The 72,089-nt window shown below is 39.9% G+C and overlaps 4 protein-coding genes and 1 long non-coding RNA gene across 6 annotated transcripts; 3 read left to right on the top strand and 2 right to left on the bottom strand.

Annotated features, from left to right (window-relative positions):
* Positions 1-4,876: 4,876 nt before the first annotated feature.
* Positions 4,877-7,420, bottom strand: LOC141656192 (uncharacterized). Its single transcript, XR_012548413.1, has 3 exons — positions 7,290-7,420; positions 7,134-7,194; positions 4,877-5,037 (listed from the first exon to the last, which is right to left on the bottom strand). It is a non-coding gene; the product is annotated as an uncharacterized LOC141656192 (long non-coding RNA).
* A 5,887-nt stretch (positions 7,421-13,307) lies between these two features.
* LOC141655617 (uncharacterized) lies at positions 13,308-14,078 on the top strand. The gene has a single exon (XM_074462686.1). It carries the CDS (start codon positions 13,308-13,310, stop codon positions 14,076-14,078), a length of 771 nt encoding a protein of 256 aa, XP_074318787.1.
* Positions 14,079-14,963: 885 nt separating this feature from the next.
* Positions 14,964-16,205, top strand: LOC141655618 (uncharacterized). The gene has a single exon (XM_074462688.1). It carries the CDS (start codon positions 14,964-14,966, stop codon positions 16,203-16,205), a length of 1,242 nt encoding a protein of 413 aa, XP_074318789.1.
* A 4,819-nt stretch (positions 16,206-21,024) lies between these two features.
* On the top strand, positions 21,025-25,205 carry LOC141657633 (uncharacterized). Of its 2 annotated transcripts, XR_012548815.1 has the most exons (3): positions 21,025-23,013; positions 23,212-23,294; positions 24,363-25,205. XR_012548815.1 is itself a non-coding variant. In XM_074464926.1 (2 exons), the coding sequence occupies exons 1-2, from the start codon at positions 21,156-21,158 to the stop codon at positions 23,241-23,243; spliced, it is 1,890 nt and encodes a 629-aa protein (XP_074321027.1). In that variant the 5' UTR covers positions 21,025-21,155; the 3' UTR covers positions 23,244-23,826. The 2 variants fall into 2 exon arrangements, 1 of the variants encoding a protein (XP_074321027.1); XM_074464926.1 differs by lacking the exon at positions 24,363-25,205 and having other exon boundaries at positions 23,212-23,826.
* A 15,555-nt stretch (positions 25,206-40,760) lies between these two features.
* On the bottom strand, positions 40,761-45,978 carry LOC141657634 (uncharacterized). The gene is made up of 4 exons (XM_074464927.1): positions 45,871-45,978; positions 43,100-44,479; positions 41,888-42,836; positions 40,761-41,161 (listed from the first exon to the last, which is right to left on the bottom strand). The coding sequence occupies exons 1-4, from the start codon at positions 45,889-45,891 to the stop codon at positions 40,908-40,910; spliced, it is 2,604 nt and encodes an 867-aa protein (XP_074321028.1). The 5' UTR covers positions 45,892-45,978; the 3' UTR covers positions 40,761-40,907.
* Between the last annotated feature and the right edge of the window lie 26,111 nt (positions 45,979-72,089).

Below are 72,089 nucleotides of genomic sequence, written 5' to 3' on the forward strand. Positions count from 1 at the left end.
TTATCCGACCAAAAATACGTATACATATATTATTATATAAATCGTGTCTTAAAAATATAATTTAATCGTAGGTATCTTTATAAAAATGAGCTTTTATATAATACGTTTATAAAAATCGTGTTTGACATAAAATTAATTAAATCGAGTAATTCAAAAATATATAATAAAATGATTAAACGGTTTAATAAATTTTAAATTTCAAAATGGGAAATTCCCCGGGTGTTACAATATATACCTATTAAGGTATGATTTGAGACCCTTCAATCAATATAAGTAATTGTTTACCTTTGAAATAAGAGATTAGAAATAATCGGTTATATATATAGTTTTATTGTTAATTTCATCTTATGATTGTTATACCGTCTCATGTTAAGTAATTGTCGTTTTATAGATATAGGTTTGTCATGATGGTACGGTTGTCATATTATTATAGGCTAGCTATGCTTAGTATTGAATTCTAAACCATGAATATATATATATATATATATATATATATATATATATATATATATATATATTGCTAATTAGGCCTTTAATACTTTATATCATATAGAAACTTAGTATTATGTAAGAAATGGGTTCACAATGAAATTAGAATACATGCCGGTTAAAATAAAATAAATAAAATATAGCAAATGATAATGAATAATTTACGTTATGTGAAATTTTCGGAATAAAACGAAAATACGCACAAGTGACTCATTTATGAGCCCAAAAGCAACTAGGAGATGCCCAAAGAATTTACTTATACTAACCCAACAATTTCAACACAAGTCCAATACATGTAATATATTTAGTCCAATAATTAAGGTATAATGAATCCATTAAACGCCATAAGGTGAACCCAAAAATTTAAGGAGTAGTGAGCCCAACAACTAAATAAGAGTGAGCCCAATGATTAAATAATGGTGAGCCCAAAAGGTCACCCTTCACAAAATGGAATACTAAAGCAAAGGGAGAAATGAGAATGGGGTACACTCCCACCGTGATCAATAACCCTATCACTACCCGCACAAAACAGCCGAGCTCAGCCACTACTTGACTACCTACAACCACCATTCATACTATTCTATGTCCCGTCCCAACTCAGACCAAAACAGTCCCGAAATAGGCCGCCATTACCACTCAAAATTCCGCCAAAGTCAGCCACTAATAATACCGAGTAACTACAACCAAAACGAGACGAGCATAAGACGGGTACATACACACGCATTTATACGCTCATTCCCATACGGACTAAAAAACTTTCACTACTCTCTGTCCCGTCCCAAGGCAGAGGCCAAACTAGTCGATGTCACGGTTCTAAGGTCGAGTTCAATGACCCCATTCAAATTTCAAAGTCAAGACGGAGTTAAAGCAAGTTGAGACGGAAATTGAGCACGGCTAAAATTATGGATAAACCCCACAAATTTCACCACATTAAAACTCAGAAAAGGGACAGAATATGCAGCCAATTCATCTGTGAGACAAAGCACAGCACACACTCGAACAACCGTACAACCGAATTCATTTAAGAGGAAGAGGCTATGAAAACAGCCCAATAAACATGTAAAAATGCTTACAAAATTCACACATTCAACCAATAACATGAGAAAGACAAAAAGGTTTAGACTTTACGATGAAAACGAGTGAAAACCGAGTAAAACAAGAAAGATCGACACATTGTCGAGTAACCTATCACCGTTACCTTATCTTCTCGAATTCCCGAGTAAAAACGTCCATAACGCGACCCAATCTTCAGTATTCAACTTAAAAGGAGGAAAAACGAGTTACATGAGTCACCAAAACCGAGTTGTCCTAAGTTGCCCATTTCAGAACTAAGTCAAAACGTAAGCTTTCTTACCTAGAAATGAGGAGGAAGAAGAGAGGAAGAGAATGGCGTGAAAATTATGCATTTTGGTTGAGAGACGGAGGCGGGATCTATGGTTGAAGGTAGACGAAAATGGCGTTGGGTTTACTGCGTTTTGTTGTTGTTGTTGCTGATTGTTGAAAATGAGAAAAGGACGAAGAAGAAAGAAAGAGGTAAGGTAGGGGAGTGGGGTTTGTTTCACGGGATGCAACAACAATATCCGTAAATAATAATAATAATAATAATAATAATAATAATAATAATAATAATAATAATAATAATAATAATAATAATAATAATAATAATAATAATAATAATAATAATAATAATAATAATAATAATAATAATAATAATAATAATAATAATAATAATAATAATAATAATAATAATAATAATAATAATAATAATAATAATAATAATAATAATAATAATAATAATAATAATAATAATAATAATAATAATAATAATAATAATAATAATAATAATAATAATAATATATAATAGAGATATTTTAAAAGTAGAGTGTAGGATGTTAGGTGGGTGTGATGTGTTGTCATAATAGGATAGGTCGAGAAAGGTTAGTCTCACAAGTGGAAATGTGACGGTCTATTGCTAGACGGAATTTAAGACGCGAATTATTATTATTACAGTCATTATTATTATCCGACCAAAAATACGTATACATATATTATTATATAAATCGTGCCTTAAAAATATAATTTAATCGTACGTATCTTTATAAAAATGAGCTTTTATATAATACGTTTATAAAAATCGTGTTTGACATAAAATTAATTAAATCGAGTAATTCAAAAATATATAATAAAGTGATTAAACGGTTTAATAAATTTTAAATGTCAAAATGCGAAATTCGCGGGTGTTACAATCATCCCGCCTTTTAAAAAGTTTCGTCCTCGAAACTTGAAAGTAGAAATGGAGGGTTATAAAAATAAAACTGGAATTTCGAAATCGGGAACCAAAACATTTAAAAGGTTACTTATCGTAAGAATTAAAATTCTTTCAAAAGTTTCAAATGAAATTTTCCGACAGAACCAGATCGAAAGGTAAATCATTGGTAAAAATACTTTCAAAAACATTAACGAAGAGTTTTCAAAAGTATAAGTCTCATTCATGGAACGAAATTGCTCTTGTCGTGCACACAAGAACGCTAACTTTCCAAGTCAAAGACAGATTTAAAACAAAAATCATTCACCGACAAGCGTAGAACAAGTTATTAAACGTCTCTAATAACGAGTCCTAACATCCGATCAACGTTAAAATCAAAAGTAAAAGATAATCTACTCAAATTTTCTTTTACAAAAGCCAAAATGGAGGTAGAGGTTGCACTTTTGAACTCAAAAGGGAATCAAATTCCTGAAAATATAACATGATACTTTGACAAAGGAATTATAAATAGATCAAAGTTAACAGAAATTGGATAAAATTTAAAGAGGTCACGGGTTTAGCAATTCAAATCATGATAAATAAGTTTATATTTAAAGAACAAGTAGGGAACTAAATCAAATCCTCATTTTCAAATCTTTAAAATAGGTAAGGTTTTGCAAAAGTAACATCAACTTTTAGCAATGAATCAAAACTGGTAGCTTGAAAGTTTAGAAGTTTTACGAAGTGAAAAGTAACTTAGACATCATAGGTGCAAGTATGCTAAAAGGATTCAAACCTAACTAATCAAAAGAGCTATGATGAATTTCATAGGGCAAGGATTGAAGTCGAATTTACAAGGATGTAAAAGATAGAGCTTTATAGGTTACCAGCATCAAACTTATAAGAGGAGTATGATGAAGCAAGGAAAAGGGGTATGAACGGTAACGCTTATGATCAAGGAAAAAGGGAAATTAGACAACAAGGAAACGCCAGGTACTCAAATCTCAAACAACAACATCAACGTAAGCGGTTCCGAAAACTTCTTAGCAACAAAACTCATAACCACATCACTCCCAAGGATTCCCTCAAAACACTCATGTTACTTCATCCTAATCTATTCCCTGAAACAAGTTACTCCACTATAAGTGTGATTTCACCACTCCAAATCCTCAAACATCCACAAATAACTTCCACAAGATCAGGGTCAAAGTTCCAACAAAGCTATACTCATATCCAACTAGTGTCAACCACGGGTTTCTCAAAATGGTAAAACCCTCAATTAAAAATCCCAAGGAATATTCTTTCAAATCCGAGATATAAACAACAAAGCCAAGCCCTAAAACCTTAGTGACAAATGCAACTCACACTTAACACACTGAATCCACCAATCAAATATACTAATTTAATCAAGGATCTAGGTATAAGAACCATCAAGTATGTCTCATCACACTACTTAAGTCTTTCTAATATCACAACCTCTCAAAACCAGGGTCAAGAGTCAGACACAAACAAACTCCACAAAAGTCAAAATTTCCAACCAAGGTCAACATTCCTCAAAAGAAAGAGTACTATCACAAGGCGTTAAGGGAGGATAAGCAAGAAACAAAGGACAAGTTAGGGGAATAAGAGTGACTTACAAGGAAAAAGAAAAGAGGATTTAGAAGAAGGAATAAGCATTAAGAAGTGAAGAACAGAGCAAGGTACACAAAGAATGAGAAACATCTTCGAGGAAGTAGAAGCATTCTTCAAGGTTGAACAAATCTTCAATCCTCGGCAATAGGCACAAAATCTTGATCCTCATGTAGGTAAGTTCACGGTCATTGATCCACGGGCATAACAATTATTAAGTGATAATCAACAAACATGTTAGAACCTAACAAAGAGCAAACACACTACAGACTACCACTTTAGGTCCTTAATTCTACCCATCTCTCATTCATTATTCAAGGTCAAGTTCACATTTAAGTTTGGGGTACACGTGTGTGCGTCGGGAGCAACATAGGCTCTGATACCAACTGTGAACCCCCGCAACAACGCGGAAAATATAACTAATAAATTAAAACGGAAAATAAGAAATTTTTGAAACTTTAAAGCGCGGGTTCATTAACAACTAAAACACAAATAAAGAATGCGGTAGTAAAGTTTAAATTATACAAACGTGATAGTCATGGTGAGGGAAAATATATCCCTCGAATGACAATACAATAAAAGGTGAGTCTAAGTAATCCTAATAAACCGACTACTAGGCCAAAGTGCTCGCTAGCTCACACATGTCTTCACCCCATAGATGCACCAGCTAATACCTGTCATTCATGTAAACATGAACGCATACGATCGGTGGGGAGTAACTCAAGGTTCTCCCAGCCACAAATTGTCGAAATGAACATAACAAAGAACTAAAACAGATAAATCACGTAAGATACTTACAAAAGATGTGAATATCAAGTTTATATGTAAACAAGGCAATCAGATGAGATGGAACAAGATAGATCAACATTAGCATGATCACGATTAAACTATTCATGTGAGACAATTTAGGAATATGAAGGACAAGAATACGGTAATCTATACCAAACCACGCATTTCAAGGAATTACAACATAGATGTGAGATTAGAATCCGAATCATGTGAAGTAGTTAAGTAAGGGATCAACCATTGCAATTTACAAGAATAGAAATTGTAGCCATTATTTGGAAAACCACTTAGTAACCATTGCACGGGACGTGGCTACTAATGTCACATTCATACTTATGGCTTGCATCTCACCATAAGAACGGATGGGAACATCAATCCCGGCGATCATATCGCAACTAGAGGGCCTATGGCTCACCCCTAGTATCCGATAGGACCAAGACTCAGGGACGGGATGATTAATGTCACATTCATACTTATGGCCTACATCACACATCACTCCCGACGAATCATATCGCAACTAGAGAGCCTATGGCTCACCCCTAGTATCCGAGAGGACTAGGACAAACAACACAAGGCATAACTCTTTCCTTGAAAGACATATACCAATATCTATAACCAAGCAAGACTTTTACTACTCATTAAATATAATTTCCCCCGTAGGGCGACACTGATAAAACTCACTTGCCAGCACAGCACAAGTGACCAAAAACGGCACTTGCCAGAACAGCACAAGTGATCAAAAACCGCACTTGCCAGAACAGCACAAGTGACCAAAAATGTATGTCAAGCACATACGATGGTAATATGGCATTTATACAAGAATACGACTCTTACAAGTAATTATTTATAATAACCTTTTCATGCTTGTAACATTTAAATAAACATTTCATTTCATAAAACATGCCGGTTAAAATAAAATAAATAAAATATAGCAAATGATAATGAATAATTTACGTTATGTGAAATTTTCGGAATAAAACGGAAACACGCACAAGTGACTCATTTATGAGCCTAAAAGCAACTAGGAGAGGCCCAAATAATTTACTTATACTAACCCAACAATTTCAACACAAGTCCAATACATGTAATATATTTAGTCCAATAATTAAGGTATAATGAATCCATTAAATGCCATAAGGTGAACCCAAAAATTTAAGGAGTAGTGAGCCCAACAACTAAATAAGAGTGAGCCCAATGATTAATAATGGTGAGCTCAAAAGGTCACCCTTCACAAAATGGAATACTAAAGCAAAGGGAGAAATGAGAATGGGGTACACTCCCACCGTGATCAATAACCCCATCACTACCCGTACAAAACAGCCGAGCTCAGCCACTACTCGACTACCTACAACCACCATTCATACTATTCTATGTCCCGTCCCAACTCAGACCAAAACAGTCCCGAAATAGGCCGCCATTACCACTCAAAATTCCGCCAAAGTCAACCACTAATAATACCGAGTAACCACAACCAAAACGAGACGAGCATAAGACGGGTACATACACACGCATTTATACGCTCATTCCCATACGGACTAAAAAACTTTCACTACTCTCTGTCCCGTCCCAAGGCAGAGGCCAAACTAGTCGATGTCACGGTTCTAAGGCTGAGTTCAGCAGCCCCATTTAGCTCAAAGTCAAGACGGAGTTAAAGCAAGTTGAGACGGAAATTGAGCACGGCTAAAATTATGGATAAACCTCACAAATTTCACCACATTAAAACTCAGAAAAGGGACAGAATATGCAGCCAATTCATCCGTGAGACAAAGCACAGCACACACTCGAACAACCGTACAACCGAATTCATTTAAGAGGAAGAGGCTATGAAAACAGCCCAATAAACATGTAAAAATGCTTATAAAATTCACACATTCAACCAATAACATGAGAAAGACAAAAAGGTTTAAACTTTACGATGAAAACGAGTGAAAACCGAGTAAAACAAGAAAGATCGACACATTGTCGAGTAACCTATCACCGTTACCTTATCTCCTCGAATTCCCGAGTAAAAACGTCCATAACGCGACCCAATCTTCAGTCTTCAACTTAAAAGGAGGAAAAACGAGTTACATGAGTCACCAAAACAGAGTTGTCCTAAGTTGCCCATTTCGAAACTAAGTCAAAACGTAAGCTTTCTTACCTAGAAATGAGGAGGAAGAAGAGAGGAAGAGAATGGCGTGAAAATTATGCATTTTGGTTGAGAGACGGAGGCGGGATCTATGGTTGAAGGTAGACGAAAATGGCGTTGGGTTTACTGCATTTTGTTGCTGATGTTGCTGATTGTTGAAAATGAGAAAAGGACGAAGAAGAAAGAATTAGGTAAGGTAGGGGAGTGAGGTTTGTTTCACGGGATGCAACAACAATATCCGTAAATAATAATAATAATAATAATAATAATAATAATAATAATAATAATAATAATAATAATAATAATAATAATAATAATAATAATAATAATAATAATAATAATAATAATAATATATAATAGAGATATTTTAAAAGTAGAGTGTAGGATGTTAGGTGGGTGTGATGTGTTGTCATAATAAGATAGGTCGAGAAAGGTTAGTCTCACAAGTGGAAATGTGACGGTCTATTGCTAGACGGAATTTAAGACGCGAATTATTATTATTACAGTCATTATTATTATCCGACCAAAAATACGTATACATATATTATTATATAAATCGTGTCTTAAAAATATAATTTAATCGTACGTATCTTTATAAAAATGAGCTTTTATATAATACGTTTATAAAAATCGTGTTTGACATAAAATTAATTAAATCGAGTAATTCAAAAATATATAATAAAATGATTAAACGGTTTAATAAATTTTAAATTTCAAAATGGGAAATTCCCGGGTGTTACAATATATACCTATTAAGGTATGATTTCGAGACCCTTCGTCAATATAAGTAATTGTTTACCTTTGAAATAAGAGATTAGAAATAATCGGTTATATATATAGTTTTATTGTTAATTTCATCTTATGATTGTTATACCGTCTCATGTTAAGTAATTGTCGTTTTATAGATATAGGTTTGTCATGATGGTACGGTTGTCATATTATTATAGGCTAGCTATGCTTAGTATTGAATTCTAAACCATGAATATATATATATATATATATATATATATATATATATATATATATATATATATATATATATATATATATATAGAGGCAAGTTCTAATGAGTCCATCTAAAATGGTGAGTCCACTAAGTCCTAATCCTAACCATTGATCTCTAAAATTGATGGTTGAGATTTTACAATTTTAAGATGAAAACTTTAATGTTTTATAACTGAAACTTTAATTTATTAGTTTAACTTTAATTCTTTACAATTATAAGTTTAACTTTTATAAATGAAATTTTAATGCTAAAAATTTAAACTTTAATTTTTTGGCCAATTACTAATATTAAAATTTGAATTTATTTAATTTTACATATTTATAAATATAACTTTAATGTTTTACGAATGAAACTTTAATGCTAAAAATTGAAACTTTATTTTTTTTAACTAATTTTTAATATTAAACTTTAAATTTATTTATTTTTAGAGATTTATAAATATAATTTTAATGTTTTACGAATGAAACTTTAATGCTAAAAATTAAAACTTTAATTTTTTGACCAATTTCTAATATTAAAATTTGAATTTATTTAATTTTACAGATTTATAAATATAACTTTAATGTTTTACGAATGAAACTTTAATGCTAAAAATTGAAACTTTATTTTTTTTAACTAATTTTTAATATTAAACTTTAAATTTATTTATTTTTACAGATTTATAAATATAACTTTAATGTTTTACGAATGAAACTTTAATGCTAAAAATTGAAACTTCAATTTTTTTAGCTAATTTTTAATATTAAACTTTGAATTTATTTATTTTTACAGATTTATAAATATAACTTTATTTTTTGTATAATTAGTCCATACTAGAGCGTAACTTTAATTTTTTTTTCTCCAATTTCTAATATAAAAATTTGAATTTATTAAATTTTGTTATTTTATAAATATAACTTTAATGTTTTACGAGTGAAACTTTAATGCTAAAAACTTAAACTTTAATTTTTTTATACAAATTTAATATAAAAATTTGAATTTAATTAATTTTACTGATTAATAAATTTTATGTAATATTGTCATTTTATGAACAACACTTTAGTGTTTTAAGATGGTAACTTTAGTCATAATTTTTGAAACTTTTTTTTTTTAGGATTGTAAAATTATACTAATTTAAATTTATGTAATTTAAGTCCTTAACAATTATAATTAGTCCATATTAGAACGTAAATTTTGTCCATATAGCATTGTAACTTTAATACATGACCACCGCCACCGCCTCTGACCACCAACCACCAGACTCGCCACCTTCATGACCACCAACCACAACAGATTTGATTGAAAATAAATGTAGATCTGACAGAAAAAAGTGTCAAAAATAACAAAAAATGTAGATCTGAGTTAACTAAATTTAAAAAAACAGGCCACCACCCATAACCCACGGCCGTCACCCCCACCACCACGGTCGACCACCCCGCTAATCTGAAAAAAAAAAAAAAAACGAGGAAGCCCACCTCTGCATTTTATCTAAACCACACCCACCGCAACCACAACCACCGCAAATGAAGAACAATCAAAAGAAAAAAAAAGTAAAATTAAAACAGAAAAAAACGACCACCACCACTACCACCACGGTCCACCACCCATCAAATCTGAATCAAAAAAAAAAAAAAAAAAAAAAAAAAAAAAAAAAAGGAGAAACGAAATGGCCGTGAACAGCCAGCAACGACAACAACCCACCACTCACCACGACCCCCACCGCAAACACCAGATCTCAGATCTTTAAAAAAAAATGAGAAGGAGGAAGTGGGCGGCCGGCAGAGGAGACCACCAACAACAATATTTTCAAATCTGAAAAAAAAAAAAAAAAAAAAAAAAAAAAACAGAGGCGCATGGCAGTGGCGGCTAGTGCCGAGGGAGGAAGAAGATGAGAGGTGGTAGGCGAGGCGGTGGCGGCGTCGGGAAGAGGGGTGGTGGTGGCGGCGGGATGGGAGGAGGAAGAGGAGAGATTTAGAGGTTTAGAGTTAGAGAGAGAAGTGGGAGTGAGGGAGAAGTGAGGTTATGAATGAAAATAGGGTTTGTTGAGGTTTTATATGGGCTTTTATTTTCAGAAATAATCTTAGCCATTGATTTTGTTATAATCTAATGGCTTAGATTAGGACTCATGGACTCACCTAAGGAAGGTGGACTCATTTGAACCTAATTCTATATATATATATATATATATATATATATTGCTAATTAGGCCTTTAATACTTTATATCATATAGAAACTTAGTATTATGTAAGAAATGGGTTCACAATGAAATTAGAATAGTCATGGATGAAGATAGTCATTAGCTACCCAAGCCCTATAACTAGCATCTGTTTTGGAAAAAACGAAAAAGAAAGAAAATAGGCCATGAAGTTTTATAAACTTTTATTCCTACACAGTATACCGTGTATGTGAACTTTTCATAACAAGTTTTATATTAGTTACCGTCTTATAAATATATGTTTGTGATAAGGGTAGTGTTGCCAATTGTAGCATTCAGGATACGATTATTAGTTTGAGATGACATTACAGGGGAATAAAAACTGTGTACACAGTAGGAGCACTGGCTACATTTATACAAAGGGGCAACATTGGTACTAGAGACGTTGGCTCCAGAGCGTTGGCCCATATTAAAAAGGGAGCATTAGCTCCAGGCTGTTGGCCCAAGAAAAAAAAGTAATGTCTATATCTCTTCGGTAATGGTATACCGGCATTAGTGTCATATGTATATATATCCTGTTGGTATGGTAGTCATATAATGTTTTTGGGATACCGGGTTGGTCATTGGCAGGAAATACTGTATTCTGGTAAGTTATTGTATTGGGTGATATATGGTAATAAGGAGAATTCTGATTGAATAAAGGATATGACCTAAGACCGGTGGAGGGAACCGGAGTCATACTCAGCCTGTGGTTGGCTAATTCCGTTATTTTCACTCTTTTTCAGGTACAAGTATCGGGGAAAGTCAAGTGTGAGGAATTTCAGCAAGAAGATAAAACGTATAAGATGTATAGTTATGAAGTTTTTAGTTTTACTTTTACAAGTGTATTTATTTTAATTGTATATGCCTTGTATTCTCCGAAGGGGGGATACGGCGGTGACACCCTATTTTTTCGCTGCTGTCTATTATTTATAAAAAGAGCTATTTTGAGCTGCCTGCTTATTTTTTGAGACGTTAGATTGCCTTCACGATACGCTCCATTTTAAACAATAATTTGCACGAGGCCTCATATAGTCAGTCTTATGTATTTATCCAAGTTCTACATTAGGTAAATTCATTATTGCACTTAGTGTGTGTTTGGCCTGCTTTTTAAGAGTGTTTGGACCTCAAAACATTTTTTAGCCAAACACATCATTATGTAAAAGCTAAACAAGAATTTCTCAAAAGCTAAAAACCCATCTTTTTGTCCATAAAAATAGAAGCATCAATTTGGTGCTTCTGCTTTTTAAAAAGCACTTTTAAAAAATTAACTTAAAAAACAAAAACTCATTTTCAACAAGTTAGGCCAAAAATGCTCTTAGTAATAAGGATTACGTTTTGATTTCCAAAAACATTAAAAGTCTTTGTGTGACTAAGGCTGTAAACGAGATCAAATCGAGCTCATTTTTTCATATATTATATTCACTTTCTCATCTAAATCTAACTAAATATAAATATTTTTTTAAGTCGAGCCTTGATAAGCTCGGCCTCAAAAGCCAAGCTGTCTCTCATTTTCACTTAGGGGGCGTTTGGTTCGGGGTCTATAGGAAAGGGAAAAGGAAACAAAGTTAATGATTTCTTTTGTTAGTGTTTGTTTGACACAAACAAAAGGGAATGAAATTCCCTTCCTTACCCCTAAATCCATCTAATACCTTAACCCTCAACCCCCCCAAACCCAAAGGTATGAAATTTCATTACCCTTTGTTACCCTTCAACCACTTTATCCACCTACCAGTCTACCACCACACTTGCGACCACCACCACACCAACCACCACCACAACACTACCGGGATGTCATCGCCACCACCACCACCACCACCATGACGCCACCCATCCCACCACTGTCTGCTTCCTCATCCCTAACTCCAACACCCAACACCACCGCAACCTGTTACAACCACCACCACCTTATACCAATGTTAACCCTGCAATCGGTGACACTTCAACCCACCTACACCGGTGCCTCTCATGCCCTACAACCCCTTATTCTCATTCGAAATCCCCATTGTAAACACCCTTAAAAAGCCTAAAAAAACTCTCCCCCACCACCTAAATTCACTAGATCTAGTGTTTTCACGGATGATGGAGTGAACTTTGGTGGTGGGGGAGGGTTTTTTTGAGGCTTTTGGGTGGTGTGGTGGTTGTTTGAAATGGAGGTCGGGATGTATACGATGGTTGTGCAGGGAGTACGCGCCCGCGGTGGTTGTAGTGTTACCCCTTCATTTCAGAGGTTGAGTTGTTGAGGGTGATAGGCAGGGGTGGTCTTGGTCTTTGGTGGTGGTTGGTTGGTGGTTGTGTATAAAATGAGAGGTTGCTTTATATAATACTTCCTCCAATCTAATCCAAACTACCCACTTACTTTTTGAGGGTCAAACTTTGAAAAGTTTGACCGTTAATCTACAGAAAAATAAAAAACTTTGAACGATAAAATTTACATATTTAGTTGTATTATGAAAATATCTTTCATAAATTATATTTTTTGCAAAAAAAAATTATATACAAAGAAAGAAAAACGCGATCAAAGTATCGCCTCGAAGACCACCCAAAAGTAAGTGGGTAGTTACTCAAAAATCAAATCAACCCAGGAGGGAGTAGAACCGTCAAACAATAACGTCTTCCTAGGGTTCTATGGAAGTTGAGTCCTAGTTCATCTACGTTGTTTCCTTCCTGCTCAAGGTACTTATCTACATCGTGTATGTAGGTTTTCTTGAAGTTTTCTCTATAATCTTGCGTTTTCCTACAGTAGTTTGGGCACTTTTAGGGTTTTTGTTCAATTTTTTTGCTCCTTGGATACGGTCTAGGGTTTGGTCGAATAGGGTTTTTCCTTTGAGAATTGTCGGGTGAATTTTCATGGAGTCACATAAGGGCAATAAGGGTAAGGGGGTTTTGGGGGAGAGTTCAGGGGGTGGTAAGGAGGTGTTTGCATGGGATGTTAGCGAGGATGGCGTTCATGAAAAACCGGTGGACAGAATTCTTGTGGGAAAAATTTGGGCATCGAAGATGATTAATAGTAAAGCTGCTATCGATACGATGTTAAGGCTATGGAATCCGATGGGCAAGGTGATGGGTAATATGTTGGATGCTCGAGAGAGAATTTTCATCTTTCGTTTTGAGGATGACCGTGATAAGGCAAAGGTTCTTGAAGGGCAACCGTGGCACTTTGATAAGTTTGTATGGTGTTTCAATGAGCCTGATGGTGAGGGGAAGTTAACTGATACTCCTTTATATTGTCTTCCTATTTGGGCTCGGGTGTATGATCTTCCCATTAAGGGTCGTATGAATGAGGCAAACTTGCGTCGACTAGGGGACCAGCTGGGGATGTATGTGGATATAGATGATGCTCAATTCCCTGAGATGGAGAGGGCGGTTCGTATCCGTGTTTTACATGATATTCGGAAATCGCTAAATCGTTCAGTTGAGATAAGATTATCTACGGGGAATGTGACAAACTTCGATGTCAAGTATGAGAGGCTGCTGTTGTTCTGTTATGGTTGCGGTGTGCTGGGTCATGGCGTTAAAGATTGCGAGCACGGACCTTATGACGAGGATGACTTGAAATATGGAGATGATTTGAGGGCGTCGCCGCGGAAGGGTGGGTGCAATAGAGGGGAGAAAAACTAAAAGAGATTTAAGGCCGGAGTTTGAAGAAGAATATAAGGGGTCGTTTGGTTCAACAAGTCGGAATGGAATAGAATGGAGTTTGATAGTATGGTGGTATGAGGTTCTAAATCCATACTTGTCTAATCTTGTTTGGTTCATCATAAATTATAGGAGGAGGGAATGGAGTTTGAATCCAAGGGAGGAGGGTGGGTATGGGATTCCAAGGGGTTGGGGTGGAGTTAGAATCCATTGGGTATCTAACCCCATTCCAAATCACCCCAACCAAACAATGGAATGGATAAAATCCATTCCATTCCATTCCAATATGTCCAACCAAACACCCCCTAAAAAGAATGAGGCGGAGATGATTGAGAAGCTGCAGCGTATTGCTCTGGCAGGGAAGAGCAGGTTCCATGTGCGTGAAAACCAGAAGGAGTTGAAGAGTGTACTGGAGGAGGATGATCATGGGGAGGGAGACGTTGGTTTACTGGGTGGGGGAGGAGTTATGCGGTGGGGTGTCGAGGTGAATAGGGGGATGGGTAATGTTGACCAGGGTGCGGTTGGTAGGACTATTAATGTGATTGTAGCTGAAGGCTGTGAGCTGCCGGGTACTATAAATCCGGGGATTTCCACAGTGGAAAAGGCGAAGGGGGTGGAGTTGTTGGTGGAGGGAACTGGGCAGGGGCAAGCGATAGGTAAGAAGTGGCAGACGTCCATGCGGGTGGACCAGGGGGAAGGATTGAATAGTGCTAATTTACATGATAATTTGGTTATTAATGAAAACCAAAGACGCGTGCGAACTGATAATGAGGAGCAGTATGGGGCTATTTCAAGAAAGGTTACCAAACACAGGGATTCGTCAATATCTGAGGCGGAGGCTGATCCGAGTCAGCCCCGCCGGGCCCAATGAATCTTTTGAGCCTTAACTGCAGGGGGCTGGGCAACCCCGATGCAGTAGGTGGACTCCGGAATCTGCTCCGGAGGGAGGCCCCAGCTTTAGTGTTCCTGTGTGAAACAAAGCTGAGTAGTGTGGAGATGGCAGCTGTTATGGTACGTTTTGATGAGTATTGTAGTATGGCGGTCGATAGTGTGGGATGCTCTGGTGGTTTGGCGTTCTTGTGGAGGAAAGATATTGATGTTGTTTTTCGGTCTACTTTTGTTCACTTTATGGATTTCGATGTTCGTTTAGATAATTTAGAATGGCGTTGTACGGGCTTCTACGGGTGGCCGGAGGTGCAAAATCGTTATTTGTCGTGGGAGTTATTGCGAGGTCTTGCAGCGGAGTGGGAGGGGCCATGGTTGTGTATGGGTGATTTTAACGAGATTCTTATCGCTGGAGAGATGAAAAGGGGAGCTCGAGCTCAGTGGCAGATGAACAACTTTCGCGATGTTGTGGATGTGTGTGGGCTTAGTGATTTAGACTTTGAAGGGTATGAGTTTACGTACGATAACGGGCAGGTGGGGGCTGATAATAGGCAGTGTCGGTTAGATAGGGCTATGACGAATGAAGGTTGGAGGGAGCTTTACCCTTATGCGAAAGTGGTTCATATGGGGCGTGAGTGGTCTGATCATTCTCTTATTAAAGTCGTTATGGATAACCGGGATAGGTACGAAGAGAATAGTAGAAGATGTTTCCGATTTGAGCAAATATGGGTTGGAGAGGAGGGCTGTGAGGATGCTATAAGTAGGGCATGTGAGGAGAATGACTGGGATGTTGTGGAAACAATTAATAGATGCGCACAGGAACTGAAAAAGTGGAAGGGGGTAAGTATTGGGAAGATTATGCGTGATATTAACCGGAAGAGGAAAAAGCTAGAGTGGTTAAATGTGAGTGAAAGGACTGTTGCAAATGTGAAGGAGAGAAGGGTTGTGCTAAGGGAACTAAATAATTTGCTTAGGCAGGAGGAGATATTTTGGAGGCAGCGGGCGAGAGCGTTATGGCTGAAGGATGGGGATCGGAACATAAAATACTTTCACAGGAAAGTCGGGCAACGAAAAAAGAAGAATTGTATTAGACGGGTAACTGTTGGTGAGGGGCGGGTTGTGGCCGGGGATGTTGCGATCAAGGCGGCAGCAGTGGAATTTTTTGGTTCGTTGTTCGAGTCTTCTCAGCCGGATAATTTTGATGAGTTGCTTGTAGGTGTGTGAGGTCGGGTTTCGGAAGAGATGAATGCTGTGTTTGTCGTCGAGTATATGGGGGAGGAGGTTTTTGATGCTCTTCAACAAATGCATCCGTTGAAGGCTCCTGGGCCGGATGGGATGAATGCTCTGTTTTATCAGACTTACTGGCATATTGTTGGGCAGTTTGTCACTCGATTGGTTCTGAGGGTTTTAAATGGAGGTGAGTTCCTTGTTGCTATTAATAAGACTCACATTGTTTTAATACCTAAGAAGAAAGCACCTAATAAATTTAATGATTATCGGCCAATTAGTTTATGTAATGTTTTATATAAGTTGATAGCTAAGGTCCTAGCTAATCGACTGAAATCGTGTTTGGGTGATTTGGTCTATGAGAATCAAAGTGCTTTTACCCCTGGAAGGTTAATTTCTGATAATATTTTGGTAGCCTTTGAGATGTTTCATTACATGAAGAATTCCCGTAGCAGGGGAGGACATTTGGCATTAAAACTTGATATGGCTAAAGCTTATGACAGAGTAGAGTGGGTGTTTCTGGAGAAGGTGCTTTTCTCTATGGGGTTCGCGGGTCAATGGGTAAGAAATGTCATGCGGTGCGTTAGAACTGTGTCATACGAAGTGTTGATAAATGGGTCACCATCTGAAGTTTTTACCCCTACTAGAGACCTGCGTCAAGGTGACCCTTTGTCACCATATTTGTTTATACTTTGCGCCGAGGTACTATCTAGCATGATTACGAGGAAGGTGGAGGAGGGCGTTTTACATGGAATTCGGGTGGCTAATCAGGCTCCGGTGGTTTGTCATTTGTTTTTTTGCTGATGATAGCATTATTTTTGTGAAGGCAAGTAAGATCCAGGCACGGGTAGTAATGGATATTTTGAAAAAGTATGAGGATGCGTCGAGGCAGTTGGTGAGCAAGGAGAAGACAACTGTTTCTTTCAGTAAAGGTACGGCGGCTTGGCGGCGGGAGAGAGTAGGGGGATTTTGGGTGTACGGGAGGTAGCTGAGCATGATAAATATCTGGGTTTGCCTACTGTGATAGGCCAGTCTAAGCAGGCCCTTTCCAAAATTGTTCGTGATAGGTTAAATAGTAAATTGCAAGGGTGGCGCGGTAAATTATTTAGCAGAGCAGGTAGGGAAACTTTGATAAAGGCAGTTGCCCAGTCTATCCCTACTTATGCGATGAGTGTTTTTAAGTTACCGGCTAATTTTTGTGATGAGCTTCGCTCTATTGTTTCAAAGTTTTGGTGGGGGTCAGCTAATGGTCGAAGGAAGATTTCTTGGATATCTTGGGATATTATGTGCCGGTCGAAGGTTAGAGAGGGTATGGGGTTTCGTGATTTTGGTAAGTTTAATTTGGCGCTTTTGGCGAAACAGGCGTGGAGGTTGGTGTGTAATGAAGGGAGTTTGATGGTAAGGGTGTTAAAGGGTAAGTATTTTCTGAATGGGTCGTTTATGGAAGCATCGATTGGCAATAGTCCAAGCTATACTTGGAGGAGTATTTATGAAGCTAAGAATGTGATGGGGCTGGGGTTGAGGAGGAGAGTTGGCAGTGGGGCGGATATTAGGATATGGCTAGACCCGTGGATTCCTAATACTGAGTCTAGATGTGTTATATCGTCGCATGGTGGTTTGGACTTGGAGATGAAGGTAGCGGATCTTATGGTAGAAGGGCAGGCTCGGTGGGACAGAGAAAAAGTGGAGGCGATATTTCTACCTTTTGAAGCGGAGAGGATTTTGAATATTCGGTTGAGTGAGAATATTAGGGAGGATAGTTGGTGTTGGGATAAGACGAGGGACGGGGAGTACACGGTAAAGGAAGGGTATCGACTTTTGGCGGAGGATGATGGTGATGAGGGGGAGCAGTCCGATATTAGTATGGGTGGTTGGCTCTGGAAGATGATATGGGGTGCCCCGGTACTACCACGCATCAAGGCGTTCATGTGGCAGATGTGCGGCGAGGCACTTCCGGTTAAAGTAGGTATAGCTGCTCGTATTAGTGGCTTTGATGGATCGTGTCCACGATGCCACTTTCATACGGAGTCTTGTGTCCATGCTCTTAGAGACTGTGGGTGGAATGATGATATCTGGGATGGAGTCGAGATTGATGTGCATAGGGGTACTAGTGATATGCGAGATAGAGAGTGGGTTGAGGCGCTGCTTCGGGATATGGGGGAAGATGAGAGGGTGCTTTTTATGACATCGTGTTGGGTGATTTGGGAAAAGCGTAACAAAATGCTCTTTGATAACGGTTTGTGGGCAAGTGAGGATGTCGTAAGGAGGATCAAGGACGTAATTTGTGAAATGCAGAGCATTAGTCAGGATGGTAAGGGAGTTGCCTGGGAGAAGGGTGAGGGGCAGGGGCATACTGGCGGGTGGGTTCGGCCGGATGGGGGGTGGGGTTATGGAAGATAAACGTCGATGCGGGCGTGAAGGAGGGACATGGAGTGGGATTGGGTGCAGTGTGCCGTGATGGTGATGGTAGGGTTGCTTGGGCGGTGGTGGTTCAATCTCGTGGCGATCAGAATGTGGCAAATGCGGAAGCGGAAGCTATATACCTCGGACTAAAGGAGGCTAGGCGACTGGGTTTAAACAAAACAATTATTGAGAGCGATTGTCTTAATGTGGTAAAGGATTTGCTGAAGCGGAAGACAGGCCGAAGCGACATTTTCCTAGTTTACGATGATATTTTTAGATTAAGCTGTTTATTTGAGTCTGTTTTATTTACATATACTAATAGGAAGTTTAATAGACTGGCTCATACAATAGCTCATGATATGCCATGGTCCATAGGTAGGCGTTTTTGGACGGATGATTTACCACTGTCTTTTGTTGATGTTGCGTCTCAGGATTTATTAAGTAACTAGTATTGGTGCCCGGCTTCGCCCGGGCTACCTCTACTTACCATTAATTTTTTTTTCATTAAATAAAATTACTTAAAGTTGCATAACCCAAAAATTTACCATTAATAAATTTTTTTATGATATATCCTAAAATTACGATTGAAATAAATTTTGAGACAAATTCAGTACTCCCGCTATTAATATTTTACTCTTATTAATGAAATAAAAGTAATAACATTTCACTACTTGTCCGTAATCATTGTTACTTCCATTACTCCCCCTGTAACTATTGTTACTGTCACTACTGCCGCATTAATATTGCTAATTTCACTACTCCCGCCATAATTATTATTACTTTCACTATTGCCGCATTAATATTGATTATTTGACCACTCCCATTGTTGTTTCTACACTTTCACTAATCTCGCTGATAATATTGTTACTTTTACTATTCAAATGAGTGATTACTATATATAACTATATCCAATGTTACTACAATTCTTTTCTTTACTGACGAAATTACTTTTACTTCTTAAGCATGCAATTTTAAGAGGATTTTATATTTATATAAATATATTACATATAAGCATTAAATCAAATCGAAACAATTATGCAATATTATATATTATGGAATGTAACTTGAATTATTTATAACCTACTTATATTATATTTTTGTATGTTAAACAATTAACATCTCTATACATCTAATAAACTATAATATTTAATAAAATTGCATAGATTTTAAATTTAATATATAATTTTATGATGATAATAACTAATATCATAAATGTACATGTTTATACTAATTAATTATTTTATTTTAAGGAAATTGACCATCTTCTAGTCTTCTATAAATATTTAGGAAAATTACCAAACATCTTCTTTCTTTTAGTCTCCTTGAAATTGACCATCTTAATTAATTATTTTATTTTAAGAAAATTGACTATCTTAATTAATTAATTATTTTATTTTAAGGAAATTGACCATGTTTAGGAAAATTACCAAGCTTCTATATAATTTAATTTTAACCCCAATTATATAATATTTGCATTGAGATCCCTTAATCGGGTCCATCACACGGTGCTAGTAATTTAAAACTATATAGTATTATTAATTTGTATAACTTTCTTTAATTACATGGAAGTCCCTTGGTTTCTGGATTTAATATATAGTATTGATTGATATATGATTAACCGTTGATGTTGTTTAAAAAAAAAAAAGTAAATGGGTAGTTTGGATTGGATTGGAGAAAGGAGTATTTTTTATTAGGGTTTTTTGTCAAACACAACCTTTAAAAAACTTTTTTTTCGAAACACCACCTTTAAAAAAAAAGTTTGTAAAACACAACCTTTAATAATTTTTTTTTTGTAAAACACGACATTTTGGCCAGAGTTTAACCACTTGCAATAGGGTGATTTTAAGTCGATATTTGAGGTAGCAAACGAGTTTCATTTGAGGTGTTCTTAGACTCTTTGGAAAGGTGGAAGTACAAACTTTCCAATGGTTACCAATACGGCGTTGATAGGTGGGTTTATGTGGGGTCTATTGGTATGTAAAGTAAGGTTGGTCAAGGAGTGAATTGGAGAGAGAAACAAATCAGAAAAACACCAATTCACTCCTTGACCAACCTTACTTTACACACTAATAAACCCCGCATAAGGCCACCTATCACCGCCGTATTGATAATGCCGGGAAAGCTTGTACTCCCACCTTTCCAACGAGTCTAAAAACACCTCAAACCGACCCCGTTTGCTATCTCAAACATCGACTCAAAGTCACCCCATTGCAAGTGTTCAAACTCTAGCCAAAATGTCGTGTTTAACAAAAAAAAAATTATTAAAGGTTGTGTTTCACAAACTTTTTTTTTAAAGGTCGTGTTTGGAAAAAAAAGTTTTTTAAAGGTTGTGTTTGACAAAAAACCCTTTTTATTATTTCTTCTTAGCAAACAACTATGATCATCTAAGAGAATCCAATTCTATTCCCCTTATAACACTTTCCTATTGCATTCCCTTTCCGGAACCAAACGCCCCCTTACTTGTTCGCGCCTACTCGTCTCTACTCTTCTCTGTCATTTTCATTCATCCCCAATTTGTTTGCCCTAATTATACATTTGACGACAATGGTGAGATCCATACTCCTCGGTAATCTTCTTCGTCTTTCTCATTTTCATTCTTCTTCTCTTTTTCGATTTCATTCCCTTTTTGTTCATCTTTCTCCTCGTTTTTATCGTGCTATTGACGACCTTCGAGAATTGATTGAATGTAATAATGCTACTGACGACCCTCGATTGTTTCTCGAGTCTGTTAGAGAACAATGCCGATTAGGGTTTACTAGAATTGATGTTCCCGTTTCGATATTTCATCAATTGAACTCTCTTCGCCCTCGCCCTTCTATTATTACCTTCAATCAGCTATTTACTGCCATGTCTAAGATCAAACCCCATCCCCCCTTTTCTACTATCATTACTCTCTATAACCAGCTTGAACTGTCTGGTCGCCGCCCCGATATGCATTCCATTGGTATTCTCGCCAAGTGTTATTGCTTCTTGGGCCGTCTTGATTTTGCCTTTTCTCTTCTGGGTAAGCACGTTAAGCTTGGCTATCCACCTAATGCTGTCATCGTAAATACCTTACTCAATGGACTAATAGATTCTGATAAGTTGGATCAAGCTGTTCAATTATTACATAAAACCGTCAAGCTTGGGATACAACCCAACCTTGTTACTCACGGTTCTATGCTCAAAGGTCTTTGCCAATCTGGGGACAGTGCTGCTGCTCTACGTTTGCTTCGGAATATGGAGTCTACAACCTCTTTTAAGCCCGATATTTTCATTTATAACATCATGATTAACGGTCTTTGTAAAGACAAATTGTTACCTCAAGCACTTAGTCTTTTCAAGGAGATGGTAGCCAAGAACATTTTGCCCCACGTTATCACATACAATATCCTAATTCGAGGACTCTGTAGTTTAGGGCTTTGGGATGATGCTAAGGGATTGTTGAATGAGATGTTGGACAGCAACACTCCTCCCAACACTGAAACTTACAACACCTTAGTTGCCATGTACTGTAAAGAAGGAAATGTCGATGAAGCAAATATTATATTTGAATTGATGAATAAGAGAGGTGTGCACGCTGATATTATTACTTACAATGCTTTTTTGGATGGGTATTGTTTGCGTGGAGAGATGGAGGAGGCAGAAAAACTCCTGGATATGATGGCGAAAAATAGCATCATGCCGGACGATGTGACTTTAAATACCTTAATCAGTGGATACTGCAAGTCTAATAAGGTCGACAAAGCTTTAGAGATGCTCCAGGACATGCATCTTAAAGGAACCCATATAACCCCGGATGTATTCACCTATAGCACCATTATAGATGCCTTGTGCAAGGATGACAGACTCCAACTTGCACTCCAGCTTTTTAAAGAGATGCAAGATCGAGGGGTGGCACCCAATGTGGTCACTTACAATTTATTGCTTGATTGCCTTTTAAGAAATGCACAGGTTGATGCGGCGATCTCCTTACGTAAAGATATGGAGAATAATGGAGTGGCCCCTGATATTATTACTTATAATACCATAATAAATGGCCTTTGTGAAGCTGGGCAGCCAGTTGAAGCAGTAGCAGTGTTCTCTTGTCTTGTAGCTAAGGGGTTGCGGCCAAATGTAACTACCTACACTACAATGATCAAAGTGCTATGTACGCAAGGTAAGTTAGGTGATGCAACCATAATTTTTAAGGAGATGGCCGACAATGGATGTTCTCCAAACGAATACACCTACAATACAATTATTAAAGGATTTCTTGATGCTCATGATTTTGCCAAGGCCTTGGATCATCTTCACAATATGAGGAGCCAAGGATTTGTTGTAGATTCCAGGAACAGGTCTTTATTTCTCGGCTCGCTCACCAATCCTAGTGTTAGTGATACAGACAAAGCTTTGCTTCAAAAGTATTTTCTGGAGAGTAATGGTATGTATCTCTTTGCTATTTTGATATCAATGTTTTGATAATGGACTAGTGGAGGCTATGATATAACCTTAAACCTCTGCCTTTTCTTGTGATTTTATCTCTTCTTTTCAATTTCTTTGTGCCTCGAAGTTTTGATCATAAGTTGTGAGCAACAATGGGTGAAGTTTAACTGATTATGGCTCATGTTTTAATCAACAGGGGAAGAAAAGAGAATGAAAAAAGAAACTTAGATTGGAAATTGAGAATCTGTGTAAATCCCAAGCACAAAGGAGGCTAAGCAAGTAAGAAAAATGCTATTGTGTAACACGAATTAATGGGCTTTCACCTGCATTGAGAAAGGCAGTACTATGAATTGGTCCCTGATGTTATCACGTTGACTATCTTAGCTGATGACTGTAGTGGATTAATGGGGATGTGCAGAAATCATTGAGCTGTTTTCTTTTCTTGTACCGAAGGGGTTGCTGCCTCGCATAGATAACTGAATTATAATGTCAAAAACCTTTGAGAACAAGGGCTATTACACTATGCAAGTTGCAAAAGAACTATTAATGAAAACGAAAGTCATTACATGTTCTCCAAATGGTCTCAGGTTCTGTTTGAACATAAGTTGATTTCTTAACGCTAATATACGGAGAGGGGGCTTCAATGTATGTCAGTGTCCTGAAAAACAAACACTTTGCTGCTGGTGAACAGTGAACACATTACTGTGTTAACTAGTATTGTTAGAGATGTAAACAAAATTTTTAGTTGTTTTGGTAGAAATGACAATGGGCTATATGATCTTATTTGAAATATTTTGTTTGGCAACATGAATTATGCGTGTTTGTGGATAATTTTTTTAGCTTCTTCTTGTCCCTTCTGATTGATTTAACCAAATGCCTTCCTCATCTCATCGTATCTGCAAAATTTTTAGCATTAGAAAATAGAAATGGGATAGGTGAGAGGCATATTTTATCATGCTTGAGTGGAGAAGGCATGTATTCTATGTGTATCAAGGTTTCTTATGTTTAGTTTAAGCTGCTTAATTTTATACACATTTCTTCTGATTATGGTGGAAAATTTGTCACTGAGATTTTTTTTTTCATCCAAGATGATCAAGCAAATTGTTTTGAGACAGGTCTTTTTTGCATTAATTGCTATCATGTCCGATTTTCTGACAAGATATGGAGCAGGTTTATGTACCTCATAAGATCAATGATTATTGATGAAGTATTAAGGCATTTGGTGTATTAGATATATATTTTGGTTTGGAGGATTATTGTCTTTTTGCAACCTCTGTTTTCAAGACTAGCGTTAGATTCTCGTGGTTAGAGTTTTATCGGTTCTGCGTTATTTACTGATCATTATAGGCAGAAGAGAAGGATATTGTCAATTTGACGGGGCTTTTGCCGGGCTAGCTACAGACAACTGTGCAATAGCGAGGTAAGTATCAAAGATTATCAAGCCTTCGATTTTATACTAGCTACAAGGTGATTATCGCAATTGGAGAATGTATTCGGAAATGTGGTGTCATTACTCCTTTTGTTGAAGTAATTTGAGTTTTATGCTATATTTCCTTTGTCTCATACCATATCAGCTTTCATAAAACTCTGTTGATGAAGGGACATTATTACTCCTTCCGTCCCAATCATTTGTTTACCTTTGGGTAATACCCCTCACAAGAGAATAAGAAAAGGTAAACAAATGAATCGGTTCAAGTAACGAGACATATCTTTGTGATTCCTTAAAAGAGCGTATGTACCATTACTATTTCTAACCGTATTACTGAATCGGTTCACTACCGACAAATGAGAGGGAGGCATTTGAAGCAAGAAAGATTGAGCACCTTTTATACGGAAGGTTATATAATGGGAGCAGCGTCAGGAACATGGTTGTTCATGTCTGTTTCAAGGCGGAGCGACACGAGGATTGGACATAGTCGGAGTTAAATGGCAACTTCATGTCTCAAAGGGGTGGTTAAAGGCCATTGTTGATTGTTGGTGGGGAATGTATAATTACGTTGCTTAATATGATCACAGCTTGAATGACGGCGAAATTTGAATGTAATATATTGACATTAATACATGCTTTGTTTAGAAGGCTACTTTAAGCTTGCTTTTGCTGCAATCGACAGTCTGTGAACTCTTCCTTGGGGAACCATTACGATCGAACTTTACAATGAACAATCTGAATGTAATATATCTTTCATCCCAGATTTACGTAATCATAATTAGAACACTCAACATATGTATACTTCTCGGTTAAATCTCGTAACTGTAATCTGCTTAAAACATACTTAACCCTGAACGACTATAATCATAATTCGTCAACCATGCATAAAACACAGTTAATAATCTACGCACTCAAATTATGAATTACTCAAAAATTTAATAACTATTGAAATTTAATGGCGGGATGCTATTGCTTGTAAAGAATGGAGAAAAACAGTAGTGGCTTCAGTTTCGCTGGTAGAAAAACAGCATACCTGATAAAAATTAAAATTAAAATTAAAAATTTCGAGAAAAAAAATAATTGATCTTTATTACTGAAAGACCGACAAGTTGCCAGCAAAAAATCTACCTAGTATAAAAGCTAGGTTCTTTAAAGGCTTCTTATTGACCATAAAATTCATAAAATTGACTTTGTATGGGTCCCCCCATGTTCTACCTCTCATTTAATTACCCTATCTCCTCTATAATAAATTTCCACTCTATTCCGATTATTCAATTGTCAATTCTTAATTACTCAATTCAATAATTAGTGATAATAATTGTAAACCAGTTATCACTCTCCAACCCACTTTAAATAATTTTGCTGACTTTTAATTTCAACAAGTCAACTGTTACATAAAAAAAAAAAAAAAATAGTTTTATGTTAAAAAAAAATAATGTTTAAAAAAGAAGTATGGAGTATAGTAAATAAATATAAATTCCTTAAAAAATAATATCTTAATAAAAAAAATACCAGGTATCTAAAAATATTATGTGTATAATTGTTTTGCGAAAATAAATCTAATCATTCGGAATACATCGACCTATTTAAAAAAAAAAATTAAATCACCATAATAATTATAATTATACTACTGAATCTTTTAAAAACTGTATGATGGGGCATATTCTGCACCCGCTGACCGAGTCAACATATTGAGCAAGGTCAAAGATCAAGAGACAGCAAGTCAACATGTTAGATCGCCTAACCAACGCAGCCTGTCGGCCGGTCACCTTGGGTCTCGGTGGCAACCACCAAATGAGACATATCCGCGTACTCATATCCAAGACCCCTCGGCATGGAGTCAACAGGCCCGCCGGCCGCCATGGGTCCCTCGGCCGAGGGTAGAATGACCTTCCACCGCTACGCCACTTGACCCACTTGGCTACTACGTGACAAAAGGTGAAAGTCTATAAATACTCCTCAACCCTCATTGAGGAAAGGATCCACAATCTAACCTAAAACTCACTATTCATCTGGTATAATCTCCCTTATCTCTCTACAATATACTTTGTCAAGTAACACACAACTTAATCCCTCTAAGTTCACTGACTTGAGCGTCGGAGTGAGTACGCCTCGCACAAAGCCGAGCCCTCGCTTGTTCATCGTTTCAGGAGAGACCGAGAGGAAGAGTCAAGGCAAGGAAGGACATCCATTCACCAAGCTTGCGTGGTAAACAACACTGCTCTGGAATTACACCCGGAATAATTGGCGCCGTCTGTGGGAAAAGATACTAGAAGCTAGTCAAATCCCTTACAAAAAAAAAAAAACAACCCATTCGCCGAGCTAAGAAGATGTCGAAACAGCCAGAGATGGTGCGTGTGGAAACTGAATTCTTCCAAGATGACACATTCCACAACTCAAATCGGGCGATCCCCACCTACCGTATCACCGATACGACGTACGGGATGCCAACAGAACAAGATACACCGCTGCCCACCGACCAAGTCACTATCATGGGACATGTGGTTGATGCAGCTAAACTAAAGCTACTCCTGGACCTAATGGGTAGCACGCCGACTCACACTGTCACAACGACAAGAGCGGCGGCACCCCCACAGGAGATCAGGATCCAAAAAGTGACTCCGAGAAACTTGAACGAAGCATTGGAGGAAGCTGACCATGTCAAGACGCCGGGGGAGCCCAGAGTGCCAGTGGTAGACCTGAGTCCTTCCCGCACTCGCGGGAAGACAGTGTCGCCGTAGCACCGACGAGGCCTGCCCCAGAGGAGTGAAAGAAGTCCAACTCACCAGAGTCGGAGAAGAAGTCCGACTCACCAGAGTCGGAGAAGAAGCCCGACTCACCAGAGTCGGAGAAGAAGCCCTTCCCACCACGGGGAGAGGAGCCGGACTAAGGATGCGAGGAGCCGATCGCCGCGTGTCATTTGACACTTGGTCAGACAGCCCCTCAACCCCTATGTCCTAGAGGTCCCGGTGCCGACTAAGCTAAAGTTTCCGCCAATATCATACAAAGGAAAAAGCGACCCAACCGACCATGCCGAGGCTTTCGAGTCTTACATGTCGGTATGGGAACAGCCTGATGAGGTTTGGTGCCGAGTCTTCCCAACGACCCTGCATGTGATGGCACAAAGTTGGTACAAGGGGCTACCCAATGGGTCGATATACTGTTATGGCGACCTAAGGGACATATTTTTGGCCCAGTATTCTTGCAATAAGAGAAGGGTCGTCGAGACATCGGATCTCCTGACTATCAAACAGGAGGGAGGCGAGTCTCTCCGAAGTTATGTGAAGAGGTTCGACGCCAAGGTTCAGCAGATTCGTGAGCTGAACAGCGAACTGGCGGCCTTCGCACTGATGAAAGGCCTCCCAAGAGGGGACTTAAAAAACGAGCTCATCAAGTGCGGAGGCCTGAACCTAGACTCCGCCAGGAAAATGGCCGACCAAGCCATAAAGGTGGAGGACTATCACAAAACCTGGGTAGGCCCCAGCGAGGCCGGGCACTCAGAGAGTAAGAGCCGCCGGGAGGACAACCCGGATGAAGGACGCCGTGACAATAATAGGTTACGGTCTGACAAGTCCGCCAGGAAACAGAACTCGGCGGGCGCCGGGGGGAGTTCGGGACCGTACTACCAAAAGCGGTACAATGGTCACACCCCCTGGTCGTATCTGCTGCCGAGGTCTTCTCCCTGAGCAAGAACGAGGGTCAGAAGTGGGAAAGGCCTCCTAAGGCGAGGGGGTACGATGACACGAGCCAGTACTGTGAGTACCACGGCCACACCGGTCACTTAACTGACAACTGCCGGCATCTGAAGAATGCCATTGAAGAGCCGATCCGGAAGGGGAGCCTCAAAGAAATATGTTGCCGAGGCCAAAAGACTAATACCGGCGGCTCAAATAAAAAATCCGTCTTTGAACGGATAGGAGTAATCCATGTTGTCATCGGGGGCAACGAGAACGGTGGGTCCGCTCATGGGCACAAACGGCACCTGAACGAGCTATATAAGGCCATCAACTTTGTGCCCAAAACAGCGATCCCCGCTTCCAACATCCCCGATATGACTATTGGGAAGAAGGACTACGTGGGAGTCATCGCCTCGCACAGCGACCCACTTGTAGTCCACTTGGACATAGCCAACCACCTGGTCAAGAGGTGCCTGATTGACACAGGCGCCTACACGAACATTATGTTCAGGGAGTGCTTTCTCAATCTCGGTCAAGATTGAGGACTTGAGCCCCGCACCAATCCATTGTACGCTTTTTTCCGGGCCGGCCTGGTACCCCTGAGGTCAATCAGACTTCCGGTGATGTTCGGCGAGGGGAATGCGGCTAAGAACGTCCTATCTGAGTTCGTGGTCATTGACGGCTCGTCCGCCTACAACGTCCTTATAGGCCGAGTCACTCTGAGCGAGGCCGATGCAGTAATGTCCATCCGGGCCCTGACACTGATGTATGTCTCGGACCGGGGAGAAGCGCATAAGCTCGTCTCAAAGGACGAAAAAGACGAAGTAGTCAACGCCCGGATATCTCGCCGAAGGTGCAACATGCAATCCCTCAAAGTGGCGAAGAAGTCAGAGAAGGGGAAAAGCCCATCCTTACAACAGGAGGGCGACCTCATGGATGCCACTGTCGGCATGGTCGAAGGAGCGGAGACCGAAGAAGTGGAAATTGACCCAGGGCGCACCGTAAATCGCGGTGTCAAACCTGGAGCCAAAATTCAGGGCCGCTCTCCTAGACCTGCCGAGGAAGAACAAAGACGTCTTCGCTTACTCGATTCTTGAGATGCCAGGCGTGAGCCGGGAGGTAATTGTTCACAAGCTGAACGTACTCTCCACCGCTCGCCCTGTCAAGCAGAAGATGAGGAACTCCTCAGCCGAGAAGGATGAGGCCATCAAAGCCGAGGTAGATAAATTACTAGCGGCGGGCTTTATCATGCCTTGTACTTATCATGAGTGGTTAGCTAATGTTGTAATGGTGAAGAAATCATCGGGGGCGTGGAGGATGTGTGTAGATTTTACCAATCTTAATAAAGCGTGCCCCAAATATTGCTATCCCTTGCCTCGAATAGATAGTTTAATCGACGCCACGGCAGGCTACACTATGCTGAGCCTGCTGGACGCCTTCTCGGGTATCATCGGTATTCATGGCCGAAGAAGACATGCCTAAATGCGCATTCATCACCGGTAACGGCACATACATGTATAAAATGATGCCGTTCGGTTTGAAGAACGCCGGCGCAACTTACACAAGACTGGTGGACAAAGTGTTCCAAAATAAAAAAGGGCGAAACATTGAGGCTTACGTCGACGATGCTATTGTAAAAAGCAAGTCTGACAGCGAGCACTTAGCCGATTTACACGAGACATTTTGTTCACTAAGGAAATACAAGATGAAACTTAACCCAATGAAATGCAACTTCGGTGTCCGATCGGTAAGTTCCTCGGCGTGCTTGTCGCGCCAGCGAATTGATGCCAATCCGAGAAAAAGTCCAAGCACATCTGGACTGCACGAGCCGAGGAATCAAAAAGAGGTTATGATGTTGACCGGGAGGATGGCGGCTCTCGCCCGTTTCATCTCTCGGTCAGCCGACAAGAGCACCCCATTCTTCAAAGTGTTGAAGGGAAATAAAGACTTCAGCTGGGGAGGAATAGAGCACGACTTTCAGCAATCGAAAGCTCATCTTCAAACTCTCCCAACCCCGTCCAGTGCCGATCTTTGGGGAGACGCTATATCTATACATAGCGATTACCTCGCCACGGTCGGCCGTGATCATCGGAGAAGAAGACAAACAGCAACACCCAATCTACTTTGTCAGCCATACATTGTTGCCCGCCGAAAGAAATTACCCGCTGATTGAGAAAGCAGCCTTTGCTGTCGTCGTTGCCGCAAGGAAACTGAAACCTTACTTCGACGCACATCCCGTGACGGTCTTAACCGACCAACCATTGGAGAAAGCATTGGAAAAATTTGAGCAATCCGGCAGGCTCATCAAATGGGCAGTAGAGCTATCCGGCTTCGGCATTCAATACAAGCCGAGGCCCTCGATAAAGGGACAGGCACTTGCAGATTTCCTGGCCGAGTGCACATATCAAGAAGAGCAAAACCCCGGAGTATGGGAAGTATACACCGACGGGTCCTCCACGGCAAACAGCTCAGGAGCCGGCATACTTATCATCAGCCCAAACGGGGACGAGTTTGAGTACGCCTTGAAATTTACCTTCTCGGCCTCAAACAACGAATCCGAATACGAGGCGGTGATAACCGGAGTCGAGCTAGCTAGTGCTTTGCCGGGCGGAGCACATCATTTTGAAAACAGATTCACTTTTAGTGGCTAATCAAATCAGAGGAGAGTACGAGACTCGAGACGACGGGATGGTAAGATACCTGGAAAGGGTAAAAGCTGACACTTCAAAATTGAAATCTTTCCAGATACAATGCATTCCCAGGTCTGAGAACAACCGAGCCGACGCTCTCTCAAAGCTTGCCAGTTCAACCATCAAGAATGTCAGTCGAACCGTGCTGGTGGACATCAGGAATGCCAAAAGCATTACTGAGACCGTCGGCATGGTGGGCGACATAGAGGCCGAGACAACGTGGATGACTCCGATAATGAAGTACAAACTGATGAATGAATTACCGGAGGACCGCAGTCTCTCACAGAAGATAAAGAGGATCGCAGAAAGGTACTTGGTGTTTGAAGGAGAATTATACAGGAGGTCCGTGATAAGGCCACTCTTGAAATGTGTCGGCCACCGACGCGAGCTAATATCTTCTTGACGAAATTCACGAAGGCATCCGTGGTCATCACATGGGGCAAGAACACTAGCCCACAAAGCTCTCCGAGCCGGCTACTTCTGGCCCACCATGCTTGAGGATTCCAGAGCCAAAACCAAAAAGTGCAACAACTGTCAAATGCATGCTCCGGTGATACATGCACCTTCCCGAGACCTGCGCAGTAGGTACTTAGTCCCCTTCCTTTTGCACAGTGGGGGATGGATCTACTAGGGCCATTTCCAACGGCATCCGGAGGAAGAAAGTACTTGATTGTCGCCGTTGACCACTTCACCAAATGGGTTGAAGCTGTAGCGGTACCTGCCAAGACCACGGCGGCCGTAAGAAAGGTAATCTGGGAAAATGTCATAACTCGTTTTGGGTTACCCCAAGTCATGGTATTTGACCACGGCCGAGAGTTTTGGAGTGACACAATAATGAACTGGTTGGAGGAACTTGGTATCAAATTTGCATACTCCTCCGTCCGCCACCCACGAGCAACGGACAAAGTGGAGGCGGCCAATAAAACAATCCTCAACGGTTTGAAGAAGAAAGTTGAAGACCTAAAGGGAAGATGGGCCGATGAACTACCCGCGTCTGTGGTCCCTCCCGGACCCACGGAGAAAGAAGCAACGGGTGCACCATTCCACTTAGTCTACGTCCGAAGCGATCCCGCGAATTGAAGCATCGGTGCCGACATTCAGAACGGCCACCTTTAACCCGGTTGAAAATGAGGAAGGTCTGAGAACCTCCTTAGACCTGGTCGAAGAAAGCCGAGATACAGCACGCCTCAACTTGGCAGTATACCAAAACCGAATGAGAAGAGCCTACAACCGAAGAGTCCACAAAAGGGACTTAAAAGTAGGGGATCTAGTCCTAAGAAAGTCGGCCGCCACCAACAAAGGGAACATTCATGGTAAATTGATGGCCAACTGGGAGGGTCCTTACAAAGTGGTTGAAGAAATAAGGCCGGGTACATACCGGCTTACAGATATGGGGGGCGTGCCTTTGATGAGCCATTGGAACACTGACAACCTCAGGAAATACTTTGTATAGCGGCGGAGGTGTCCAAAAACTGTTGTTGACACCCCAACGCGTGTTTATATCTATTGAAAAATCATCCAAGTTTTCCATCAAAGTGTTTATCCCCTCCGTAGTCATATCGAGGTAGACGCCACGGCCCAAGCCGGGCAGTCACTCCAAGAAGTAGACGCCACGGCGATCACTACCAATATAGATTGATACTCGCGAAAGCGACCAACATGCCTTAGGAACGTATAAGCACGTTGAGACGCACTTAGCCGCCTCGGCCAACCGAAGGCCTGGCGGAGGAAGCGATCAATATGTCTCTGATCTGAACGCCGTCGAGCCGTAACCTCTAGTCGCCTCGGCCAACCGAAGGCCTGGCGGGGGACACAACGGTCGATACGCTAACATGTTCACGGGCGGTTGGAAAACGCAAATCGGACGCCTCGGCCAGACCGAGAGTGAAAGAGGAAGCGACCAACATGCCAACATGTTTAAAAAACGTTAAACACAGTTGAGATACGCATTCTAACTGCCTCGGCCAGGCCGAAGGTAAAAACGAAAAAGCGCTCAATTAATAACGAAAGAAGACAAGTGAAGGATTGTGATCAAAGCCCCGGCCAAGCCGAGGGCCAATAAACAAACTTTACTGAAAATGATTACAAGGAGAATACTGACGACGGCCGTCCCCATAGGGATAAGCCAAAACACAACCTACCAAAGTTTTACAAAAAACAAGGAAAAGAAGAACAAAAGGTTACAGACATATCATTTGAAGCGCCAAAAGATGGCAGGTAGGAAAGGCTTAATAATTGGCCCCGAACAGTGAAGCTATCCGAGATGCTTAGGGTGAGCCTCGGTGACGACCGCCCGTCTCCCTATGCCTGTTGGCTTTGCCCGCCATCGGCGGCGTCAAGACATCGTCTTTGGTAGGCGACCCGAACTGTCTTGCGACTTGACCTCGGTGCCCTCATTCTCTCGACTTCCTCCTTGGCCGCCTTAGCCTTCTCAGCAAGGGCCGCCTTCTCCGCGGCCTCCTCTTCCTCCTTCTTCACCCTTGCCTCCTCAGCGGCCTTCGCCTCCGCGACCTTCTCCTTAGCTTCAAGCTTGTCATCAAGCAGCTCGTCAAATTTTTGCCACGGAAAGGAGCCATCCAGAAAGAGCTCCCTTATCACCTCCCTGGCGGCTTCTTCGGCCAGGTCCCGGTATTGGGCGCACATGTTAGGAAGAATCTTGCTTTGGAGCGTCTCAATGTCCAACTCCCTCTGGGCGATGATAGCCTTCTTATTCTGAAGCGCCTTCCCCTGGGCCTTAAACATGTTCCTCCATTCCTCCCTCTTCTTAGCATTGAAGTCGGCGACGGCCTGAAGCTTGTCACGCTCCTCCCGCAGCTTAGCGGCTTCAGCCCCTGCAGCCTCAGCCTTGGCTCTCTCGGCAGGGGATCCTTTTCGGCGTCCTCCCTAAGTTTTCTCTCGACGGACCCCCTTTCAACCTCGGCCTTGGCCTCTCGACTTCCTTCTCCCGCAGCAGCCGAGTTCAAGCTGAGCCGCTCGAGCCGTGGGGGCAACTTCACCATAACCTTTTCTTGCTCCGAATATGAGCACCGCCACCTCGGCCCCACTTCGACAAAGATCCTGGACAAACTCAGGCCCTCCGACCTAATCTGGGCGTGGGTAGGCTTCGGGAAGGAGGAGACAACGGTGGCATCTTTACCACCCGCCACAGGTTCGCTTCTCAAAGACGCCGTTCAACGTGTGTCCTGGTGAGACGGCGGCGGTTGATCTACAAAAAATTCAATCAAAGCATCCATGTCAACATTCATAGACATACGAGAGAGCCTGTCATCAGGAACGCCTAATGAACCGGCTAAGTCTGAGCCACAGGATAGATCTGTACCAGGCTTGGCCTTCTTGGCCGGAGGACCCATTTCCTTGCCGGCCTCGGTAGCAGTAGTTGTAACACCCCGATTTATGAAGGAGCCTTTAGCAAGACATTCCCTAATAAACCGGACTGTTACCATCTCGGTTTCCCGAGGTAGTGAATAACAAATTAAACTTCAAGGCAAAATATATAATTACTTTACTTAATTGTTACAAAACCTCTTTTACATCAAATTACAAAGAACTATCATAAATAAAAGTGAAAGTCTTCTAAATGATGATCTAGCTATTAAGTCTTCTGATCCAGTGTCTCACGCCCATCAAGCTCCCATCCTATCTCATAAACCTCTCAAGTCTGCTCCCCAATATTTGGATCGTCACAGGTGTTCATGAATACACAGGGTCAACCACGAGGTTGAGTAGGGAATACAATGAAACAACAAAATATGATATGCATGCTCCTCCGTCACCTCCATCTCCATTTCAACTCATATCTCATAACCCGGAACACCAAGCCATACCGATCCCCGGTAGACTATATATCGACCGTAGCCGATCCGCGGCCTCGCACCGAGGACACCAGGGCAAGTCCTGCAGAACCCGCCTGGGCCTTATCACAACATCATCTTCACCACACCACATCCCCACAACATCTTCCATCTCCAATGCATATGAATGCTCAAAAGAAATTAATGCAACACAATATATATATCATTGAACTGATCAATCATAAAATCATGCCGGTTACCAAATGTTGTGATAACATACTCAATACGATCAATTCAGTCAATCACCTTCCAGTATATGAATCATAACGTAAATCAACAACCACGAATCAAGTCAACGTTCACAGTTTGGTCATATGAAACACAAACAAGTCAACACAATTCAACATCAACGATAATAAGTCAAGTGTATTTCCCTACCTTTTCGCAATCCAAGCACACAAGCAATCAATTATGATCCTTCACATATCCATCACCTACATAACATAATTATGTATAATTACCATCTACTCAATCAAATAATCATGCACATAACCTAGACTCATCATAACTTAATAGGAATATCAACTTAAAGGACAAACACGATTTTTCCTGATTTTCCAGCACATGACAGACTCGGAATAAAATACATAACTAATTACAGAAAAATCAAATTAATACAAGACCAATTGGATTGGAACCCCATGAGTCTTAGCTACAAATTATATCTAACGTGTTTTTCTCAAATTCCAAACTTATCAAGGGTTTTCAGACTGATTTCCAAAAACTGACAGAAACCATCGCATAAAAAGTATTGATTCATAAAACGAGTTTAAAACATCATTTTGCAGTAATTCCAAATCTTATTATTATCTAGACTATACAAAGATGATGTATGAAGAAGCCTCATAACTGAATAGACATAAAAATTAGGGTTTCAAATCACTTTCCACAACCAAATCAGATTCGCGGACTTTTCAGCGACATGTTCATAAATAAATCACCTAAGACAAACCATAAAGAATTTGACTATGAGATTTTATATGCATAAACTAGACATCAAATAAATAGGACTCTCTTTTCAAGCTTTTTGAAGACGAACACTTTAAAACAGTATAAACAATGGAATGAAATCGACTTACAAACAGGGAGATCGAATTAGGTTGGAATCGATGAGAAAACTTCAATCAAATGAAAGGCTCGACAATCCTTCTTCCTCTCCCTCTCTCTAGGTTTAGAAATGGTTTTATGAATGATAAAATGAAATTAGAAATGACTCAACTGTTAAAAGAGGGGAGAGGGAGAGCGGCTCTTAGATTAGGTTTAGGGTAAAAGATGGTTACATGTTCCGGGTAAGGCAAATGGTTTAAACGGGTATGGTAATTGGGTAAATGTAGATGGGTAGATGGGTGATACAATTCTTGACCCAAAAGACAAAATGTGATGTAGTCCGACTCAACATATACGATATAAACCCGACTTAATAACATTCACGATATTACGATGCAACCAATATGAAATGTATAATAACTAATATATAATAATATCCGTTTAATCGATTATATAAGATACGGGGTATTACAGTCTTCCCCCCTTAAGATGAACTTCATCCCGAAGTTCGCTCCCGTAATCAAACATCAAAAGAGGTATTGTCTATCGTACATACGGACATCACGCATTTCTAACACAGTTAACACACACTTTTGACACATCAATTAAATATAACAGACACGAAATGTTACAGTAGTAGCAGTAGCAGCAGCGGCAACAGTAGTCTCTTTTATCTTGCGGATGAGAGGAGATTCCACTGCCAAGGTGACCTCCTCCTCGGTAATATCAACGATCTCCACCGTCTCCTTTTGGACTGAAGGGATGGGAGGTGGAACTGATGTTGACGCCGTCGCCGCCGAAGACTTTGTTTTTCGCGTTCGGCGCGGTATGTTACCAGCAACCTTCGCCTGGGCCGCCGTCGTATCTAGGCCCCTCAACTGCTGGTCCATAAGGTCGTTTGGCGGCGGTCTGCGATCACGCGTATTGGCCTTCGGATGCCTCTCAACAACGTTCTTGTCTTTGTCAAGTCCCATCTTCAAGAGGATTTCCTCAGACAGATCCGAGCCAAAACGGTCTGTAAAAGAAACGAAGCAGGAGTTAAACAAAAGAAATAAATCAAAGTTCAAAAAACAGAAACATTAAAAGCAGAGATGAGCCTCACACCGACCCCACTCACCCTGTGCTAGGGCCGGTATGAGGCCGACGTGGCAGAGCGGCTCGTCTTGAAGAATGATCTGCGTCGGGGGCATCCATCCCTTCGGCGACCCATCTTTCTCAGTCTCAAACAAGTTCATCGCCCGCCGTTCGTCCGGATTAAGAGGAACCTTCAAGGCGTCCATCTTAAGCTTGCCCCGGGAGACATATTTCTCACGCTCCCCTTTGCTCTCGCACCGCAAATTGACTTGGTGCTTTGGAAGGACCGAGGCGGTGGATAATCCCCCGAACCTCAACGTATACCCACCGTTTCTTCCAGTCCTTGCAGGAAGTGAGCTTGGGGACGGTGAGATAACCTGCCTCGGCCTCGTACGCTATACCACCCCCCCGCCACCGGCGACGTTCGATCGAAGGTGATGAAGCCGGCGAATAGGTTCACCGTTGGAATCTCCCCGAACCGGCATAGCCACACAAAACCAATAATCGTCCCTAACGGCCAACGGATGCGGTACCCGTAAGCACAAATGACGCGTTCATGGCTTTAATAATGTTAGCAACGTATACATTGAGACGAAACCGGAGCCCATACTCCAGGTGTCTCATGTACACGCCGATATAACCCGGAGGAGGGCAACAGACGGCCTGACCCGCTCTAGGAATAACAATCTTATACTCCCTGCCGAAGGAGAAATGATGTTCGAAGAAGTCGGACCGAACAACCGCAAATTTGTGGGTCCAAGCACGGTCAGGGCCGATCTTACAGGCGTCGCCGTGATCCATGACGTACGGCCTCTCGTCATCAGAATGAGCCCTTTCCTCATCATCACCGTCATCATCAACATCATCATCATCCTCCCAATCCTCCAGAACTTTTGGATCAACTTCAGGAGAAGGAGACCTAGGGCCCCCGACCTTATCGGGATGGCGGCGTGCCTCCTCCTCATCAAGGCGCGACGGGGAACCCCTGGCCAGATTACTAGGTCCGGATCGTAGAAGACATGTTCACAACAAAAACTTAAACAATTAAAAAGTTGGAAAATTTGTTTGTTTACCTTGGGAAGAGTGTTACGCCGAGTAACGCTCAAGACTAGAGAGAAGTTTCGTCAAAGAAAGTTAAGCAAGAAGAAGAAAATTTTTTGAGAAAATGAATTTGGAAGGCCAAATTCAGGGGCTAACTCTCCTATTTATAGGGCAAAGCCCACTCAATCCGACCAATCAGGGCAAAGCCCATGAAGCGTCAACCAATCAACAACGAGAAACATGTCAAGCATGCAGCCACGGAATGTCAATCGTCACAACAGTTACCAATCTTCTTTGACACGCTACTTGGCAGAATGCCAATCGACGTATCTTCTTCAACACGCTCCTTATCCACTTGCCAAACGGCCAGCTGATCCACCAAGCTTGGCAGCACCGGCCGGGGGCAATCAAAGCATCCGGCACTCTCAACCTTGGACCCGCCGGCCAGCGACATCTTTTTTTTCCACATTTGATGTCCATTGCACATCCATGCGGAGGGGGGATATGGTACGGTACGGCCAGGAACAAGCCGAGGAAGAAGAAGCCGGGGAAGAAATCTCAACTTGCGCAGAATACGCTCAACACTCATCGAAGGTCCATACCACGACATAGACTACTCTGGGGGCAAATTGATGGGGCATATTCTGCACCCGCTGACCGAGTCAACATATTGAGCAAGATCAAAGATCAAGAGACAGCAAGTCAACATGTTAGACCGCCTAACCAACGCAGCCTGTCGGCCGGTCACCTTGGGTCTCGGCTGGGCAACCACCAGCCGGGAGACATATCCGCGTACTCATATCCAAGACCCCTCGGCATGAAGTCAACAGGGCCCGCCGGCCTGCCATGGGTCCCTCGGCCGAGGGTAGAACAGACTTTCCACCTGCTACGCCACTTGACCCACTTGGCCACTACGTGACAAAAGGTGAAAGTCTATAAATACTCCTCAACCCTCATTGAGGAAAGGATCCACAATCTAACCTAAAACTCACTATTCATCTGGTATAATCTCCCTTATCTCTTTACAATATACTTTGTCAAGTAACACACAACTTAATCCCTCTAAGTTCACTGACTTGAGCGTCGGAGTGAGTACGCTCGGTACAAAGCCGAGCCCTCAGTTTGTTCATCGTTTCAGGAGAGACCGAGAGGAAGAGTCAAGGCAAGGAAGGACATCCATTCACCAAGCTTGCGTGGTAAACAACACTGCTCTGGAATTACACCCGGAACACTGTAGATTTGAAAGTTTTCGAAAAAAAATATTGATAAATCTTTTAAAATGAAAAAAATACGAGTAACAATTAATGTAGAAGTGGAGATTTTCGGGGAAAAAAGGCAAAAAAAAAATATTTACGAATAATTCTCTAAAAGAAACATAAAAAAATACTTTAATGAATATACTAAAATATAATAAATAAGAAATAATCAAATAAGAAGCATATTAGATCTGAATAAATCTTGGAAAAAACATATTGACAAAATTTTAAAAATCGAAAAAAATATGTACTTTAAAATGGACCAAGCGAATAAAAGAACCCAGAGTATAATTTTTGGATCATAGCTACAAGAATTTCTTCTACTTATACTCTTCAATTAACTCCAATATTGACATTAAATTTATTAAATTCGAATCTAAAAGGCATTAAAGATTAAAGAATATTTATATTGATGTAAATTGTCGGTAGGCAGAAAATTAGAGGAAAATTTATCTTTATTTTTTCTGTTAGGCTGAAGTCCCGATAGAGATCGAAATAAGAGGTGAAAAGTGTGAAGGTGATACTTGAGAACGGGTAGGATCACAAAAGGAGAAAAATGATGATGAACAAAGATTGGTTTAAATGAGCTTAAAAATATAAGAGGTGACTGATGAGGAGTGCGGCGGAACTTTAAGATAGGGGTAGAGAGCCACATGAAATGGGACGAGGGGGTAAAATGAGTGAGGAGGCCGGTGGCTGGGTATGGTTAATTACTTAAAACATATTTTTGGTTATGTATAATTTGTTTAGCTTTTAAGTTTTGGTAGGTTTATCCGTTTATATGTCAAAATCAGAATTTATAGGTAGGTAATACGAACTTACGGAGTATGTAGTAGTGAATAATAGAGCGTACAATAGTAGTGAATAATATGGGATATGGTAGTTTTTGTGAAGCGGTTTTGCCGATAAGACGATTTTATTGTCTAAAAATACAAATTATTTATTAGCATTAAATAAAAAGTTTTCTAATAAAAATATACCGTTTTACAGTATGATGTCATACTATTCTATAATTTGTGTAAGGGGCATATTTGTCATTTTGTGAAAAGTTATTACCTGATATGGAAATAAATAACGAATGAATAATATACTTAAAATAAAAACAGATAACAAATGATTCGGCTAGAGGGAATAATAGTTTTGAACTCATATTTTAGTCATATTTGCATTTAAAGAACTGAAAATGTCGGCCCAATTACAATTTAGGCACATTAGGATTGTTGATTTAAATATTATAGGAGTATAATTTATAGATGTACCTTTATTTTAACATGTCGAGATAATATATAGTTATTTTCACTTCCGTCGGCCATCCATATAAGATTTTTCTTTGTTCTTTATATCAGTTTAAATGTATTAAAATCATGTTATATTCACTAGATACTTTTAACCAATTTAATTGATCATGAATTTAAAATTCATTTAAAAACATATACTTTATATTTTGCTTTTATCTTTACGGCTGGCAAAAAAAAAACTTATATTTTGCTTGAATATATTCTCATCGCTGTTTGTTTTGCGATGGCAATAAACAAAGTCAAGGATAATCATATTCATTTAAGTGCTCTTATATACAATGATAAATTGATAACGCATGTTATTAATTACGACCCGTGCATTTTCTGCACGGGTTTAAAACTAGTAAATTATTAAAATTACCTAGTGAAGAAATTGAGAATAGCCATAAAATAAAGAAATTGATGTAATTAATCACAGTTTCTCCTAAATACATTCACAAGACATAATTATCCAACATTCCTACCATGGCCAAAAGCAAAAACAGAAGCATTTCTGCCCTTGGAAGGAATTTTTGCTCAAAAAAAATTTCTAATATCTAAAATCATAGTGTGGTGCCATCATTATGTCCACAAAACTCTTTACAACGAGTTTCACGAAACCCTGAAAACAAACTAAGCAACAACCGTTCATTGGACTCGTCTCCACATTAGCCAACATACCAAGGAGATGGGTGCAAATAGGAGGATGTACTACGAATGTATCCCGCCTTTGTGGCTCTAACCTGTACGCCGCCATAATTGTGTGCTCAGATCTTTTTATAATCTCCAAGTAAATGTTGTCACCTGCAGCCAGATTGTGGATCACAATTCAGAAAATAAGCAATAATATTCCCCAGAAGACGAGTAACACATGGACGTGGCAGGACCTCTTCACATATGCCGTCATGCCTGTGTCTTACATGCTCAAGGTATGGGTTACGTCATAGGTACCCAACAGTCCAACACTTAACACTCCCAACACTTTCCCCTCTAAAGATTGGGAGGCTTGCATAGTTGCATGAAAAAAAATTAGAGAAAGACGAGTTTATAAATCAAATAATATGACTTGCCAAACGTCATATTATTTGAAGCTGTTTTTTGCCAAACGTCTTGCCATTGCAATTCAAAACCATTAAATGTTTCATCGTTTCTAATAAAATTTTGATGAGACGGCAAGTCTCCATACTTGTATCAATAAAATATAAATACTGGCATGGCCAATAACTTGACATTTAGCCTTATCCGTGCACAAGTACAAGTGACACATCCCCTAGCAAGCTTTTCCATTTTACATATTCCTTTTTTTGGGCTTGGTGAGGCAGGGTTCTGAGCTCAGAAATGTTAGGAAGTTTCTCACCTAAAGTTCTGTATTTGACGGTTGAAACGACCGAGTAGAGTACTTACCCAAAAATTCAAAAGCTAATCTACCCAAAGCATGGTCAAAATGCAGGGTTCTGTGGACGACCATGATTATAAAAATCATCTTGTATATAATGCTGACGACAATTAATAAAAAAAAAATAAACTCACCAAAGCTCATACTTCGAGTCATGCTCTGAAGTTGATTTTCCACTATTGAATGCACTTCTCGTTTCACACAATTTGCATGTTCATTCTCCCTGTTTTCTGAGGATAACCCGCCAGTGTCAGGTCCCATGCTTGATCTACTGGTGCAGGGTTGGAGTGTTCCTCTAGTAGATAGCTGGGACTGAGTGGCCTCCAAATGTATGCTGTCCAGTCCACTCCAAGCTCTGTGGCCATGAGATAAACCATCTGCGTCTGGTAAGGGTTGACTTACATGTCGTGTCATGTTGCCAAGTCTTTCAAGCCCAGAATCCATATTCGGCATGCTATGAGAATAACTTCCATTATATCTACCGAATTGTTGAACACTATGAGACGTTCCTACATGTGCTCTACCATGATGGAAAGTTGTGTTAACCCCGAGACCTATTATATTTCCCAAAGAACTTAATTCACCTCCAGTTTGACTCATTCTATTTGAAAGAATATAATGTATCTGACGGTGTATTCTACGTCTTCCTGAAACAGTAGATACCCCAATGCCAGAACCTGGAGAAGGAAGTTGAAGGCCACCTCCAGAAAACCTCGGAGAGGCGAGAAGCCCATCTCCTTGACTTAAGGGTGTTTCAGGAATTGTCACATTGAGGTCTATTTCCGACATGTTCTCATACGTCGTCTGTCTATCAGAAGCACTAGCACCTGCTCGTTGTTCGGCCATGAGACCCTGAAATTGAGGCTGTGATGAAGCAAGAACAGCTGGTCTACAACCATCACAATACCAATTTCCTTCAGGCACTTCCCGTCCAAGACCAACGCAGTATGTGTGCGCTGGTGAATCACAAACATCACAAAGCAACATGAGGGCATCATCTCCACCTTGATGGCACTCAGTACATATGACATTTTCGTAAGGATTTAAAAAGTCCCGAAGTTCCTCTTCAGAAGGTTGGTAAACCTGCATCAAACAAAATCTGGTTCAATGAAAGAAGAGCTGAATGTAGAAAAGAAAAAAGAACGAAAATACCCATTATATACACCCTTGCCACTTGCATATGTTGCATTAAAAACAGATCCAAATCACACTTAAGCAAATGGTAAGACGGAGGGAGTAGTCTGCAGGACCTAGGTACCGACAACAATGAAGGAAAAAAGAGGGAGGGGGAGAAGTAGCAAGACTTTGAGGAGCCCCAAAGGCTAACATAGTTTCAAAAACAGTACCTGATCACGCTCAGGAACTGTTACCACCGTCTTCTTTTGATCAAACCCTTTACCGCATCTCGTGGCCTTACTTATCGTCACGAATCTCTGCTTACACAATGGGCAACGCGTTTCGACTTTTGACCATTCCATAATGCATGCAAAACAGAAAAAATGTGTACAACAGTTAAGTGTTCCCCGGACAGAGCTTTTTCCCTCTTCTGTTAAGCAAATGCCACAAACAGGCTTCCCGATATCATTTCTTGTTTCCTCTGCCTTCTCTTTGCCTTTCCTGGCAGGAGGTTTATTTGGCTTACAAAAGGCTTCATCTTCCTGTATTTTTCTTGAACTTCTCAAATTTGTGGCCAAGGCTCTACAATACAGGTCGGCTTCTCTGACTTGCTCCCTTTCTTCCTCGGATATAGTGAACTCACGGTCAGATGAGTCAGAGCAAATATCTAAATCCGAATCAACAGTCGCTCTTTTCTTTCTATGTCCACGTTTTCTTTTTTTCTGGTTTCTAACAGCCGATCCCTTTTTTTTCCTTCCCTGTTTAGAAGCTTTCCTTGCTGTCCCTGCTCTTCTCACAGAAGTTTTCCTCTTTGATGTGGTTCTCCTTTTCTTGGTCTTTGACTTTGCCTTTGGAAATCGTTCCTCCTCCTCTTCCTCCTCCTCCTCCTCCTCAACATCATCATCATCATCATCCAAATGTTCAAATTCGTTGGGTGCAAACTCAACATCATCCAAGTCATCCGAGTCATCATCATCGCCACATATAACTTTTCTTCTCTTCTTTGACCTATTCACAACAACTTTCCCAGATTTTCGAGATCCTTTCCGAGTCCTTAGTTTTGGTTTTGCCACAGTTCTCCACACACCTTCTCTTTCATCTTTTTCATCATCATCATCGTCATCTTCTTCTTCTTTTTCTTCTTCTGCTTCTTCCTCCTCTTCCTCCTCTTCATACTCTTCCTCCTCCTCCTCCTCCTCCTCCTCCACCACCTCCTCCTCTTCTTCTTCCTCCTCCTCCTCCTCCTCCTCCTCTAGAGATTCAAATTCATCAGGTTTAAACTCATCATCATCTGAGTCATCATCATCGGCATGACTAACTTTTCTTCTCTTCTTTGATCTGTTTAAACCATTTTTCCTAGATTTTGAAACTGCTTTTTTAGCTCTCTGTTTTGATTTTCCCACAGTTCTCCAACCATTTTCCTCTTCCTCCTCAAAGCAGCTTTCTTCTACTAAAGTATCTCCTACTAAGGAATCCAAATCATCAGACTGCTCATCTACTTCATCGGCTTCTGCCACATAGTCTTCGTCAGAATCCTCGGAATCCATAATTTTTTTCTGCAATGTTTGGTTACCTCTTTGCTTCATATCAGCCTTCCTTACTCTCCCCGTCTATTTATCACACAAGGCCACAAGGGTAAATATTCTAGATTTTAATCAGGGAATTTTCAATGCACATTGACTTTAAAGTATAGGCTCAAGATGCAAGCAGAGTAAAAATAGTAGTATCAATGCAATTAAAGTTCCAGAACCCTAATTTCTCTATCTAGTAGAAAAAATCAAAAATTTAAAGGATCATATCAAAAATATTACCAAGAAATAATTGCGCCAAATTCCTTCTCATTTTGAGGCGTATACCAAATTTGAACTGATAATGGCATATATTAAAATTAATAGGCATTGCTGCAGCATCGATTTTCTTAACTTTCTAACCAAAAGATTACCTTCTCAAGTACAACACCATAAAACCATAACAAATAAGGCAGATACAAGCTATTCCCTAATTCCATAATGATAACCGATCTATTATGGTCTATCAGCTCAATCTCCTTATACAGATAGTTGGCCAGATTGGGAAAAAATCACTCTAATTTCCTAAGCCCTCACAAATTCTGCTACCGAGTATCACAAAAACAAGACCAATACATCCTGCCATCGGAGTAATGGACAATCAAGCACAATCAAACAAACAAATGTATGGAAAAACCCTAGATAACTTATGCTCGATCATTTGCTTGTTTTTTCAGCATAGTCCATCACAATCCAATAACAAATTCAAACAAGGCAAATCATCAAATTTCGCAAATTTTCCATTCATCCCACAAAACCAATATCATTTGACACAATCTCCGGATCATAAAATGTTCCATCATCTACATCCATCTACAATTAACCAAATCTGAATTGCAAATACAATCCCCTAAACAAAACACATGCATCAAATTGTCGAATAGGAACCGTCGTCATCCAACAAAAAATCAACTTTCCCCCAATACAAAATTCATGCATCAAATGATTGAATTGCACAACAAATTCTACTCAATTATGAACTTGATTATCAAAAATAACATCAATTTTCCTCCAAAACACATGCATCAAATGATCTAATGCATAACAGAATCAGCTTCAAATCTGAACTTTATTAAAAAAAAAAAAACCCATCAAATGTTCATCACACCAAACACAAATTCAAGAACAACCCATCACTGATTTTTCCCAATTCACCTTACCCTTAATTTAAAAAATTAATCATACCAACTCATTATTTTATTATTATTTTTTTTTAAATGCATAATTTATAGCATGCCTTAAATAAATACATCCAATTTAAAAAATTTAAGCATTACAATTAATTGAGCCACTAAAGTGAAAATGAAAGAGGTCCAAATTTATTTTAATGCAATTCTATATAATATAAAGGATTTTAAGTAAAAATATAAAAATAAAAAGAATATAAATATTAAAATTAGAAATAGAGGTAATATAGAGAGAGAATGAGGTACCTGAGAGGAGAGAGAAAGCATCGAACCTAAAGATTAAGAGAGAGAAATGTTGTGCTCAAAAAAATAGTAATGGTGGCAAAAAATTTCTCGTCGCTTTTTATAGATTTTTATTATTTTTTGTTTTTAATTTTTTTTTTCGGTCTGTCACTAGCCACCCTCAACAAAAAAAAAAAGCTAGATAGATTAGTCGACGATATGACTAATTTATTTCATTCTTTTTAGATGAACAGGCGAGTGTAAACCACAAACTTTGAAACTTTTGTCCAAAAAAAAAAAAAAAAACTTTAAAATCAGCTCAAAAATGTTCGACAAGAGTATACGATGAAAGCCGTAAGCATGTTGCAACCCTTTTGAGTTTTGACAAATATACAAAAATCGGTCTAAAATTGTTTTCAATACAAATGATATTCTATAAAATTGTAAGAATCTTCTTAAATTTATTCGCCGACTTTATATAGGTAGTCTTACTTATGACAGGTTTCTCCGTTTTACCATTAACGGATCGGGTGTATAGGACACGTGTCTAAATAAATGAAGAAAAACAAAGAGGGTTCTATAGGTTTTCGACACATTTTGTCGCGTGTCCCACGACTGTCGGTGTTGGACACAAGTACACTGCTTAAGAGGAGTGTTTGTGCTATGTAATACGAAGTATTACCACTTCATGAATCGTATGGACAAATTTTTACTAGTCCCTAGACAATTGGCCTTATATAAAGTGATTAAGTGATATAAATTCTACCTATTTTTTTTTTGACATGGATATACTTGTTTTAAACAATAATTTGTATTCTTTATAATTGATTGGTGTAGTACTTACATAACCTTTTGAGTTATTACGAAGTATTATATTTGTCGAGTGACTTTTCTTTTAAATCTCAAAGGAAATTAACCCATGGTAAAGTGGAACAAGCTACATAAACAACGTTTCGAGGAAGACGACCACACTCTACTATAATAATATAAAGGATTCACATGAGCAAGTTCATGTGCGACTCAATTTATTAACCACTAACAAAAACCAAAACAATGTATTAAAACTATTATATACAGTTCAAAGCATGAATACAATCAATAACTTAAAAACAAATCATATATATCTCCCTTTCTTATTTAAATTCATCGCCTCGACAACCTTAAGGCAATCACTCTTGATGATCATGTCTCGACTATAAAGAATCGTCACCGTCTGCGCTATTTCCAGCTCGAATACCTCACTTTTTTGTATCGTCTTCGAGAGACAACCTTCTCTCTACTATCCCTACACACTATATCAAAACGGGTCCTAACTCTCTCCTTCACCCCCGCATCCACATAAATCATAACCCAATTCTTCGGCGGTTTTGTCCACTCTTTAAGATACAAACCCCTGCGCTCACTCCTACCATAGAGCTGACCACTCTCCCCTTCCATCTTCCTCATCATTTCCTTACCTCAATGCACCACACCTCCTTCGACGGCCTTGCTTTCTCAAACACCAACTTATTTGACACCTCCCAAATTGCCTAATACCCACCATGAAATACCACACTCTCTCGCATTAAACTTCTTTTCACACATGTTCTACCCACTCCCTCGACCGCTGAAGCCCAACTCCCACCTTCACATAAATCTCCAACTCAATCTATATCCCCACACCCCCAACCCCAAACAAAAAAAAAGTAGATTTATTGTTCGTGATTTATAAGTTATTATCATTTTTCAATAACTTCTTTTATGAGGAATTTGTCACGGTAGGTAAAACATTAATTTATATTGTTTGTGGTTTTAAATAACTAAGTTAATTTATATTTAAGATTATCTAGAAGGATTATTAGGACAAAAAATGAAGGTACGGACCACAACGGAGGTAATTAAGACCCAAAATGATGGCCCTGGTCACTGTGGTGAAATCGAGCGAAAACAGTGGGAAGGGTCATTATGACATATATTGAAGGTACGAACCACATCGGAGGTCATAGAATTTTATGCACTCGTCAATAAGACCCCGTAAAAGTCAAGTTTAGGGCTGTAATTCACACCCAAAATGTCGTCTCTGGTCACTGTGGCAAAATCAAGTGAAAACAGTTGACAAGGGTAATTATAAGGTATATCGAAGGTACGGACTACAACGGAGGTCATAGGATTTGATGCACTCGTCAATAAGGCCCCCGTAAAAGTCGAGTTTAAAATCAAGCGAAAACAGTTAAGAAGGGTAATTGTAACATATATTGAAGGTACGGACCACATCGGAGTTCATAGGATTTGATGCACCCATCAATAAGGCCCCCGTAAAACTCGAGTTTAGGGCTGTAATTCAGACCCAAAATGGCATTCCTCGTCACTGTGGCAAAATCGAGCGAAATCAATCATGAAGGGTCATTGTGACATATAATGATGGTATGGACTTAATTGGAGGTCATAGGATTTGATGCACTTGTCATTTTGTCAATAAGACCCCTGTCATAATCGATTTTAGTGCCTTAATTAAGAACCAAAATGTCGTCTTTGGTCACTGTAACAAAATCGATCGAAAATAGTCGAGAATGGTCATTATGACATATAATGAAAGTACGGACCACAGCTGAGGTCATAGAACTTGATGCACTCGTCAATAAGGCCCCCGTAAAAGTCGATTTTAGGGCTATAATTCAGATCCAAAATGACGTCCCTTGTCAGTTTGGCGAAGTCGAGCGAAAACAGTCGAGAAGGGTCATTATGGCATATAATGAAGGTACGAACTACAATGGAGGTCATAACATTTGATGCACTCGTCAATAAGGCTCCCATAAAAGTCGATTTTAGCGTTGTAATTTAGACCAAAATGGCGTCCCTGGTCACTGTGTCAAAATCGAGCGAAAACAGTCTAGAATGATCTTTATAACATATAATGAAAGTACGGACCACATCGGAGGTCATAAGATTTGATGCACTGGTCAATAAGGCCCACTTAAAAGTCGATTTCCGAGCTATAACTAAGACCCAAAATGGTGTCTCAGGTCACTGTGGCGAAATCGAGCGAAAACAGCCGGGAAGGGTCATTATGACTATAACGAGGTATGGACTTAATCGGAGGTCATAGAATTTTATGCACTTGTCAATAAGACTCCTATAAAAGCCGATTTTAGCGTCTTAATTCAAAACGAAAATGTCGTCTCTGGTCACTGTGGCAAAATCGATCGAAAACAGTTGAGAATGGTCATTATGACATATAATGAAGGTGCAGACCACATCGGAGGTCATAGAAATTGATGCACTCATAAATAAGGCCCCAGTAAAAGTAGGTTTTGGGACTGTAATTCAGACCCTAAATGACATCCCTTGTCACTTTGGTCACTGTGGTGAAAATTTAACGAAAACAGTCTAGAAGGATCATTATGACATATTATGAAGGTACGGACCACATTGGAGGTCATAAGATTTGATACCTTGGTGAATAAGGCCAATGTAAAAGTTGATTTTAGGGCTGTAATAGACCCAAAAATGGTGTCCCTAGTCACTGTGGTGAAAACAGTCGAGAAGGATCATTATGGCATATAATGAAGGTACGGACCACAGTAGAAGTTATAGCATTTGATGCACTCGTCAATAAGACCCCGTAAAAGTCGATTTTAGCACTGTAATTTAGACCCAAAATGGCGTCCCTGGTCACTTCGGCGAAATCGAGTGAAAACAGCCGAGAAGGGTCATTATGGCATATAATGATGGTATGGATCAGAGGTCATAGGATTTGATGCACTAATCAATAAGACCCCTTTAAAAGTCGATTTTAGTGCTGTAACTCAGAACCAAAATGTCGTCCTTGGTCACTGTGGCAAAATCGAGCGAAAACAGTCGAGAAGGGTCATTATGACATATGATGATGGTATGGACCACATTGGAGGTCATAGGGTTTATGCATTCATAAATAAGTCCCCTGTAAATGTCAATATTGGGGCATGTATTTGGACCAAAATGACGTCCCATGTCACTATGGTGAACTCGAGCGAAAACAGTCCAGAAGGATCATTATGGCATATAATGAAGGTACGGACCACAACGAAGGTCATATCATTTGATGCACTCGCCAATAAGGCCCCCGTAAGAGTTGATTTTGGCGCTGTAATTTAGACCCAAAATGGCGTCCCTGGCCACTGTGGCAAATTCGAGCGAAAAAAGTCTAGAGGTATCATAATATCATATAATGGAGGTAAAGACCACATTGGAGGTCATAAGACTTGATTCACTCGACAATAACGCCCCCGTAAAAGTCGTTTTAGGACTGTAATTCGACAATCAAGCAAAAACAGTCGAGAAGGTTAATTATGACATATATTGAGGGTACAGACCACATCGGAGGTCCTTGGATTTTATGCACTCGTCAATAAGGTCCCTTGTCAGTTTGGCGAAGTCGAGCGAAAACAGTCGAGAAGGGTCATTATGGCATATAATGAAGGTACGAACTACAATGGAGGTCATAACATTTGATGCACTCGTCAATAAGGCTCCCATAAAAGTCGATTTTAGCATTGTAATTTAGACCCAAAATGGCGTCCCTGGTCACCGTGTCAAAATCGAGCGAAAACAGTCTAGAATGATCTTTATAACATATAATGAAAGTACGGACCACATCGGAGGTCATAAGATTTGATGCACTGGTCAATAAGGCCCACTTAAAAGTCGATTTCCGAGCTATAACTAAGACCCAAAATGGTGTCTCAGGTCACTGTGGCGAAATCGAGCGAAAACAGCCGGGAAGGGTCATTATGACTATAACGAAGGTATGGACTTAATCGGAGGTCATAGAATTTTATGCACTTGTCAATAAGACTCCTATAAAAGCCGATTTTAGCGTCTTAATTCAAAACGAAAATGTCGTCTCTGGTCACTGTGGCAAAATCGATCGAAAACAGTTGAGAATGGTCATTATGACATATAATGAAGGTGCAGACCACATCGGAGGTCATAGAAATTGATGCACTCATAAATAAGGCCCCAATAAAAGTAGGTTTTGGGACTCAGTAATTCACCCTAAATGACATCCCTTGTCACTTTGGTCACTGTGGTGAAAATTTAGCGAAAACAGTCTAGAAGGATCATTATGACATATTATGAAGGTACGGACCACATTGGAGGTCATAAGATTTGATACCTTGGTGAATAAGGCCAATGTAAAAGTTGATTTTAGGGCTGTAATAGACCCAAAAATGGTGTCCCTGGTCACTGTGGTGAAAACAGTCGAGAAGGATCATTATGGCATATAATGAAGTTACGGACCACAGTAGAAGTTATAGCATTTGATGCACTCGTCAATAAGACCCCGTAAAAGTCGATTTTAGCACTGTAATTTAGACCCAAAATGGCGTCCCTGGTCACTTCGGCGAAATCGAGTGAAAACAGCCGAGAAGGGTCATTATGGCATATAATGATGGTATGGATCAGAGGTCATAGGATTTGATGCACTAATCAATAAGACCCCTTTAAAAGTCGATTTTAGTGCTGTAACTCAGAACCAAAATGTCGTCCTTGGTCACTGTGGCAAAATCGAGCGAAAACAGTCGAGAAGGGTCATTATGACATATGATGATGGTATGGACCACATTGGAGGTCATAGGGTTTATGCATTCATAAATAAGTCCCCTGTAAATGTCAATATTGGGGCTGTATTTCAGACCAAAAATGACGTCCCATGTCACTATGGTGAACTCGAGCGAAAACAGTCCAGAAGGATCATTATGGCATATAATGAAGGTACGGACCACAACGAAGGTCATATCATTTGATGCACTCGCCAATAAGGCCCCCGTAAGAGTTGATTTTGGCGCTGTAATTTAGACCCAAAATGGCGTCCCTGGCCACTGTGGCAAATTCGAGCGAAAAAAGTCTAGAGGTATCATAATATCATATAATGGAGGTAAAGACCACATTGGAGGTCATAAGACTTGATTCACTCGACAATAACGCCCCCGTAAAAGTCGTTTTAGGACTGTAATTCGACAATCAAGCAAAAACAGTCGAGAAGGTTAATTATGACATATATTGAGGGTACAGACCACATCGGAGGTCCTTGGATTTTATGCACTCGTCAATAAGACCCCCCCCCCCCCCGCGTAAAATTCGACTTTAAGGTTGTAATTCAGACCCAAAATGACGTCCCTGGTCACTGTGGCGTAATCGAGCAAAAACAGTCGGAAAAGATCATTATGATATATAATGAAGGTATGGACTTAATCGGAGGTTATAGGATTTGATGCACTCGTAAATAAGGCCCCTGTAAAATTCGATTTTAAGGCTGTAATTAAAACTCAAAATGACGTCTCTGGTCACTGTGACGAAATCAATCGAAAACAGTCTAGAAGGATCATTATGGCATATAATAAAGGTACGGACCACATCGGAGATCATAAGATTTGATGCACAGGTCAATAAACCCCATGTAAAAGTCGATTTTAGGGCTCTAACTAAGACCCAAAATGACGTCCCTGGTCAAAATGGCGAAAATCATCGAGAAAGAAAATTATGGCATATAATGAAGGTACGGACCCCAACGGAAGTCATAGAATTTGATGCACTCCTTAATAAGGTCCCCGTAAAAGTGGATTTTAGCGCTGTAATTTAGACCCAAAATGGCGTCCTTGGTCACTATGGTGAAATCGAGCAAAAACAGTTGAAAAGGGTCATTATGTCATATAAAGAAGGTACAGACCACAATGGAGGTCATAAGATTTGAAGCACTCGTCAATAAGACCTCTGTAAAAGTCGATTTTAGTGATGTAATTTAAAACCATAATGTCGTCTCTGTTCACTGTAACAAAATCGATCAAAAACAGTCGAGAATGGTCATTATGGCATATACTGATGGTACAAATAACATCGAAGGTCATAGTATTTGACGCACTTGTAAAAAAAAAGGCCCCTGTAAAAGTCGATTTTAGGGTTATAACTTAGAACCAAAATGCTGTCCCTTGTCACTGTGGCGAACTCAAGCGAAAACAGTCGAGAAGGGTCATTATGGCATATAAGGAAGACATGGACCACAACGAAGGTCATAGCATTTGATACACTCGTCAATAAGGCCCCCGTAAAAGTCGATTTTAGTGATGTAATTTAGACCCAAAAGAGCGTCCCTGTGGCGAAATCGAGCGAAAATATTCTAGAAGGATCATCATAAAATATAATGAAGGTACGGACCACATTAGAGGTCATGTGATTTGATTCACTGGTCAATAAGGCCCACGTAAAAGTCTATTTGAGGAATGTAATTAAGACCCAAAATGGCAGTCGTGGTCACTGAGGCGAAATCGAGCGAGAAAAGTTGAGAAGGGTCATTATGACATATAATGAAGTTACGGAGTAAAACAGAGGTTATATCATTTGATACACTTGTCAATAAGGCCCCCGTAAAAGTCGATTTTTGAGCTTTAATTTAGACGCAAATTGGCGTTCCTTGTCACTGTGGCGAAATCGAGCAAAAACAATCTAGAAGGATGATTATGACATATAATGAAAGTACAGACCACATTGGAGGTCATAGGATTTGATTCACTCGTCAATTATGCCCCCGTAAAAGTCGGGTTTAGGGTAGTAATTAAGACCCAAAATGACGTCCTTGATCACTGTGTCGAAATTGAGTGAAAACAGTCGGGAAGGATCATTATGACATATAATGAAGGTATGGACTTAATCGGAGGTCATAAGATTTGATACACTCATAAATAAAGCCCCTGTAAAAGTCGATTTTAGGACTGTAATAAAGACCCAAAATGACGTCGCTTGTCACTGTGGCGAAGTCGAGCGAAAACAGTCTAGAATGGTCATTATGGCATATAATGAAGGTACGGAGTAAAACGGAGTCATATCATTTGACACACTCGTTAATAAGGCCCCCGTAAAAGTCGACTTTAGCGTTGTAATTTAGACCCAAAATGGCGTTCCTAAACACTGTGGCGAAATCGAGCGAAAACAGTTTAAAAGGATCATTATCACATATAATGATGGTAGGGACCATATCGGAGGTCATAAGATTTGATACACTCGACAATAACGCGCTCGTAAAAGTCATTTTTAGGACTGTAATTTAGACCCAAAATGACGTCTCTAGTCACTGTGGCAAAATCAAGCGAAAAAAGTCGAGAAAGGTAATTATGACATATATTGAGGGTACGGACCACATCAGCGGTCCTAAGATTTTATGCACTCGTTAATAAGGCCTACATAAAAGGCGAGTTTAGGGCTGTAATTCAGACCCAATATGGCGTCCTTTTTCACTTTGGCGAAACCAAGCGAAAACAGTCGGGAGGGTCATTATGAGATATATTGAAGGTATGGACATAATCGGATTCATAAGATTTGATGAACTTGTCAATAAAACCCCTGTCAAAATCGTTTTTAGTGCCTTAATTCAGAAACAAAATGTTGTCTCTGGTCACTCGGGCAAAATCGTTCGAAAAAAGTCGAGAATGGTCATTATGCATATAATGAAGGTAAAGACCACAACGGAGGTCATATGATTTGAGCACTCGTAAATAAGGCCCCCCATAAAAGTCAATTTTAGGATTTTAATTCAGACCCAAAATAATGTCCTTTGTCATTGTGGCAAAGTCGAAAGAAAACAACCACGAAGGGTCATTATGACATATAATGAAGGTACGGACCACATTGAAAATCATAGGATTTGATGCAATGGTCAATAAGGCCCCTGTAAAAGTCAATTATAAGCTTTAACTCATACCCAAAATGGCGTCACTGTCATTGTGGCGAAATCGAGCCACAACAATCCAGAAGGATCATTATGACATATAATGGAGGTACGGACCACATCGGAGGTCACAAGATTGGATGCACTCGTCAATAAGGCCCTCGTAAAAGTCGATTTTAGGACTGTAATTCAGACCTAAAATGGATTTTGTGGTAACTGTGACAAAATAAAACGAAAACAATTGAGAAAGGTCATTATGACATATATTGAAGGTACGGACCACATCGGAGGTCATAGGATTTGATGCAGTCGTCAGTAAGGCCCCGTAAGAATCGAGTTAAGGTTGTAATTCAGACCCAAAATGCCGTCCGTGGTCACTGTGGTGAAATCGAGCGAAAACAGTTGGGAATGGTCATTATGACATATAATGAAGGTATTACTTAATTGGAGGTCATAGGATTTGATGCACTTGTTAATAAGACCCCTGTAAAAGTCAATTTTAGAGCCTTAATTCAGAACCAAAATGTCGTCTGTGGTCACTGTGGAAAATTCGATCGAAAACAGCCGAGAATGGTCATTATGACATATAATGAAGGTACGGACCACATTAAGGTCATAGGATTTGATGCTCTCGTAAATAAGGCTCCTGTAAAAGTAGATTTTGGGGCTGTAATTCAGACCCAAAATGACGCCCCTTGTCACTATAGCGACGTCGAGCGAAAACAGTCGAAAAGGGTCGTTATGGCATATTATGAAGGTACGGACCCCAACGGAGGTCATAACATTTAATGCACTCATTAATAAAGCCCCCGTAGAAGTTGATTTTAGCGCTGTAATTTAGACACAAAATGGAGTCCCTGGTCACATGGCGAAATCGAGCGAAAACAGTCAAGAAGGGTCATTATGACATATATTGAAGGTACGGACAACATCGAAGGTCGTAGGATTTGATGCAACCGTCAATAAGACCCCCGAAAAATTCGATTATAGGCTATAATTCAGACCCTAAATGGCGTCACTGTTACTGTGACGAAATCGAGCGACAGTAGTCGAGAAGGTCATTATGGAATATAATAAAGGTAAGGACCACATCGGAGGTCATATGATTTGATTTACTCGTCAATAAGGCCCCTGCAAAAGTCGATTTAGGGGTGTAATTCAAACCCAAAATGGCGTATCTGGTCACTAAACAAAAAATAGCAAAAATAGTCGAGAAGGCTCATTATGGCATATAATGAAGGTATGGACCACAACGAAGGTCATAGCATTTGATGCACTCGTCAATAAGGCCCCCGTAAAATCGATTTCACCGTTGTAATTTAGACCCAAAATGTCGTCCCTGATCACTGTGACGAAATCGAGCGAAAACAGTGTAGAAGGATCATTATGACATATAATGAAGGTACGGACCACATCGGAGGTCATAATATTTGATGCACTCGTCAATCAGGCGGCCGTAAATCTCGATTTAGGATTGTAATTCAGATCCAAAATGGCGTCTCTGGTCACTGTGACAAAATCAAGCGAAAACAATCGAGAAGGGTCATTATGACATATATTGAAGGTACAGACCACATCGGAGCTCATAGGGTTTGACGCGCTCGTCACTAAGGCCCCTGTAAAAAGGCGTCCCTGGTCACCGTGGCGAAATCGAATAAAAATAGTCGGGAAGGGTCATTATAACTTATAATGAATATATGGACGTAATCGGAGGTCACAAGATTTGATGCACTTGTCAATAAGACCCTTTTAAAAATCGATTTTAGTGCCTTAACTCAGAACCAAAATCTCATCTCTGGTCATTGTAGCAAAATCGATCGAAAACTATCGAGAATGGTCATTATGACATATAATGAAGGTACGGACTGTTGGGGTTGGTGTCCTTAACAGTTAGTGCAAGGACTTATAATTCTCTAAAAGGATCAAAGGGTATACTTTGTATCATAATCAGTTGATCCACGTTTATCAATAACGGTTGGCTTGCTAGATAAGTTTGACGTTATTGTCATACAGATGGCGGTGATCAACTGGTCCCTAAAAGTCACACCTATAGGATACGTCTTGAGTGATGTGACGGTATGAAAATACAGTCATATAGATGCCAAATTTGACTAACCAGTTAGTCTGAGTTATTTGACTAATAATTAGTCTAAATGTGATGTTGAGATATCATGAGCTAAAGGCGAATTAACCAGTTAATTCGTAAAATTAAATATAAGCGTTTTATATTTAAATTAAATGTATATTGAATATAATTATACAATATTGTTTTGTCGGACATGTATTAATAATTCAACTAACCCGTATTATTAGTTGATGCCTTAATTTCCGATAACCGATAACAGTTTATAATTAAACCGCGTCGTATACACTTAGCAAGTTTTGGACCGGACCACGAGTTTAAGTGAAGAGGAAATGGAAGCCCATTTCTCTCTTACTCACTCGTTTGGCAATGATACAAAGAGGGAGTCCCTCCTCTTTGTAACCGAATATTCATTTGACAAAAAGAATTAGGGTTTTTGGGAATTGTGCCTCCTGAATTCCGGATCTCACATCCAACACAACTCACAAAAACTATCCTCTCAATATTGCAAAGGCAATTAGAGGAATTGATCTAGCACAAGGGCATTACTCGGACTATCTTGGGTGCATCGTTTAGGAGGAGATTTGCTTTAATCTCTCATTGCCTTTTGCACTAGGACCGAAGGTTATTTCTACATCTTTATCGTCTTCATCATGTTTTTGTTTTATGACTATAAACTACATATAAATTTTACGTTATAATCCTATAAAGAAAGGGTTTTATACGGATCTAACCCTACAAGTGGTATCAGAGCGAGGCCACGTAAATTTTTATATGTGTTTTTCATCAAACGATTGTTGAAACGATGAATTTTGTTCAAAAAAATGGTCTCGGCTGCCTAATTTTTGGTCTCGGCATTTTTTTTTAAAAAAAATTTGCTGCGTTTTTTTTTTGTGTTTGTTGGAAACCGTGTCTAGTTTACACGGTGTTGATTGTCTTGTTTTAATTTTGATCTTTGCATATTGTCTATGTAATCGATATTCATCGCTATATGTTAAAGATCGGTTAAAATCATTGCATAAAATTTCGTGTGGCAATTTTTATTTCGGCAAATCTGTTTTTTTTTGAAAACCGTGTGGCCTTTACTTTGTACACGCCCTGTTTTTTTATTTTTTATTGCATTGATTTGCGTGCCACAAAATTTTGTTAGATCGTTTGATCTCTTGTTTTCGTGTTGTTCTTAGCGATTTGTTGTTTTAATCGATAATTACAACAAAATGTGAAGAACATGTCAATTGTATTTTTATTTCAATCCGGATTAGAGTAAATTGCAATTGTGTTTTAATCAAACCGCTTTGTTTTGATCTTTCTTTGCTCACAAATTGAGCCGTGTGAAATTTTTTTTTTGGCCTTTAGAGGCTCTCGGCATTTCGCCGTTTTTTTAAAAAAAAATTTTTTGGCCCTGGCATCGTTTCACGCTCAAGATCTGAAGAAAAAAAAAAATTTCTGTTTTTTTTTCGCCCCTTTATGCATAAAACGTTTTTATGCTCTCGCTTGTTAGTGAAACGGTTCACCCACATAAATTAAAGTTACTTTAAAAATTTAAAGTAACGGATTATATCGAATTAAAATTAAGTTGATGAAGCGGTTTTGTCACATAATTTTAATTATCTTTGGTGGTTTGGATAAATTAAACATAATTACGGAATTATGTCACGAATTAATTTAATTTAGTTGATGCATTATATTTATCGTTTTATTATATATATTTTGAATGTTTTGAATGCCTTTTAATTACGTATTTAATTATTTTGCAAACGGTTGTAACTTAGTGTGGCCTTAGTAAAACGTGTTACCGTAATGATGGAACACGGTCTTGGTTGTATTTTGAGATCTCGTATCTCCATTTTTATTTCTTTTAATTACAGCTTTTATTTAGAATGTAAATAGGTTTATATTTGTAAATTTTAAATTGTAATTCTTGAGAAGACTAAAGATGGAGACCGGATGCTCACTCCCGCTACTTGGATGAAGATGGAACATCAAGACAAGCTTTTCGGGTCCAACGGTGGATTCCAAAGTTGTATTTTGTTCTTTTTACTAGGATAGGCCACACTAGGAATTTTTATTTACGTATCGCATTCATTTATTTATTTTATTGTAACGATAGCTTGCATCATTTTCCGCCTAAAACCAAACCACCTAATTATTGCATGAAAACTGACACATATAGAGGTCACGAGTTAGTTTTCATTGACATTCGTATGTCACACGATCATGCTAAGCCATCACCTAAATTGATTCATTCACGCAGACGCTAGTTTTTCGTTCACTTAAAATGAATTATAATTAAGTTGATGGGATCTTCCTCGTATAAACCAAAATTGAGAACGGTCTTTATAGGTCAAACTCCAAGGACTCCCTTCTTCGTCGGTAGGCATACTATGACCCCTTCTACGTCGGGTAAATTGGAACCGATTGACTTATTTTATCTCAACACTATGGTCACTCGTACGATCCTGTGACTATGGTGGACTAATAGATAGGATTTACAGAAATCTATCGACCAAGAGTTCTTCCAGAAGAATTAGCTAAACAGTTGGCTTATCAATTTACAGAAATTGAGTCTTGGGATCACTTGTATCTTTCTTGAGGGAGATCAATTATGCAAGTGCGAGAGTCTACATGTTTTAAAATGAATTTTAAAATAGACTTAAATCACCTCGATGAGTTGCTTATTTCGTTTTGTTTTTCTTTCTTTTCCGGTGTAGATCACGATTTTAAACTGCTAAACAACAAATGGCTGGTTCAAGTGATAACCCAATGCCAAGTGCCACATTGGACCGTGAGTCCCGGCTTCGGATCTTCATGAATCGGATGAATCGCCTCTACTCGATCAAGAATGATGGATCCAACTTCGCGGACCGGGAGGCGGCATTACGGAATGCTTGCCGCCGACGGAAGCTCAAATATCTATTAGAGCCACTCCCGGCAAACCCAGTCCCACGGCTAGAGTCTTGAAATCACCAAGTTTAATGATTTCTGTATGGAAGCGGGTGCGATTAAAAACGTACTCATTTTTGCAATGGAACCCAATTTGCCGAAACGCTTCATAGCCCATGGTGCAAACAAGATTTTCACCACGCTCACTAAGGAATTCTCGAAAGCACCGAGAATCGTGACCTATGAGCATACCACTCGCTTCTTTGATGCGAGACTCGAGAAGGGCCAACCGGTTAGCCCACACATTCTCGGCATGATTGAGAATGTCGAGAAACTGGAGACCTTTAATTGTAACATCAGCGAGAATATTGTTATCGACCGTATTCTTCATTCACTCCACGATGGTTATTCGCAATTTAGAGCGAATTACTATATGAATGATTTGAAGAAAACTCCCCATGAATCGCACTCCTTCTCGTACATGCATCGAGAAGGACATGAAGTTCAGTGGGAGCATGAAACAAGATGTTCTCGTTGTGTCAAACAAAGGGAAAGGTAAGGGCAAAGCTCGGCAAACCTAGCGAGGGTAAACCGAAGTTTAAGAAGTCGGGTCCAGGTAAGAGTGGGCCTGGTGAGTCGAGCAACTCATCAGGCGCGACAAAGAGCAAAACCGAAAACATGGAATGCCATCACCGCCACAAGATCTGGGCATTGGAGGCGGACATGTCCTGTTTATCATGAGGACATAAAAGCGGGTCGCGTTAAACCTGTTGGTATGTCTTCTCCTTCTACTTTTATTCATATGATTGAGATTAACCATGCAAGTTACGGAACTTGGGTACTAGATACTGGTTGTGGTTCTCATCTGTGTAATCATGTGCGGGGCCTCCGAAATCTCGAGCCTCTCGTAAAGGGTGAGGTTGACTGCGTGTTGGGAATGGAGCAAGAGTGGCTGCCATCTCAAAGGGGACATATGTGATCCAACTTCCTAGCGGATTTGAGTTATCATTATATGATTGCTATTATGTTCCTAGTCTTTCGAAAAACATTATTTCGGTTTACGCACTTGACAAACTTGGTTTTCATTTGTAATAGAAAATAATGCTTGCATTTTCTCTTTACACAATATGATTTATGGCAAGGCAGTCTCCTTGAACGGAATTTATGTTTTAGATCAGACGACCGAAATATTACACGTAATGAATAAAAAGTTAAAGGTAGGTGATAAAGATCAAACATATCTATGGCAATCGCCGCATGGGACACATTAATGAGAAACGCGTAAAACGGCTCATTAAAAATGGAGCTATCTCGGCCTTTGATTTTCAATCATTTGGCACGTGTGAATCATGTCTCATCGGTAAGATGACTCGTATTTCCTTCAAAGGTGTTGGAATGCGCGCTGCTGACCTATTAGGGCTCATACACACAGATGTATGTGGACCTATGTCAATCACCGCACGAGAAGGCTATAGGTATTTCATCACTTTCACGGATGATTTAAGTAGATATGGTTATGTCTACTTAATGAAGCACAAAAGTGAATCTTTTGAGAAATTCAAAGAATACCAAAATAGGGTACAGAACCTACTTGGTAGAAAGATAAAAACACTACGTTCAGATCGTGGTGGCGAGTATCTTTCTCACGAGTTTGATCAACACCTTAAAGACCGTGGGATCGCCCTACGCTTAACTCCACCTGGAACACCTCAAATGAATGGTGTGTCCGAACGGAGAAATCGAACACTACTTGATATGGTTCGATCCATGATGAGTCACACGGTTTTACCCGATTCATTATGGGGTTATGCTCTTTGTCGGCCGCTCTAATACTTAACCAAGTCCGTCTAAAGTCATTGACAAAACTCCATATGAACTATGGAAGGAACGGTCCCTAACTTGTCCTTTATACGGGTTTGGGGCTGCGAGGCTTATGTCAAGTGGAGACCTAAAGATAAGCTCGGCCCGCGATCGGTCAAGACATACTTTATAGGTTATCCTAAAGGATCACGTGGTCATTACTTCTATTCGCCAACCGAACAACGTGTTTTTGTTGCGGCTAGTGCGACATTCTTAGAGAAGGAATTTCTCGAGAATGCAAAGAGTGATAGAACCTTCGACCTGTCGGAGATTCCCGAACCAAACACCGAGCAACCATTGGAGGAACCTATTCCTTCAATCCCGGCCATGGTAAATATCCCCGAGGAACCTAGGAGGTCGGGAAGAGTCTCTATTCCTCCGCATGATACATTGGTATGGTCGAGGAACATGATATAGATGATGTTCTACTCTTGACGAGTAGTGAACCCGCAACCTATAAAGGTGCCATGACTAGTTTCGACTCAAAGCTATGGCTTGAGGCCATGCAATCCGAGATGGACTCTATGTATGAGAACAACGTATGGGATCTTGTTGACTTACCCGCTAAGGTTCGTCCCCTTCAATGCAAATGGCTTTACAAGATAAAGCATTCTTTGGAAGGTCAACAAGATATCTACAAAGCACGACTAGTTGCTAAAGGTTTCACCCAAGTGCCAGGTTTGCACTACGATGAGATTTTTGCACCCGTAGTCATGTTGCGTTCCATCCGGATTATCTTAGCGATTGCCGCTTTTCATGACTATGAAATTTGGCAAATGGACGTGAAAACCGCCTTCTTAAACGGCTTTTTGGAGGAAGAGTTGTACATGGTACAACCCGAAGGTTTTATCGATCCAAAGACATCCTAAGAAAGTGTGCAAGCTTAAGCGTTCCATTTATGGACTTAAGCAAGCATCAAGGAGTTGGAATCATCGCTTCGACCAAGTGATAAAAGAAAATGGATTCACTCGATCGGTCGAGGAACCATGTTTATATATCAAGTCGAGTGGGAGCAAGATTGTCTTCCTAATATTGTATGTTGACGACATACACCTGATTGGGAATGACATACCTCTCTTAACTTCGGTGAAAGTATGGTTGAAAAACCATTTCCAGATGAAAGATCCGGGAGAGGCACAAAGAATTCTAGGCATCCGTATCTATCGAGATAGATCACGACGGATGCTATCTCTCGCCAGAGTCTTACATAGACAAAGTCCTAGAGAGATTCAAAGATGACTAACTCCAAGAAGGGGTTCCTTCCTATGTCTCCGGGGGAGCATTTGAGCAAATCTCGGGCACCGGAGACACCGGAAGAGAAAGAGCGCATGGCACGGATACCTTATGCCTCGGCAATAGGATCTATCATGTATGCCATGATATGCACACGTCCCGACGTGGCATATGCATTGAGTATGACAAGTCGATTCCAACAAAGATCCGGTGAATCACATTGGATGGTGTCAAGAACATTCTTAAGTACCTACGGAGGACTAAAGATTGGGCATTGACTTATGGAGGCGAACAAAAGTCATGCGCAACCTAAGCATTCTGCAGATGCTAGCTTCCAAACGGATCGTGATGACTCAAATCTCGGTCGATTCGTTTTTACTCTTAATGGCGCTGTGATCACCGGAAGAGTTCGAAACAAACTGTTAAAGAGATTCTACGACTGAGTCCGAGTACTATGCCGCGTCTGAGGCTACAAAGGAAGCGATATGGATGCGTCAATTCTTACATGGGCTATCTCTCAGAGTGCCTAGTTCGAATGACCCGATCACCATCTATTGCGACAATAGTGGTGCCATCTTCCAAGCTAAGGAGCCAAAGTCTAGCAACAAGTCTAGACATGTACAACGGAAAGCTCATCTAATCCGGGATTACGTGGAGCAAAAGACAAAGAGTGATAGAAAAGATTGCTACAGATGACAACATAGCAGATCCTCTCACTAAAGCATTACGACAAGATAAACATGAAGGGCACGTTAATTCCATGGGAATTAAACGTGTTCCTAAGTTGTAGTACTCTTTTATGGATTAGATTCATTCGCTTTTTGTACTCTATACAACATCATCGTTTTGATATTTTATATATATATTTTGTTTTTCATGTGGATTTGTACGACAAATTTTGAACACCACAAAGTGAACTGCAAAAACATTATATTTTTTTAGTCCTTAATTGCCCACATGAGCGATAACTCCTGCAATTATTTTGTGACGTTGGTTGATGGTGGGTTCAACTAGCCATAAGTCAACAAAGTTGACCACCAATCACAGAGGCGTTTTATACGGATATTTCGTAGGACACAATTGTGACATCGACGTGGAGTCCTAAATGTTTTATAACATTCGATGCCCGGTCGTGGATAGGACCTCCATGGTGATCCTAAGAGTCGATTCTTTTGACTATCGACTGTCTCTTGAGACTAAGGCAGATTTTGGGTGACTTTGGTTTCTTTCTCACGGTCATCCGTAACAGGGGGCCAAGTAGATTGTTTCTGGGTCATTTCATGCTGTGCTTAGATCGGAAGGAGTTCGAGTTGAAGGAAATATTCAGCCTTTATCGGTACTCGATATTTCTCGGGGCCACTCGAGGAGTCAGAATCGAAATGCATGGCCATGCTCGGATACGGATTCGTTTTATCGCTTAAGTTACTCTCTAGTCGGGAAACCACTCTACATCCGGATCGATTGTAAAATACGACCTTTGTGGATCCAGATCTGCAAATTGTTTTACATTGAGTGGGAGAAATTTTAAATGAATATGAGAATCGGTTATCGCACATACACTTGTTCGGACAAGTGGGAGTTTGTTGAGGTAGTGTCCTCCGCTTAGTGCGGATAACGTCATTGCACATACACTTGTACGGACAAGTGGGAGCTTGTTGGGGTTGGTGTCCTTAACGGTTAGTGCAAGGACTTATAAATCTCTAAAAGGATCAAAGGGTATACTTTGTATCATAATCGCTTGATCCACGTTTATCAATAACGGTTGGCTTGCTAGATAAGTTTGACGTTATTGTCATACAGATGGCGGTGATCAATTGGTCCCTAAAAGTCACACCTATAGGATACGTCTTGAGTGATGTGACGGTATGAAAATACAATCATATAGATGCCAAATTTGACTAACCATTAGTCCGAGTTATTTGACTAATAATTAGTCTAAATGTGATGTTGAGATATCATGAGCTAAAGGCGAATTAACCAGTTAATTCGTAAAATTAAATATAAGCGTTTTATATTTAAATTAAATGTATATTGAATATAATTATACAATATTGTTTTGTCGGACATGTATTAATAATTCAACTAACCCGTATTATTAGTTGATGCCTTAATTTTCGATAACCGATAATGCTTTATAATTAAACCGCGTCGTATACACTTAGCAAGTTTTGGACCGGACCACGAGTTTAAGTGAAGAGGAAATGGAAGCCCATTTCTCTCTTACTCACTCGGTTTGGCCGAATGATACAAAGAGGGAGTCCCTCCTCTTTGTAACCGAATATTCATTTGACAAAAAGAATTAGGGTTTTTGGGAATTGTGCCTCCTGAATTCCGGATCTCACATCCAACACAACTCACAAAAACTATCCTCTCAATATTGCAAAGGCAATTAGAGGAATTGATCTAGCACAAGGGCATTACTCGGACTATCTTGGGTGCATCGTTTAGGAGGAGATTTGCTTTAATCTCTCATTGCCTTTTGCACTAGGACCGAAGGTTATTTCTACATCTTTATCGTCTTCATCATGTTTTTGTTTTATGACTATAAACTACATATAAATTTTACGTTATAATCCTATAAAGAAAGGGTTTTATACGGATCTAACCCTACACGGACCACGTCGGAGGTCATAGGCTTTGTTGAACTCGTAAATAAGGCCCCTTAAAGTAGATTTTAGGGCTCTAATTCAGACCGAAAATAACGTCCCTTGTCACTGCGACAAAAACGAGCAAAAACTGTTGAGATGGGTCATTATGGCATATAATGAAGGTAAGGACCACAACGAAGGTCATAGCATTTGATGCACTCGTCAATAAGGGCCTCATAAAATCGATTTTACCGTTGTAATTTCGACCCAAAATATCGTCTTTGGTCACTGTGGCGAAATCGAGAGAAAACAGTGTAGAAGGATCATTATGACATATAATGAAGGTACGGACCACATCAGAGGTCATAAGATTTGATGCACTCGTCAATCAGGCCCTCGTAAAACTCGATTTAGGACTGTAATTCACATCCAAAATAGCGTCTCTGGTCACTGTGATAAAATCAAGCGAAAACAATCGAAAAGGGTCAGTATGACATATATTGAAGGTACAAACCACATCGAAGCTCATAACTTTTGACGCACTCGTCAATAAGGCCGTTATGGCTTATAATTGAAAAGGGTCCCTTCACTGTGGCGAAATCGTGCGAAAACAGTCGAGAAGGGTCATTATGGCTTATAATGATGTTACGGACCTCAATGGAGATCATAACATTTGATGCACTCGTCAATAATGCCCCCGTAAAAGTCAATTTTAGCGCTGTAATTTAGATCCAAAATGGTGTCCCTGGTTACTGTGGCGAAATCGAACAAAAATAGTATACAAGGATCATTATGACATATTATGACCCTGCGGACCACATCGGAGGTCATAAGATTTGATGCACTGGTCAATCAGGCCCCTGTAAAAGTCGATTTTAGAATTGTAATTCAAACCCAAAATGGTGTCTCTGATCACTATGACAATATCAAGTGAAAACAATCGAAAAGGGTTATTATGACATATATTGAAGGTACGAACCATATCGGAGGTCATAGGATTTGACGCACTCGTCAATAAGGCCCTCGTAAAAGTCCAGCTATGGGATGTAATTCAGACCCAAAATGGCGTCCTTGGTCACTGTGGCGAAATCGAGTGAAAACAGTCGGGAACGGTCATTATGACATATAATGTAAGTATGGACTTAATTAATCGATGGTCATGGGATTTGATGCACTTGTAAATAAGTCCCCTGTAAAAGTCGATTTTAGTGCCTTAATTCAGAACCAAAATGTCGTCTCTGGTCATTATGGCAAAATCGATCGAATACAGTTGAGAATTGTCATTATGACATAAAATGAAGGTACGGACAACATTAGCGGTCATAGGATTTGATGCACTCGTTAATAAGGCCCTCGTAAAAGTCGATTTTAGCGCTGTAATTTAGACCCTAAATGGCGTCCCCGGTCACTATGGGGAAGTCGAGCGAAAACAGTCGAGAAAGGTCATTGGATGCACTCGTCAATAAGGCCCCCGTAAAAGTCGATTTTAGCGTTGTAACTTAGTCCCAAAATGGCGTCCCTGGTCATTGTGGCAAAATCGAGCGAAAATAGTCAAGAAAGGTCATTATGATATATATTGAAGGTACGGACCACATCGGAGGTCATAGGATTTCATGCAATCGTCAATATGACCCCCGAAAAAGTCGATTATAGGCTATAATTCAGACACAAAATGGCGTCACTGTCACTGTGACGAAATCGAGCGACAATAGTCGAGAAAGTCATTATGGAATATGATGAAGGTATGGACCACATCAGAGGTCATTGGATTTGATGCACTCGTCAATTAGTTCTGTCTAAAAGTCAGTTTAGGGCTGTAATTCAGAACTAAAATGACGTTCCTGGTCATTGTGGAAAAATTGAGCGAAAATAGTGTAAAAGCATCATTATGACATATAATGTAAATACGGACCACATCGGAGGTCATAAGATTTGATGTACTCGTCATTAAGGCCCCGTAAAAGTCGATTTTTGGACTGTAATTCAGATCTAAAATGACGTCTCTGGTCACTGTGACCAAATCAAGCGAAAACAGTCGAGAAAGGTATTATGACATGTATTGAAGGTACGGACCACATAAGAGGTCATAGCATTTGATGCACTCATCAATAAGGCCCCCGTAAAAGTCATCTTTAGCGCGGTAATTTAGACCTTAAATGGCGTCCCCGACCATTGTGGCGAATGCGAGGGAAAACAGTTTACCAGGATGATTATGACACATAATGAAGGTACGAACCACATCGGAGGTCATAAGATTTGATGCACTAGTCAATAAGGCCCACGTAAAAGTCAATTTATTTTAGGGTTGTAATTAAGACCCAAAATGGCGTCCCTTTTCAGTATGGTAAAATCGAGCGAAAATATTTGAGAAGGGTCCTTATAACATATAATGAAGGTACCGACCACAACGGAGGTCTTAGCATTTGATGCACTCGTCAATAAGTGACAGGCTGAAGGTCGTATGCCAATCAAAGTAAGTTTATTATCACTCACTTAATATAACACCCCCATACACCAAGGTGCCTTACCAAGACCACCTTAGTATATGGAGATGCTACCATCTCGGTTGTCCGAGGTACAATATATCAAAAGTAACCATAAAGAAACATATTTTAATGTTCAACTGTTTAAAGTGCTTACAACTTATAAACCAAAATCAAACGTACAACTGTCATAACAAAATATGAAAACTATAACAGCTGTCAGCGGAAGACTAGCTATCAAACAATGTGAAGACTCCATCCCAGCCGAGACCTGGGAGCTATCCATAAGCATACCTGTTAATCAACTGCACACCACTCTCGAATGGATCACCACAGTTTTTAAAACATTTAAACGGGGTCAGTTACTAAATAATTAAAATAAGAACAATAAACATCCAAATACACAAACACATTCTCCAATCTCCATTTAATCACCAATCACTGACTACACACTAAAGTGTGTAGCCCTGCCAGATTACCCATCACAACAGGTAATCTACACCGCCAGTGGGGACCGTAGCCTTACCATCTAAGCCCCGCTCAACACCAAGAACGAATAACCCATGTCCATTAATGTGCACATCCCCCTTGTGATGGGAATCACAAGGAGCGAATCAAGGGCGTGAAACCATTTCCGATGATGACTCCACTCAGCCGAGAGCGCACCTCGCAAACCACATATACATCAACAACCAAAATAGCAATACCAATATAACAAGCCAATTATAAATTAAACAATCTCAACAATCCAATAATCACGTCATTACATCAAACAACACCGTCTTAAACTTAATTACACAGTCAACCGAGTAGGGAAACCCTACCTTTTCGCAATCCGCTATAACTGCAGCCAAACATACAATTGTACAAGAGTACCACATTGTCACCTATAACAATAATCAACAAATATACATCATAATTCGATCTCTACCCAAAACCCCCAAATCACCCATGTAACACCCCGGTTTATAAAAGAAGTCCTCGTCAAGACATTCTCTAATAAAACGGACTGTTACCATCTCGGTTTCCCGAGGTAGTGAATAACAAATTAAACTCCAAGGCAATTATATAATATTTTAACTTAATTATTACAAACCTCTTTTCAACTCGATTACAAGAACTGACATAAATAAAAGTGAAAGTCTTCTAGGTGATGATCTAGCCACTAAGTCGCCTCGATCCAATGTCTCACGCCCATCAAGCTCCCGTCCTATCTCTTAAACTCACAAGTCTGCTCCCCATAAAACGGATCATCACAGGTGTTCACGAATACACAGGGTCAACCACGAGGTTGAGTAGGGAAAACATAATAAGTACGACAACGAAATGCATAACTTTATTTCCGATTCGTCACATACTCCACCTCTTCATATCACAGACCCTGAATAATCTCCACACTGTATCACAAGACCCTGAATAATCTCCACACTATATCACAAGACCCTGAATAATCTCCATACCGTATCACAAGACCTGAATAATCTCCATATCAGTATCACAAGACCACAATAATCTCCATACCGTATCACAAGACCCCGAATAATCTCCATATCAGTATCACAAGACCAAATAATCTCCATACCGTATCACAAGACCTCCTGAATAATCTCCATATCAGATCACAAGACCCTGAATAATCTCCACATCAGTATCACATACCCTGAATAATCAATGATATCATACCCAATACGATCATCCTCCAACTCCAATGCATATGAATGCTCAAGATAAATTGATGCAACACAATATATATAAATCAATGAACTGATGAATCATGAAATCATGCCAGTTATCCGATATTGTAATATCATACTCAATATGATCAACTCAGTCAATCACCTTTCCGAATATAAATGATAACGTAAATCAACCATGAATCCAACCAACACAATTCAACAACAACGATATTAGGACAAGTGTATTTCCCCTACCTCAAGTGCCGGCAATTCCAATTAAGCAGTTAAGTAGTCCAGAAAGTAAAGCAATGCATTGATTATCGATCCTTCACGAATCCGTCACCTATCACAATTATAATATTTATAATTACTAACTACTAAATATAGACATCTCCCAAAATTGAAGCCTTCCCGACATACAATCCCGACACCAACATATGCCCGGCTGATAATTAAAGTAACCCAATTAGCATATGACCCAGCTTCCCGAAATAGAAGTTATTAGAGTATAGTTTCTTAAAATGGAAACCTTCCCGATATAGTAACTTTTCTCTTTTAACAAACCCGACTCGAAAACCCGACTTGAATTATTTAACCGGCTCGGGAATTAAATTGGATAACTAATATGATAATTAAATGAATTATATGATTTATAAATACCCGAATCAATTCCTTAAACAACTTAAACAATCCCGTCTCAAGACCCGTCTCCAATCATTTAACTATTATTAATTATTATTTTATTTTAGATACTCGGAAATTAAATCAATTGATAATTAAAGGATTAAACGTCATATGCGATTTTAATAAAAACCCGAATCGATTATTTGAATAACTCAACACCCGTCTTTACTTATTTAAAAACCCGGAAATTAAATTAATTAATTAAAAGTACGACCGCATAATGAATTATAACGATTAATTACGAAAACCCGTTTCAACACAATTCAATTAAACCCGTCCTCACACTTTCCCACTTCCCACGTGCTCACCAGCCACCACGGGCCACCACTTGGCCGTGACAGCCACCGGCCCACACACCTACTCTGACCTCAACACCACTGACCACCCCCACTGGGGTCGACGGCCGCCGGCGAGGTGAACCACGGCCGCCATTTGGCCTGGTTCACCACCACGCATCACCAACACTCGTGTTTCTCCTCCTGCAACCACCGCAACAAACACCAACCTCCTGTCAACCTACCACGGGCCTGCTCGACGTCAGCCCATGCACCCAGAAATCGTAGCACCACCGTGTCGACCTCCCCCTAGTCCACGGTGGTGCCACCTAAACCTTACTCGTCTAAAACACCCTGAAAACCCAGATTTAAACTCGTTTAACCACCCCTATCATTGCCGCCTTTTCCTGCCCCTACAACCACCTAAGACCACCCTAACCACCACCACTATACTCGCCTCACACCCCACTATTCCCCTACCCTGCCAACCACTACTAACAACACCTCTAAAGACGTGAAACACCAACCAAAGACCCGACATTAACTAATGAAAACAGAGAAGGGAGGTAGAGTCCTTACCTTTACGTCACCACCACCGCCACTGTAGCCACCTAAGAGTGTCGACCACCGCCCTTAGCTCTTCCTTGCAGCACCGTAAATCACCAGCTCACTCTCTCTCTCTCTCTCTCTAAGCGTGAATGGTGAGTTTGGATCTGAAAAGGGGCGTGAGAGAGGCGGGTAAGGGAAGGGTTAAGGGTAGTGTTTAGGTTATAATTAGGTTTAGGGTTAGGGTTAATTAGGTTTAATGGGCTTAGGGTTAATTGGGCTGGACAGTTAATGGGCCAGCTCAACAGATTAGTTCGCCTTTCGAATTATATAAAACCGTCTCAATTAACTTACGATAGTTTAACGTTATTATCGACCCAACTATTTTCCCGACATAATTGTAATACAAAATGTATATAATAATTAATATAAAATAATATCCGTTTAATTAATTATATTATATAAACATACGGGGTATTACAGTCTTCCCCCCTTAAAATGAACTTCGTCCCGAAGTTCGCTCCCATACTCAAACCTAAATAGGGTATTGTATATCGTACTTACGGACGTCACGCATTTCTCCACGGTTAACACATACTTTTGACACATCAATTAAACATAACAAATACAGAATGTTACATTCTGCCCACCTAAAAAGAAACTTCGTCCCGAAGTTTTAACTCGTCTTTTCTTAACCCGACTAACTACAACTAATAACAACCTGAGAACACAATCGTATAACTACTAAATACTCATCTGAGAACACCATCATCTTTCCATCTCAATTCTGATCTCAAACTCAACATAAACTCATTAACCATGGTCGCACTGTACCGCAAACATATCTCCCGTAATCATCACTCGGCTCATAGGCCACTCATAATTCATTACCAGCAGTTTAATTACACTCTTCTTTTTCACATCAACCAACTAACCGAAGTAGGAACAAAGCATATAGAACTCATTTGTATAGGTACCCCACAACTAAACATCAACTTGGTCAACTATAACCTACAAACAAGTGCAAATTAGCATCAAGATTTTACAATCCTCCCCAACTAAAAACATGGTTACGTCCTCGTAACCCTTATTATTATAACAACGGTCTCAAACTACTGCTAACAACTTAAAAAGGATAAAAGGTTCTCAACTCACGTCCCAGATAACTAGTTCTTACCAAAGACAATCGATATACAACTCTTTCAAAGATGCTACCGTTACCAGTAAAAATCATTAGTAATCATTCATCTCA

Source organism: Silene latifolia, chromosome 5 (assembly GCF_048544455.1).
Source record: "Silene latifolia isolate original U9 population chromosome 5, ASM4854445v1, whole genome shotgun sequence".
NCBI lineage: Eukaryota > Viridiplantae > Streptophyta > Magnoliopsida > Caryophyllales > Caryophyllaceae > Silene > Silene latifolia.

Excerpts from the sequence above, each read along its gene's own strand:
- LOC141655617 (XM_074462686.1), top strand. The coding sequence starts at position 13,308 with ATGGAGTCACATAAGGGCAATAAGGGTAAGGGGGTTTTGGGGGAGAGT.
- LOC141655618 (XM_074462688.1), top strand. The coding sequence starts at position 14,964 with ATGAATCTTTTGAGCCTTAACTGCAGGGGGCTGGGCAACCCCGATGCA.
- LOC141657633 (XM_074464926.1), top strand. The coding sequence starts at position 21,156 with ATGGTGAGATCCATACTCCTCGGTAATCTTCTTCGTCTTTCTCATTTT. Across the intron at positions 23,014-23,211 it reads GTATTTTCTGGAGAGTAATG|GGGAAGAAAAGAGAATGAAA; the intron begins GTATGTATCTCT and ends TTTAATCAACAG.
- LOC141657634 (XM_074464927.1), bottom strand. The coding sequence starts at position 45,891 with ATGCTTTCTCTCTCCTCTCAG. Across the intron at positions 44,480-45,870 it reads TGCTTTCTCTCTCCTCTCAG|ACGGGGAGAGTAAGGAAGGC; the intron begins GTACCTCATTCT and ends TGTGATAAATAG. Across the intron at positions 42,837-43,099 it reads CAGTTCCTGAGCGTGATCAG|GTTTACCAACCTTCTGAAGA; the intron begins GTACTGTTTTTG and ends TGTTTGATGCAG.